This window comes from Scomber scombrus, chromosome 24 (assembly GCF_963691925.1).
Source record: "Scomber scombrus chromosome 24, fScoSco1.1, whole genome shotgun sequence".
Lineage (NCBI taxonomy): Eukaryota > Metazoa > Chordata > Actinopteri > Scombriformes > Scombridae > Scomber > Scomber scombrus.
This window is the reverse complement of record NC_084993.1, coordinates 14,844,496-14,916,584: the sequence shown is the minus strand read 5'-3', so window position 1 is coordinate 14,916,584 and position 72,089 is coordinate 14,844,496. Positions and strand designations below refer to the sequence as shown.

Here is a 72,089-nt window from a genome sequence, read left to right as displayed (position 1 = left end):
GAAGAGAATGAGGGGAGTGAGAGACAGAAAGAGAAAAGAAAGAGAAGAAGAAGGCCTTTAGATGAAAAAAGGAAGAGGAGGAAAGGAGGAGAGATGTGGAGAGAAGTGATCCAAGCAGGTGAAATGAAGGGGGAGATGAGGGGAGCTCCTGGAAGACATGGAGAGACATTTCACTTCATGTACGTATCTCTTTCTTTTCTTTTTTTGTATTTATTCTTTTTTTGGGATGTGATGGCCGCTAACATCCACCTCCTCTCTAAACTGCTGCCTCGTTCTTTCAGAGGATGTCTGGCTTCAGCGTAGCCTTTCCACATTAATTAGCTGAAGGTGATTTCGAATTCACAACTAAAGGCTAAAAGACTCCTCAGTGCCAGCCCCCCAAAAAGTTCCACTTCTATAAAAAAAAAAAATTACTCCTACAGATGCATCACAAGTTTGTTTGGCTGTGTTGAAATTGTTTTTCCCCGCATTCAACAAACACTTTGAACGCCTCACAGAAAGAATAAGTGGGTAATGTGCACAAATGAGCAGCAGTCTGTACACGCTGACAGTCCGTCAAGCTAAAAGAGGGAGGGGGAGGGGGGGGGGGGGGGGGCTCTGCATGGAAATGTGTGTACAAAACTAATCAGTGAAGCAGAAATAAGCAGGAGGCTTCAAAAGTGGAGAGGATTCTATATTCTTCTCATGGATGGGATGAGGTGCCGGTGCATTTTGCTTGAATTCATCCCATTCTAACTTGTCCTGCTCCCTAATTGAAACTCCTCTCCTTGGGTAGGCATAACATTAATTCTTCCAGACAGAGGCTCTTATCAAAATGCAGCAGGCCTACTCGGGTAAATAAAGGTCTGGCAGCGGAAAAAAAGGGGGCGGGGCTGGAGCTGAGCAGTGGACGCATATAAAAAAAAAAGATATTGGATCCATTCTAATTACGTTCCCGGTAACATGGCGGTTCGGCCTTCGCCGTGTACAGTAGAGGTCAGAGAGAAGCACAGCGGTGATTATGAAATCGATAGTTCTCCGCTGAAGGGTCAACTGATTCTAAAAGGCCAATTATCACAACAGCTGCCTCAGCGAATAAATGCTGTTTTTCTGTTGTTAAAATCTGGTTGGAAAGAAGATACACATGAGCAGTGCTGGAGATGGGGAGTCAAAGTTTGGAAAAAGACTTTACACACATAGGAGCATCCTGTTCACTGAGTACTGTACAAGTACTGTGAAGAGTTAGTGGAGAAGTGGTCGACATCTGCTGAATTATGAAGGACTTTTGGTTCAAACATAATGCAGAACTTTTGTCTCTCTACATTTTTAAAGTTGACACAGGAAGCCTCAGAATCTGCTCAGCTGTATCCGTTCATGCCCCCTTGTGTCTTTCTAAACCTCACCTGTAGTTCCGAACACATCTTCAAGGAAGAGGTTGGGGTATTAAATGGGATTAAATCTGTGTCATAATAATTAATTCTCCCAAGAATCAAGTAAAACATGAAACATTGATAGTGAATAAAAGGAAAGTGGTTCCGCAGCAAGAAAACAGTGATTAGTGACAGCAGATGCTCAACGCTGGTTCTGTTCATCTTTTCCCTGGCAACACCTGTTTCTTAGCGGGTCAGCATGAGTTCAGGGAGAAGCCGCCACTTTGGGCCCGAAAAGAATTTCCGCGGACAGCAAACAGTGAAAAGTGGCAGCAGGTGCTGAACTCTGATTCTGTGCATCTTTTCCCTGGCAAAACCTGTTTCCCTGCACGTCAGCATGAGTTCAGGGAGAAGCCGCGACTTCGGGTCCGATAAACAGTTCCCCGGCCATCAAACAGGGAAAGGTGGCAGATTTGACCAGAACACAACATAAGGGTTAAAGGGTGCTAAATAACACAAGTCACCATTTGTCTTTAGTTGAATCTAGCCCTGCAGATGGATTGGATGTAAATGTGGGTGAACCAACCCTTTAATGATATTTTGAAAGCTGCATTATTCAATTTTGGTTACAAGCTGACAGACACGCAGCCGTGACATACTGTATTAGGCATTATAGAGTGTTATGTAGTATACATAAGTCCCTACGTCCAATATTCACTCTCCTTTTAGCTCTGGTTTGGTCTCCACCAACTTCTAATAGTTTCAATGCGGGCAACACTTCCACATTACATATTATATCATATATTTGATCATTATGACATGCTTGACATTGATTAAATGGCAACATAAGAAATATCAAACACTATCCTTTTTATATATCATCAATTTCAAACCGCCGATGGAATCTGTGTCTATGTCAGATCTAAAAAGGTGGAGATAAAAAAAGTTTTCCTAATGTTGGTCATAAGTCAAAACAGGTTTTCAGATCACCCATATTTCTTTGGTAGCATTAAAACTGATTGTGTCAACTCTCTGCCTTCAGAATGTGCACTGGGGCCAACCCATTTCACTCACAGGTCAGTCATATCCATGGGCTTGAACGCCCTGGAGCCAGATTCTCTCTTCTCCAGCCAACTCCAACACCAAGAGGCTCCAGTGCAGGATCCCTTTGATGACTGCACTTTCTGTCTAATTAATGAGGGGGAAATCAGGGGATACAGGAATTTTTGTTCATCTGGTGTCTCATTAAAACCCGGACTGGAAGTGCCCTGCCCTATAGCTGCCCCTGCTTGGTCTACAGGGGGCCATATAGTGGAAGGAGAGCACTGTTCCAACCATGACAGTCGACTCCCAGCAAAAAAACCTCCAAGAATTACTATCCTATTGGGGCCTTGACGATAATTTGATCCTGTAATAATGCCACTTTGTAAGAGCACCACATACCTCCTCAGGGCACACACAGGGGATTTGTAATTGGCTGTCATTCCACTACTATCCCAACCAACTATATTTAGCCATGAAGATTCAGAATAAATCCTTCTATGATAACATAACAGGCTTAGATTGTGTTTTACACCAGCTGTGAATCAATTTAATTCAATAACTATCAAGAAGGCAATAAATAATAATGCACCTGAACATATTAATAACATGGGAGACAATAGCCAGCTGTGACTGTCATGATGAGTAATTAATGTTTCAGTTTACACTCATGATAAGCCATTAATTAAAATATATAGCTGATGAAATATCTCATCTAATTAATGTTCAGGTAAAGAGAACAAATGTGTCGTTTATTATTACAAATACAATGATGTACAAACTGTCAACTTGTTGATTTATATTACTATAAAATAAGATTATTATGTTAGTTCAAGTATGATAATTAAGTTTGAATCGTTCGCATGTGTCAATTTTATTATAATATAAAAATTCGATCATGTATTTTGAACAGTGTTTTGCATGGTGGCCTTTATTTGTGGAGAAATGTTGAAAAAGCAGAAACTGAACTCTGCATAAACCCGCGTGATGTCAGAAGACCTTCGAGCTGTTGACGGTTGAAAAGCTCCAAAAGAATGCATCGTTCAGAGTTCATGTTCAAACTACTACTGCTTTTCTTTTTTTATGCTATTTTTATCCTTTGTTGTTCTGTGGCTGTACCTTACTGCGGTTGGATGAGCACAGTTTCCGTCTTCTTTACATTTAAGATTAGGGATTTAGGTTTTAGGGGCTAAAAGACCCTTTACACTTATAACAAATAAATGAAGGTTTACATGTTATCCAAATGTGTACCTTAAAATGCTTGTTTATTGATTTAATAGCCTGTCATTCTTTAAGGGGTTCTGATACCAAACAGCATGAGAGTCATCCCTGAATTTCACCCAAACTGAAACATTATTGGCTCCTATGAGATATAAATTAAAGAACGACTGTGTTATTTAGTCCTTTTTAACCCTTATGTTTGTTTGAGTTTGGCTTTACTTGCTTATTATTTGGAGTCCTAGAGATCCTTCTGCTGTATGTTTGGGGTAAACATCGTAATTGTGAAACCAACTTTGTTAAAAAATGTGGATTTGCACCTTAAATACTGTTCATATTCTGACCCTTCACAGAATGGAGCTTAACCCTTCATACATCATCATACAGACTGTTGCTTAGTGATGTCATGATGATACAGGGGTGCATAAACCACACAACTGATCTCAGATGAGGTGTACTGTATACAAGATTATTCTGGTTGGAGTAATCTTGAGTGAATAATGACAATATTCAACAAAAACATGTCAGAAGTGTTTGTGTGTGTTTGTGTGTGTGTGTGTGTGTGTGTGTGTGTTCCTCCTTCCCTGCCCCCTGAGGCCAGATGTGTAGATTCATGACTAAAATTGCGTGTACGCACAAAGCCAAAAATAGTCATACACATTCTTTTCATCAGATTTATAAAACATTGTGTAAGCGTGGTTTTGTTTCATGAATCTCACTCATTGTGGAGCGCGGCACGTGTGCACGAGCCTCCACGACCATAATTAGCCATAAAAAAACAGCCATTTTCATATCGGTATGCTGCCTGCTACACCAGTCTGTACATCTGTCAGTGGAACAAACAGGAAAGAAGAGCAAATGATGTAATGATGTAAACCATCATCATCAGTGATCATCATTTTTACATGTCAGAAATGTCATCAATGATTACTTTGTAGCGCTTGTATCAAAATTGACTTTTTTTTGTACATGTGGGTCATTTTGTGTCCACTTATTTGATCCATTTCCACTTCATCATGTAACCTACATCTGGCTCTGGAGAAACATGTGTATGTCTGGTCTGAAATATGCATGAGGTGAACATATTCTATATAAATACAAGTTTATGTGCAGGAAATGGTGTATGCATGGTTTTTTGTGCATATGCATTGCAGCTGTGGCTCAAGAGGTAGAGCAGGTCGTCCACCAATTGGAAGATTGGCGGTTCGATTCCCGGCTCCTCCAGTCCACAAGTCGATGTGTCCTTGGGCATACTTAACCCCAAATTGCTCCTGTTGCTGTGCCAACGGTGTATGAATGTGTATGAATGGCTAGTTTTCCTCTGATGAGCAGGTTGGCCCCCTGCGTGGTAGCTGCCTGCCATCAGTGTATGATGGGGTGAATGAGTTGTAGTGTAAAGCGCTTTGAGTGGTTGAAAAGACTAGAAAGGCGCTATATAAGTACAGTCCATTTACCATTTACCATCTAGTTTCCCTTTGATGAGCAGGTTGGCACCCTGCGTGGTAGCTCCTGTCATCAGTGCATGAATGTATGTGAATGGGTGAATGAGATGTAGTGTAAAAGTGCTTTGAGTGGTCATAATGACTACAAAAACACTATACTGTATAAGTACAGTCTATTTACCATTTACCAGTGTAAAAGAGAGGTGCTATATATATACACAGTATATGGGTCAATGACAAAAAACTGCTTTAAAAGCAGCATCAGGTTTGTTCAAATGTACATTTAGTATTTTTGTTGGTTTTATGTCATTTGAAATGATATTGCACCATTTTTTGCCAAAAGTAAGACTGAATGCTCCTGAAAATGTCAAATGGTGTAACCACACAATAATGATAAATATTCAATATTTTATCCAACTACAGTGTATTTAAGTGGATTTATACACATAATTACTTAATTCGGTTCCTGATTGACATGAGTCCCCAGATTAAATGTAATATTTATAACAATTGTATTCCATTACCTTTATTTAATATAAAAAGTTATAATGTAAGATCATGCCAAACTAGTTGATATGGTGTTTTATTGAGAATTTAGTGTTTTTAAGCAAGTTGAATTATTTGGGACAAGATTTTAACCAGTCCATTTACATTTATACATATGGCCCCTGTTGTCCTTCTGCACCGACTGCACTGACAATGTGGCTCTGACTATAAGCACATCTTTTTGGCTATGATGAAATAAAAATGTTGAGTCAAGTTTCATTGAGTCTAGGACAACTGTAAACACATCTCTTGCTTCTCTGAGCTTGGATTCACTGCAGAAATATGTCCAAAGATGTCAGCACTAGATTTTGACTGCTGAAACTTTTGAAAACGTTGGAGTGGAGTTTGCATCTGAAAGGTTACTCAAGGGCTGGTAGTAGTTCATTACAAATTCTGACAATATATTAAATTCTCTTTAGAAATAAGTAACAAACTGAAGAATGCTCAATGGCTAAAAAAATACAGTATTTTCAAGTGTGGTGTTGATGGATCTGGAGGTGCGACAGATCAGAAGTAGTGATGGTTAGATCTATAAATGTGTGGTTTAATTTGGCATCTCTTGTCTCGCTTTCCTCCTCTGTTCCCCAGCCTATAATCAATGCATTAGCTCCAGAGCACCAAGAGACATGAGTAATTCATCATCTCAGTAATTCATAATTGAAGTGGCGCTGCTGCACTGATGCAAACACAGCCCTCACTACACCAACACACTGTCCTCTCTGTCCTCAGCATTCACAGAGTATGTCATGAGCTCTGTGTGCTGAGTCATGCCTCCTTTGACCAGCGGTAAACACACACTGCTCACACACACACACACACATTATAGAAATACAATACTCAGAAAACAGATTTTTACATTTTCACAGGCACAGCAGGCAGCATCTCTCGTTTGGTTTGTTTTTCCAGTGCAGTGTCCCATGACCACATTCCCATCACCTGTTTATCAAGCAGCTGCGCAAAGTGTTTACCTCTGCAAAGCACACACTGTGAAAAAAATAAGAGTTACTGTAATATACACGCTTCCCCCTTTGATTGCGATCTGCGTTTGTTGATGATGTGTTTTGCTTCCCACGCTGAAGAGGAAAAAAATCTCCCCGACAAAAAGTTGTTCTGTTGGGTGAGTGAACCACAGGAGACCAAAATAACTATAGAGCAACTTCACTCAGATCTCAGCAACAGTTAACAGTGGTAACACACCTGGCTTCACATCCCACACTTTATTTCTCGCTCTACTTGTTCATTCTTAGTGATCTCTATCTTCTCTACTCATATACACAGTCTTACAGAGTCACCTGCTGGTGAGGTCTGTAGTGTCTATGACAGTCCAAAGTCCATCTCAGTTGCATATGGGTCAGTAAACGCAATGATTTTGAAGAGAGTCATCATCACAATTAATGTTAAGGGACCCCTACAGAGTTTTCCAATAGTTTCTGTAACTGGTTGACAATCCATATTCCAAGATAGTGGAGTAGTTACAACATCTAACCTGCTATTAGAACTTGATTTTAATGTTAAATGAGGTAGAATCTGCATATTTCCAGGTCTATACTTTTTTATTCAGCCTAAGAAACAGGCCATTAAACCTCCTGTCTCTTTAAGGCCCCCCCCTCCCAAGGAGCCCATGCTGTTCTGATTGGTCAGTTTCAGGAAGCCGCACCTCTAGAGGGCTCCAAACCATCAAACAAACTATAGTAGTAGGATTTCACAACTTTTTCTCATTCTTTACTTAAATTGTCAACTTCTCAAGTGTATCTGTACATGCTTGAGTTGAAATGGTTATGGGATGGATGAGCGTATATGGGCATGCACGACAAACTGACGTCAGCTTGTCGGCAAGGTAGAAAAATTCTGTCACGCACAAAGAATTCCGAGCAGACTGAAGCCCTGACTTTTGACTTGCAGGAAGCGTTACGTTAGTTAACTTATTGGAGCTTTGACTATATTTAACATCAACATCATAGCAGGATATAAATAACAGAAAACTTCTTTAAAGTTCCTTTTCTCTTCCTTCTAAGCATGGCTTTATTGACAGAAGAAGCTTACTACTTTTTTTCCTTTCATTTGGTGTGTGTTGTGTTGTGGAGGTGAAAGTTGCGCATCACTTCACTGTTTATCATTGTTTTACTCATGATTCTGTCAAACTGCCACTTTCCACCAGAGAGCTATTGCACGAAACTTAGATAATGGATTAAGACGGGATGTATTGGTCGTCCTTGCTGAATTTAGCCGGAACTCAGTTGCATGAAAGCAGGGGCACATGAGTTACCATGGAGATTTATTCTGACCAGGCTATCAGCCATGCTTGATTAATCCTGGTGTCTTATTTGTTCAGTCAGCTGTCACTCCAATTCTAAATAAATGTGTTTTACAGTTATTTCATGGTCTATATGTATTGTGCCTCATTTTTATTAGCCTGCATTAAAATACCACACATATATTGTGATTCAGTTAAGTAGGCCAAGTGTTATTATTTTAATTGTAGCTAACCATTATAATTGTTCTATTAATTCATGTGATAGTCATTATTACTGTATGGCTTATTGGTGTATTGTCTTTATGAAGACTGTGGTTCATATTGCTGTCAGAGGTTTGATGACTATATTACTGCAGTAGTTGAGATGATTAGAAATGGCTGATGAAGGAAAGGTGGATTCAATGCATAAAGTCCTATTCACGTGTGTGTCTTTCTTCACAATGCAGTGTATTCTGTGGTGGTTCAATGCATGTCAGATTGTGTTTCAGGGTTTTTGGTTCTCTGTTCTGGGTTTTTTTTTTTACTCCTGTGTTCCTGAGCTCCTCCCAAGCCAAGCTGCTCTGTCTGCCCTTCTACACACCTTCCCTGCATGTAGCCTCGTTAGCCCTGCCCGGCTCCTTGTTCTCCCTACCTGCACCTCATCTCCTCGTTAGTTCACGTTTAGTATGTAAGTCCAGTTTTCAGTGAGTTATCCGCTCTCAGTTTCTTAGTTCCTGTTATATAGTTACTTTTGATTTTTCAATAAATAGTTCAGTTTTTCTGCTCCATTCTCCTTTTGACAGTTTTGTTCAGTTCAGTTTAAAAAATGTATGTTCACTAACTGTGCAGTTTGTCCAAATGGACTTTAACAACAGTAAGTGAATGCCTCACCATTCATACCAGTGTGCTTTGTTTAGCGCTGATTCTGAGAATGTTTAGTAGATTTAGCCTATAGAAGCATGTTTCAGAAGGTTAATAGCTTAGCAGACAATTATTTACAATAGTTTCCACATTAGAATTGTTTCTGAAGTTTGCAGTCTTGTTATCGTCTTTTTCTTTCTTACATTCATCCATATGTAGTGAACACCTGTAGTGTGTTGGAGCAGACTAACGGCGCAGTGAGAGGACAGACAGAGTGGAGCTTTCTCACAGTGAGAATATGTCTTAAAAATGTGTGAAAACTAACTTATGTACTTTTGATGGAATTATTTTGGATCTCTTGCCTCTCCTTTCAGCCATCCACCTTACTACTACAACCATGGCTCCATACAGCTGTGGTGTTTCAATGTCTTATATAATTATTGCATCTTTAACATTATTTTGATTACATGTATTTTTGACAAAGATTTGTGTTCACTGCTATGTTCATTTGTCACGGCGCCAACAGCAAACATTTTCAAATTCTATGCATAGAAAATACATCTTATTTGCATATCATGTATTTCCCCGGAGGCCATCGTAGAACTCTTTTTTTTTTTTTTTTTACTAGAGTGTTTGCTGTGTGAGAGAAAAAGAGTTTTTCATTCTCTTCATTCTTCTCTGCCAGCTGGGAGACGGCTAACTAAAAGTTTAGCCATCCAACATGAAGTCTTAAACATTGTTCAGGCTTTTATTGTAACAGAGACTCTGGAGATTTGCTTCCATTTCTGTCTTTGTTTTATTTGTCACAAAGGAAAGCAAACCTTGTATTTAAAGTGAGTGCTATTAGTGTTGAAGCTCTCTCCTCCAGGGATCCTCCACTGGTCTATAAAATGAAGTGTGTTTTAGTGTTGAGCATTGTCACTAAAATGAAAAAAGCTGGTCCACGTTACGGGTTAGTCTACCTTAAGTGAGCCTGGTCAGGTTGTCACTAAGGTTAAATTAAAGACTTTAAACTAAAGAGCTAAATAATGAATTGCTTGATCAGTCTATGACCAGTTTATAGTGTAGCATGCAAAATAACCAGCAGTAAATTTAGGGAAGGCGTAGGAAGACTTCCCCTTGCATCTTAATGGTGATGCCTAGGCCAGCGTCTTGGTGTCTGTGGCTCCCACGCAGTGACTCTGCTCTGCACCTGCTGTGATACATACAGTAAATATACACAGGTTAGTTAGCATGCAGGACTTCTCCCTGCTTTCAACATCTCTAGTGAGGCCCTACAACTACCACTACCATTACCCCACCACACCACCACCCTCACACCTCGCTCCCCTGCCCTGAAATAAGTGACTTTTTCACATGAGCCTGTTGGTGCTGTTCCAATATGAAGCTCCTTCTGGTGACCAGGGGAATCATGTACTCCTTGAAGCATGGCATAAATATTCAATGATCCATGATCCATGGTATTAATAGTGCCCCACAAATGAATGTGCCACTTCGAGGACATGGTTACTATATATGCTAATTCTGTGAGTCGAACTTCTAGATGCCTTTTGATTTAGCTTGGTAAGTAGGATGCTAAAGAACTTTTGCTGATTCAAATTGTAGCTCTTACTCGTTTTGGCTCCTTCGGCACTTGGAGGATCCATCTTCTGCCTGGTACAGAGGATGTGATGACTATCAGGTCATACACGTAGGCTCCGATTAACTTGGTCAATGGGCATTCCACTTCTGCAGCTTTTACAACCATGTTTCGAGGGTGACTGATATTGTAAACTCTAGTGATGATGCCTTTCTCCAAATGCCAATGCCAAGTTGATGTGACTCTCCATCTGAAGTTGTTATAATAATCCGAGATGAGATCCTTGATTTTAGTGGGAACATGGTGCCAGTTCAGTGCCATCTCTACCAACTTGTGAGGTATTAAGCTGTAGGCATTAGCCACTGTACAACCAGATATCTGCTCCCCTCCACACGCCCCTCTGATCTGCTGGATGACTACCTCTATGTTCAAGGTAGACCCCCATTCCTGAGTGAGTACCTTATACTCAGCCCTGGGACCGAGGACCTTAATGAGTGACTTTAGTAAGTGACTAAATAAATAAGTGACTTTTTCCACATGTGCCTGTTGGTGCTGTTGTGCTGTTCCAATATGAAGCTCCCTCTGTTGACCAGGGAAATCATGTACTCCTTGAAGCATGGCATAAATATTCAATGATCCATGATCCATGGTATTAATAGTGTCCCACAAATGAATGTGCCACTTCAGGACATGTATACTATATATGCTAATTACGTGAGTCGAAATTTTGCATGCCGGGTTAGTAACTAATAAGTGCACGCTAAAGAACTTCTGCTAATTCAAATTGTAGTTCTAACTCCTTTGGCACCACAGTGGTCAGATTAATCCCTGTGTCCTATCAGCATTTAGATTAGAGAAAATAACATGAAACTTTTCTCATCCCAAAGTAACATTTTGTGTCCAAGATAACCAGTAAAATGACTTAATATACATATGCAGTAAAAGAAAACATATGGATTAAAAAAAAGAATAAATAAAAAGAATAAAACAAGTTGTTAAAGATGTAAGGTACGAATAAAAGTTTGACATGTTGAGGAAAGTGCATCATACTGGTTAACACTCATACATTTTATATATTCCTATCCAGATTGTAATATCCAAATCAAAAGGGTTCGTACTTCGTGATGCCCTGGTATCTTACAAGTAAAGAAAAATAGTCCCCCATTATTGACTGCAAGAGTCTGAAATCTTTAGAGCTGCTAAACAGATTTTCATTGTATTTTTATACAATGACAATATAAGATATATTCTATAACACATAAACACACAGTGTCTGTGGTTTGATTCTACATTCTACACATGAGTTAGGCCACAAAGTTCCTTAACTCTAACAAAGTAAACCTGCTTATTACTGCACAGATAGATCAATGCACTCCTTTCATATTTTTTAGATTGAAAAACTTTAATAATAATAATTGGATCAAAATCAGTGCAGCAGAAACACAGATATTGTTTTTTTCATTCCACACATTTTTCCTTGTCAAAGCTTTGCGTCTAAATTACCAACAATGAACCCTCACTCAACTTATTTTGTCATTTAATATAGTTTAACAAATGGTCATACACACCCAACCATCCACCCCAACCTACAAAGCAAACAATGATTATTTTCTTTATGGGGCTCGAATGTCATAATTGAACATTCATTCTTAACCTTGGAATGGCTATCAGTATGTGTGTGCCAGAAAACAAATTCATTCAGTCCTATGTTTCTGCTCAGGTTTGAAGACTTGTCTAAAAAAGCAGTGTGATATTTCATTTGAAAACAGATTGCAAGACTCAGAGAACTGGAGTTATTTCCCAACCCATCTCTCATTCAGAGCAGCCTGACAGCAGGTCTGCCTCCCGGCACTTTACCACTTCCCTCATGTGTTGTACTAGATGTGGACAGCTGGAGGCCACTGAAAATTGAAGAGCTAACTTCAACTGGAGACACACCTCTTCAATTCTACTGATGTCATCTTTTACTCACCTCTCTCCTCCTGTCCAGCTGTCCAATGAAAGTCTATAAGAAATATGGATGAATTCAAACGGCCACTACTGCTTTAAAACCATTACAAAAGGATCTCATAGGATAAACGGCTTGAGTCATCTAATGCAGTGTTTGCTGTGGTTTGAGTGCTATTGACATCTTGGCTGGTGACGGCTTGACTGGAAACACTTCCATCGACCCCGGCTGGCCCCCAGAGTGCAGACGTGCCGCTCGCCGCCTGATCAGAGCCGAGCCGTGAGACCGACTGACTGACAGAGCTCTGAGGAACCTTTACTGGCCACTCAGCAAAGGGCTGATAGGGCCATTTAAATGGAAGGACACAAGGCATCCCTCACTGTCCATTAAGATCCCAGGGGGGTCCTGGAGTTTGGGTCATTGACGACTGCTTTACAACGAGGAGCTTGTAAACGGAGGGTCTCCTGCTGGTTAGGGAGGAGGAGAATCAATCATGTGTCAAATGATTTGGAACCAATCCTATAATAGTAATAGTAATAAATAAATAAAAGGTGTCTTTTAGTGGGATGAGGTTGTAAAATTGTTATAGTCATGTTGAGTATGATCACATCGGATGTGTAATGAAAGAAAAAGTTGCCCTGTGCTTTATTCAGCAGGAAACATTTCCTCCCTCCTCCCGCTAAATTCAGTTCTTCATCATGTTTAAATGTTTTCTTTAGTATGAAATCAGTCTGTTACCATGGAAATGTGTCAGTAAATTCCAATTAAGATTTCACTCAGGAAGGTTTTTTTTTCAAATTTTTTAATATTGAATACGTTACTGAATACATATATTACTGTTTGTTTTGTGATCAACATTTTTTATTTTCAAAAGACACACAAAACAAACAACAACAGTATGGCAGCACATTAACAATTAAAATAAGGGTAAACAAAACAGAGTAGGAGGAATTTTATAAAATGATAAAAAAATATGAATCCTGTCAGTTATAAATTAAATATTGCTGTTTTTAATGATTTTAAATCATTTTTTTTTTTTTTTTTGTAAATAAATCATGACGTGGGTTTATTTGGAGCACACATGGGCTTAAAAGGTGTCACAGTACAAATTAAGCCCATGCCAAAATCTTTTTTTTTTTTTTTTTTTTTAAATTTTGATTTCTCTTATAAATCATGTCAGTATCCATGAAAAACAGCTGAACTTAGATTTTGGTGCTTAATGGGAACACTTACCCTAACAGCTGAAAACATTGGAAAGTTGAGAACATTAGAAAAGTCATCGAAAAGTGATACAATGTAATAAGTTACATTACTTAGATGAAGACAAATAGTTACATTACTTATTACATTTTAAATAGAGTAACTAGTAATTATACCAGCCATATAACCTTCACAACCCTGGTGACTACTACTGACCAAACTACTTAGCTACTTAGCTTTTAAAAAATCTTGCGTGACATGACAGGGAACATCAAGAATGTATATACAAAATGGCCAAGACATTTTAGACCAACTTCACATTTACATTCCATGAGACAAATAAAATGGGGATCCACTCAAAAAAAAAAACTGCCTTATACTAGACATCAGAAAATCCACAGGGTACCTTTTTAAATAGCAGCAGAAAACAATTGAACAGAATATTAGTTAGTCTAGAACTATTCCCACCTACTGCTGGTGTAAATCTAAATATGTCCACAGATATGATGTGAATTTAACAGCTTTGTGTGACACCTCTATAGCAGCACAAGCAGAGAGGCGGGAACTTGGCCGAGGTACACTGAGACATTTTGTGTATTTCAGTGTGTTGTGCCACATACCTAATTCAGGATATCAAGAGCGACCAGTTCTCCCGACATGTTCACGGTGATGCCCGAGGCGGTTTTATTGAACCCAGATGACCTTCCACTACATCATTTACTCTCCTTGAAATTGCTGAATTTTCTTAACTGTATACATTTATATTTCATTTCCTATTATTGCAGCTGGAACTGTGAGGCGAGTCCTCACAGCGCTCTGCTAGCGTACAGGGATCGTGAAGTGTAACACTTGTTTGCACACATTCTATTGGCTTCAATAGAAGCTGTAAGCCACTTAGTGAACGCCTCAAAAGAGGAGAAGATTAACAACGAGAGATAAATAGAAACAGAGGGAAGGCTCAGAGAGAGTGTGAGGACCGTGGAAATGAGATGCTGAAGCTCTGTTAGCTCATTTGTCTCTGTTCTCCTTCACAGAAAAGCCTGTGTTAAAGTATTCATGGCTTCCCTTTTACTTTACATTTTTCCCTCTGCATTAGATCACTATTGACTCTTGTCGGGCCCTCCACAGCAAAGAATTTGTGAGAGAGCAGCGATGATGTGCCAAAGTGTGATATCGCAGCTGAGGCAGAACGTCTGCTGAGGCATACCGAAATGACTATTCCCCTGCCAGTTTCACACTGGCTGTGTCATACAAGTGGGAAAGCAAGGTGGAATAGATATAGATGTGATTAAAAATTAAGTCAGGAATCAATCCCTACCATAAATAATTCAGCAGACCTGCGCAGGCTCAAATTAAAAGCATACAATATTATTAATGTTTGATGGGGTAATTTTAGTTAAAGAAAGATATAAAATTGAGCATCTTGCTGGCACAGGGGGGAAAAACACATCTGCAGTCAACCTCTGGCAGCAGTCCTTGTGACTTGGCCAGAGGTTCTATCAAATATAACTGCGAGGCTGGGATATTATGCCAAATTAGGTGGGTGCCTAAAATACAGCTATAAGTTGGCCAAGGGTGTCAGAATGCATAATGAGCCCTGGCCAATCATAGCATGTTGTTTTTCTCTCAAAGGTCAGTGCTGATTGGGTAGGAGGGGCCTGAGAAAACTGTCCAAGACAAGCTGCAGCTACTATATCTTGAGGCTGAAGCCAGTGCACAAGTACCTTAAAGTGATTCACAGAGCTGCCAAGTTTGGACTTCAGTTTGGTGTGAGAGACTTAAGTAGTTCTTATTTTTGTGGTCAATGTACCCACTTGACCTCTCCGGCTTTATAAACCTTTTTCTGATTCTGATTTTTGATATACACTCCAGATATTACACTTTGACTTTAGGAAAAGTCATCAAATTTCAAGCTTATAGAACAACATTTGGGTGTTTTTACAACTGTCAAATGTCAAAATGGGTCAATTTGACCTGAACAGTATGTAAAATAAAGTTATTTAAAACAAATTTCCTCTTGGATTAAGTCAACAAACAGTCAACTGCACTAGTCTAGATGAGTTAGAATAAGGATGCTGTGAAAACCAAGAATGCATCAAGAGCAGTTAATAATTGGGGTCGATTAAGACAAGAAATGATTATTACATGCTATTTCATATTTGTAATAATATTTATAAAAACATTGGAACATTCAAACATCTGAAATGGTAGTAGGTTGTAGTCTACTAGGCCATTTCGAGATCAAACAAAGACAAACAAATGAAATGAAATAGCCTGAGAACACTAAAGCAAGTTAAACAATGTTAAACCTGAAGGCTGTTATTTTCCACGCTCACAAGGCCATCTTCAAAGTCTAAATATATATGGAAATATATTACGATAGAACAGATGTGTCTATATTTCTAGCTCCACTGTCAGCGTCCTCTTTTTGTGTCTTGATGTTATCAGTTATGAATTTGTTTTTTCGCAGCCTGAGGAAATGGATGTGTGGTGTGAGAACATTTGAATTTGAGTTAATTGCCTGCGTCTCATGATCAGCGCGTGACAGTTAGCGGCCCTGTCCAATCAAAAAGCATCACCGTGGTGAGCCTCTCTGTGTTCCGCTTAACATACACCACCACTCTATTTTCAACAGAAGCCATGTCAGAGTTGGGTCAAGCTGCACAGAGCAGATAGAGCTGGGCAGGAAGTCAGACACAGGAACGGTACCTTATCATCTGGTCCATTTTCAAAATAAAAAAGCAGTTAGTTGCGCCACTTCTGCGCTAATTACAGTAGTAAGCACTGGCCGGCTTTAACAAGGCTGCTGTAATTACCTTAATAACTGTGCAACTTAATTTAAAAGGTGGATAGCTTGCCTGCAGTCAAACAATCAATGAATCAATCTTTATTTATATAGCGTTTAATCACAACAAACGTCATTTCAAGGCACTTTAATTATTGTGTTTAAATTAGTGCAAGGAATTGTTACTATTTAATGCCATCTCTCCCCTTTTTCCATCAGTAGATCAAGAGCAGTTATTATAGCATACTGTATGTGTCATAAGGGCATGCAGTCTCTCAGGTCAGCTCTGATGTAATAGTCACCAGGGTTGTGAAGGTTATTTTGGAAATGTAATTGGTTACAGATTAGTAGTTGTGTAGAAGTAATGTAACTATTTCAATGACTTCATCAAAGCAATGTAACTTATTACATTTGATGACTTTTTGATGACTTTTCTAATGTTCTAACCAATGTTTTCAGCTGTTAGGGTAAATGTTCCCATTAAGCACCAAAATCTAAGTTCAGCTGTTTTTCATGGATACTGACATGATTTATAAGAGAGATCATTTCTTATAAAGAAGATTTATCTCTCATTTGTAAATGTATTCATTAGTTCATGTAGATTTTGGAATATAAAATAAAGATTTTGGCATGAGCTTAATTGGTACTGTGACACCATTTAAGCTAATATGTGCTTCAAATAAGCCCACATCATGATTTATTTACTAAATATAAAATAAAAAAATAAAACATGATTTGAGTTTCCTTGTCTGTCTTGTCCCCTCTCCTTTGTGTTTTGTCTCTGTGTGTGTGTGTGTGGCCTCCTGGTTCCTCCCCTGCCTGTTCTTCTCCACACCTGGCCTCAATCTCGTCATCATCGATCTCCACACCTGGCCTCAATCACCTCAACAAGCTGCTGCAGTATTTAGGACCGGTTCTTCTTCCCATTCATCGCCAGATAGTTCCGCTAAGCATGTGGTAACGCTGGGCCGTACTTCTTGTGGTTTTTGCTTAGTGAAGAGTATTATTGTTTACCCCTCTCTCCTGTCCCCTCCACAGTTTTCGCCTTCCCCACCTGCTGGTACCCTGCCTCTGTCCCCTGGATCCCTCTCCTCATGCACTGCCTTCCTCTCCTGGACATTCCCTCTACAACCTTCCCTGGAACCCAACCTCAGACCCAGCCACTGCTCCCTCACTACCCCCACTCTGCCTGTTATTAAAACCCTTTTTTTGTGTTACCTACAGTTCGTTGTTCTTGTCTCAGGTCTGCTCTGGGGTCCTGTTGTTTCTGGACGTGACAAACAGATTACATTTATACATTTATTTTTTTTAATTAAATCACGTTATGCTGTAACATGGAAGTAAAAAAAAAAAATAGTACAAACAGATGTTTTTGAGATGAGGTTATATATATTTTATGAAACTCTTGAACTGTGTCGCCCAAATCTACAAAATAAAAGAAGGACGGGATCTCTTGTGAGGTGTTAAAACCTTCCAGCAGTGAGTTACAGAGCAGAACAATATCCATGTTTCTACACATTTATTTCATTCTAACATTTATAATTACAATTTATATGTTTTGGAATAATTTTGATCTCAGATTTATAGTTAAATAGTCTATAAATAAAAACGATGTTCCTGCATCATCGGCACCACCGCATCCATGGATACACCCTCCCAGTGAAACTGCACCCTGATAGGTGAAAAGAACTGTCTGTCCACTTCATGCATTTCACAGGAGACGCATCATTTTCTTCACCACCCTCATGCAAACAAACTGAGCTGTTGTAGTAAAAGAAAATACCTCAGTGACACATAGTTGAGTGCAGATTCGACAATGCCCCTTCACATTCTGTTTACTTGTTGCTTCCTTTTCCCGCCTATATATATATTCGACTAACATCTAAACATAAAACAAGCAAATTGAATCTTTCCATGATATCAAACAGCCAAAATACCAAAAGACAACAAGTAGGTTACTGTTTAATATCATGAAGATTTTTTGCAAAGGCTGTTAATCTGATATTGTGCAGCTTTAATTGTGTATTAAACTCCTCTTTGCAAGGCTTCTTATCCTCCTCCTCAGTATCACCTGTTTCTATAATCAAATACACTCTCATCACTGGAAGCTGAATAAAACATGAGGTGTATTTACATCACTGAGGAAGCAGAAAGCAAGTGTAGAAAAGCACAGTGTCTGCATCCTGTCTCATAACAGTCGTAGTGCTGCTCGCGGTCAGAAGCCTTCGATATCTTCATCTCCATAAAATCCCTTTTGGTTCATGTAGAGGTTGCACACTTGGCAGTAGAATACAAAACGGCATCCAGCAGAACTACTTCCATCAGATCTTGGCATTCTTCGGTGCTTTACGCTTCTTGGCAATTCAGCCGTGGCCTGCGCTTCGGAGATATGCAGACTCCAGATATTCTTTCGCTTAGTGTCAAGAATAGAGAAATCTATCTTTAAGTTCTGCCACCTTGCATTTAGTAGAGTCATTTGTTTTGCCCGAGCCTTTAAAAGAAAAAGAGGATTTTCCGAAGAATGTTGGCAAACACAGAACTATTGTATACTGAGTATTTAGATGCAAACTTTTGGATTTTGATCATTTCTCTCAGACAAATCAATTAAATGAGTCAAATCAGCGTTGCTTCACTGGATTTCCTGACCATAATAGAGAAGCTGCTGTATATTTAATCCTTCATTTCTTTCCATAAGGTGATGACTTTTTCTCTCTGCTTCTTAATCCCCCCGAAGAAAAATACAAAAAGTGCTTCCCTGCCTCCTTGAAGATATGACATTCAGTCAGTATCTTTTGATACTGCGCGTCTGAGACAAGATTGAAGGAAATGTAGAGAAAGAGGCCTGCCTGCATTATCTGATGAGCTTCCCCATCCTGCTTTTTCAGAGGGACTGTTTGGCAGCCCCTTAAGACGAAAGAAAAAGAAAAAAAAAAGCTTTAATGTTTAAAATTAGGTCATCCATACAATGTCTCTCCCTGGCGTCCAGTGTTTTTTCGACTTTGCCTGTAGAGGAGCTGCTTGTCTGAGCGCTGATAAAATCCGGATATAAAACCTGACGTTGAAGATGAATGTGTCTCACAGCTACTCTTGCCTATCAGTCCCGAGCACAGACGAGGACAGAGGCCTGGGAAACATGTCAGCCAGCTATCTCCGTCTCTCTCCTGCCCTCTCCTCTTACAGGCAGAATTAAAGTTGAAAAGGTTTGCTGCGAGGATAAAAGTGAGGGTGATTGGCACAGAATGCTAACCTATGTTGGATAAAAGGATACGTTTTTAAGGTGTAGCCTACAGTGCTACTGTGTAATCTGTGTAACAGGTATGTTCAGAGACACACTGTGATGTGGATGGCTGAACTGCTGTATGCTCCACCAGCCAAAACTCTTAAAATAACCCAGCTGTTTTAACCCTTAAACAGACAGGAGTGCAAGTAAAGTGCAACATTTCCACAAATATTTTTTAAAATATTTTGTATATTTTGGATTTTATCCCTTTAATATTCTGTGCAACTGTTTGGTAGAGCACATCCTGAGTCACTATATCTCATTGGAAAATGTATTGAACTTAACTCAACCTGATTGAGCCATCTCTACCACTCAGTTTAGTTGTGTAATGCAAAAAAAATCCACTAGGTGTCACTTTGTCGTTCAGTAGCCTTTCCAGTTTGCCTCTAAGCAGGAACAGAAAAAGAGAAAACTGACTGCAGACATATATACGCGCTTTGGTGGAATTTTCAAAGATAAGGACATTTTTTGACATATTATAGTGTCAGAGGTCTCACTCAACAGAATTATGTAACCTGATGAAACAAAAAGAAATCTAATAATTGTCAAATAATTTTTTTTAAACGTGCTCTACCAAACCGATGAATCGTCGTTGTATGGTAGCTAGCTAATATAATTAAAATAGACTATTACAATAAAATAAAAAAAACTTCTGATCATTCATTGTTGTTAAAATTATACATTTAATGATATTCCATTCCATTAAGTACATTAACCGTTATTAATATCAGAGATGAGCAAGATGAGCAAGTTTAATTCATTTCTTTTATTTGACTGTTTCTACATGTTTTTGGTATTTGTAAATGTATTTAATATGTTTACCATGACGGGACTTCTCAACCATTTGATAGAGGTCTATATCTTAATAACTATGGGGTCTGTTAAAACAAAAAAAAAGTTGTTATTATTGACCCAAGTAAATAAAAAATGCAAAGAACACATTTTTCCATAGCTTTTTTTGTTGGTGAAAACATCAAAAGGTTATGAGTTGTATCTCCATCAGGATACATTGCCCCTATTAAGGTATAAAAAATGGTCATAATGGTAAACATCTAACACAACACACATGCGATGAAACAACCACCTTAACTAATCATGCTGCTGACACAGTGTTAAGAAGTCTGTATCTCCTGGTGCACGTTGCCTGTTTAAGGGTTAAGAATGACAGAAACCAAGGCTGAAAAAAAAAATAAATCAGCCTTCAGCTGGAAAGCTTTATCTTTGAAATGGGTCAGAGCGTGCACAAATGAGAGGAAACACGCGAAGCTCCACAACACTCCTCACAAGCTGGATTTCAATTTCAAAGACATGTAACAAGACAGCAGTGACAGTGTGCTAGCCTGCACGCACTTTCAAATGCTCTCAATCAGTGGAATCACACACACACAAAGCCTGCTAATCATGTTGCAAGGCAGCACTGCTGAGGCTACACCGCTAAGTAAGAACATTTCAAGTCTTTTACACAGAGTGAGAACTTCACCTTGAATTATTAACACATAGCAACACAAGATTGAAGATGCATTCCTCTGCCTATGATAACACAATGTGTTGTGCTTTAGAGGTTTTCATCAAGCTTCACTGACTCATCTCCAGTTAAATAAGAGCAGTAAAGCTCATAGAAAAACATCTACAATTCACTTCACATTCAGTTTGATCACTTAATATTAGTAGTATGACTAAAAGGTCTAACACAGGTAATATAGTGGCTGTTTTACCATCTTTTATGTTCCTAGACCTTTTCAAGCTTCTTGTGTTTCTTCTTCCCGATGTTGCTGTCACTCAGGTTTGCTACGTCTATCACCGCTGCCTTTTTCTGTTGTTTGTCCATCAACACAATGTCTGGTTGGTTAGCCATCGCCCGTTTGTCAGTCTGGATTTGGAAGTCCCACAGGATAGCTCGGTCATTCTTAAACCACCTCAGGAGATGTTTTCCATTCTGACTTTGGGACTTCCAGCCCATACTCAAAGGAATAAAAAGCCAGACTGGAGATTGCCAAAACTTTCGTGACAAAGCCAAAATTGTTCTGGGAGACAGATGAGACCAAAATCGAGCTTTTTGGTAAAGTACATCATGGTACTGTAACAGAAAATGAAATGAGGCCTTCACAGAAAAAAACAAGGTCCCTTCAGTCAAACATGGTTTGTGTTTTGGAGTTACTTTGCCGCTTCTGGCACCGGATGTCTTGACTGTGTGAATGGCATCATGGAATCTGATGACTACTAAAGAATTTTGGGGCGCAGTGTAGTGCCCAGTGTCAGAAAGCAGCTTCTCTTCCAGAGGTCAGAGGTCATGGGTTTTTTCCAGGAGTACAATGACCCAAAACAAACGTCAAAAAGTACTCAGACATGGTTAAAGACAAAGTGATGGAGAGTTCCGAAATGTCCAACGATGAGTCCAGATGAGAACAGCTGTGCAGAGATCTCAAAACAGCAGCTGGGAGAAGGCATCCTTCAAATCTGAAAGACGTGGAGCGGTTTGCAAAAGAAGAGTGGTTCAAAACTCCAGTAGAGAGGTGTAAGACACTCATTCATGGTTACAAGAAGCGATTGATTTCAGTTATTGTTTCCACAGGGTTTGCTACCAAATATTAAGCTGAGGGTGCCAATCATTTTGTCCAGTCCATTTTTTGAGTTCTGTGTTGAATTTTATCAGGTTTTTATCTCCTGTTTTTTTGTGGTGTTTAAAGAGTACGGTCTAGACCTGCTCTATGTGTAAAGTGCCTTGAGATGACTTTTGTTCTGATTTGGAACTGTAAAAAAATATTGATTGATTGATTGTGTTGTTCCAATGCAAACAAAAGAAATACACATTGGAATACCAAAGCATTTGTAATTGCAGTTATTTTCTGGGAGACATGGTGCATTATCTGACAGCAGTGCAGGAGTGCCAATATTTTTTTGGCCATGACTGTATATGTATGATATTATTCCTCATCCACCTATACAGTCAGCAAACTGTATGTGACAAGATTAATGAAGCTGTACATTCATTTAAGTGCTTAAATATATTAAAAACCCATGCATGAGTTACATCTAAAGGTTCTGAAAAAAAAAAAAGAAACGGTCTGAAAATAACCCAGAAATTGATTAAATCTGAAATCAAAGTCAAGAGGAAAATGAATTTAAAAAAGCAATAAAAAAAAGAATTAAAAAAAAAAAAGAAAGGAAATTGCATAATTACCACGCTCTGGGTTTCTGTTACGGATTTCTTTATTTGATAATGAACAGTTAACACATTTGAACAGCAGAGAAAATGTTGTTACACAGAGTGGATGAAGTCATTTCGGTGGTCTGATCCAGAGTTATTTTCAAGGAGCCTTCATTTGAATCTAAATCAAAATACGGGGATCCCTTTTAACACTGCAATCACTGTGTAGACACGCTGTAAGGGAATCTCACACACACACAGGAGAGGGGGAAATGACATGTAAAACTACAGAGTGATGATTGTGTGAGCAGGAAAAGGAAGAGAAAAAAAAAAGCAGCTGAGGAGAGATTACCCCCTCCTTGAGGATGAAAGGCCAGGAACGCATGGAGGGGGGGAAAGTGGATGGGAGTGCAGCGAAATCCTATTTCAGCAGCCTGAGGGAGCCGTGGCACCGGGCTCCTGCAGCCGGGGGCCCCCTCCATCTTTAAAGCCTGCTCGGCGAGAGGACATGTGAACTGTAGTAAGTGCAGAGGCAAGACATGAGAAGAGATGAAAGGGTGAGGACGACTGGCAGCCTCTCTCCTGGATTATACCGAGGAGGGAAGTAGTGTCTTTGGCATTTCAATAAGAAGCGCTTTAAACACAATGTAGAACAAGGACAGTGCTGCATAGGCAAATATGTGACTGAGCTCAAGAGCCAGTAAATGTATGACATAATGCAACAGTTTGAAGACTGCAGTAGAACAAGAAAGAAAGAGAGCTCATTATTACAAAAGCTAACATTAGAGGAGCTGAGTTATCCAGTAAACACAGATTAGGTGAGTTGCAGGTCAAAAGCAAAGTGGACTAAAACTGGGCTCAATGTGGTCAATAAGTGGAGGTCATTTTTTGACAATTTAGATTAAAGCATATTGACATTAATGTGGAAAAAAACAGCTTTGGCGCACATCTCTTCTATTACTGTGTGTGTGTGTTTGTTATGATGGCCCTGTGAAGTAGTAGGGGTGTAGTGAAAGTTCAAATTTAGTGAACTTTAACTGAGCTGTGCCATTTGAAGTGGAAAATGAATGAAATAAAAGGACTTTCCAGAACTGTACAATAACAAATGAACCTCCAGACCAGACATGAATATTCTGCTTTGGCAAAATATCCTTATGCAGATATAGTTACCAGGTTTGTTACAAAAACAGCTAGATAACAATGAGACATGTAATATGATTGGTGCATCAGGTAAAGAACATGGCCGGATCTACCACACAGGAAGTCTTGGCAAGTGACCAGGGGCCCCTTGAACCAAAAGGGGCCCCTGGACTTGTTCTTGGTCAGGCTGCACAGACATACGACACAAGGCTTGACCCTTTCTTCTGATGTCAGAAACCTAGTACGACCAAAACTAAATACGGAGTCACAAGGTTTCCACCCGTCAGCAGCGATATACAATCAGAATGAAATAAAAGTTGTTACCAGGAAAACAAGTCTCATGATTGGATGCTTTTATTTAGCTGATAGCTTGGCGAGTGATGATTGGTTAGCAAACCGCAATGCAACAAACAAACTTGATGCGGACCATTACCATTAGACCATTAGACCATTACAGACCAGGTCAGAAAGCAAAACCCTATCCTAATTTTTATATATATATATATATATTAGGGCTGGGCGATATATTGATATTATATCGATATCGTCTTAGATTTTGGATGTCGTAATATCGCGATGTGTCACCAGAGTTGTGTTTTCCTGTTTTTAAAGCTGCATTACAGTAAAATATATGATTTTCGGAACATACCAGACTGTTCAAGCTTTTCTGTTTTGTACCTTTTACCCATTTTGTCATTGTATCCACATTACTGATGATTATTTATTAAAAATGTCATAGTGTAAATGTTTTGTGAAAGCATCAAGAATCATCTCTACAATATTGTTGCAATATCGATATCGAGGTATTTGGTCTAAAATATCGTGATATTTGATTTTGTCCATATCCCCCAGCCCTAATATATACTGTATGCATTGTTTTAATACATAAATACACAAAACCTTAATTTTTCAAAATCTAGTCTGGCTCATTTTTAACTGGTATGACTGACCCTGAGGCTTCCTGAGGCATGGAGCAGATACAGTACATAACTATGGTTATGTGTCACACTCCAAGTCTGACATTGTGGCACCTTGTAAAGAAATACAGTAAAGTGAATAAACTACATTAAAGGGTAATTTCACACAAATCAAAAACAGACATATTTCTCCACTTCCTCTAATGGTATGTACTCCTGCAGATAGTTTAGGTTTTATGTGTCACATGAGGTGTCGGCCTCCACCCCGACACAATGGAGATAACTGCTCAGTTTGTCTTTGTTTGTGTTGCTCACAGCATCAACTGTACCTTATCTGTCCAGAAACAGTGTCCCCATTACTGCAGATAATCCTCAGACCTCACTGTCGACAGTTTTCAGTGGAACTACTTTCTGCTGAAAAATGAACTGTCCAAAGTGAGGTACAGAGTTCATTTAATGCTTTAGTTTTTTAATCCAGAATGAAAAAATATCTTAAGTCAAGGTCCATGATACAAACCTTAACACTGATCCTGACATCCAGTTCTGAGGTTTGATGTTCTAAGAGACAAATCTTTATTCCTTTTACCTTCATTGTACTGAGGTGGAGGAATATCTAGAGATAAAATCAGTGTGACACATGGACGAAGCTTTCAAACAGGAGTGAGGATATAAAGTGCTGATAAACCAGCCTGAGATGCAACAGCTTTGAGGGTTCGACTAATGATGTGATGTCTCATCCAACACAAAACAAAAGCAGAAAAAAATCAAATGTCATTAACTGACAGCAACAAAAAAAAACATCAATATGCCCCGCAACATGATGAGCCATGCAGGAAAACAATCAGCTGGGGTTCCCAGTCCAGCGTACTTGTTTCCCCCTAGAGGCTAATTAGCGTAGCTGCGGTTCCAGGTTGGGTTCCTGGGCTTTAGTCGTACGCCGGCAGTCCGAAAAGCTGCGGCTCAAACTCCTCCATGCTCCTCAGCCGCAGCGTGGCCTCCTGGGTAAGGGCCGGGTCTAGGTTGTCATCAGGAATCATCACCACCTGCATCCCGGCAGCCAGCCCCGCCCTCACACCGTTGGGAGCATCTTCAAACACCAGGCACTGAGCAAGGACAGGAGAGAGGAAAAAACAAAGTGATATTATCCTATAAGCCTATTAGGTCTACAGGATTTCAAACCCCCCCTCCCCCCCCTTCCTCCTGACGCCACAGAGCTCAGAAGAAAAACAAACAGGGGAAAATGGGAAACACAAGCACCATTTTCATTTTCAATGTGATGCACTTGACATTCCCCAGAGGAGAGCTGTTTACCTCTGACAGCTGGACTATCCATTCAATCTGCAATTTGAAAAGTGGTGCCCCCTGTAGCCCTGCTTCAGTAGCTTTGTTTACATTTTCATTGACCGCATTCAAGATATTTTTTCAATCTCAAAATGAACGGAGACCTTGTTGAGATATCAAGAGGCCGGACACTAGAAAAGTCATGCCTGCATGTTGGAGTGCCTTTAGTGTTTGAAGGCATTGTATCATGAGAGAAGATGATTTAAATTAAAGGTAGTGGATATGGGAAGTGGAGGTAGTGTGTAGTACACATAGTATATGGTTTTTCTATTGGTTTTATCTATTTATTATGTTTTTTTTATCACCTGCACATCATTTCAAAGGAATTTTAAGTGTGTTGGAATTAAAATAACCAAACAGGAAACATATTATTTTGCTCTCTTTATGTTCTATCCGGATGCTGCTTCAAAAAATTGGAAATATCAGTCTGAGTTAGTCATATCAAGTGATATCTGAAACATTTACAGTCTTTTTTTAGCACCAAATTTATTTGACTCATTTGGACGACTGAAGCTTCATATTAGCTTCAGATCAACTTTTAAATCCATTTTTACAGAGAAGGAGGACTGTGAATTTTGTCCTCCATCACTTCCATTATAATTACTTTATCAAGGGCTGTATTGATATGAACAGGAGGAATGATTACAGCAAGAAAAAAATATTTCAGAGTTCATCTAGGCTCCTGACTGTTGTTTTAAGACACATTTCAATAATTGTGAACCCATCCTTTAATGACCAAATTTGAGGGCCCTTATGAATTTATTATTATTATTTTTTTAATAATAACAAATAATTACCAGAATACAGAGTTAGTTAGAGTTAGAGTTCAATCCAACAATAGAATTAGTGAGCGCTTCATTAAGAACACCTGCGCTTTGCCCCGAAATTCTACATTTACAACGTTTTTGCATTACATTGAAAGTGTTCCTATTATTTTGTCCACCCTATTAACATACAAAAGGGTGGCAAAATCAAGTAGGGTATCTTCATCCTCCATCTTCCTCTATTTAGTTTGATTACATTTTCATTCAGTTCCTGAAACAAGCAACATGTGGAATCATGTGACCACAGAACACAATTTGTTTCTTGATATGATTCTCAAAAGCCGAACGGGAGATTAAAAGATTGAATGTGTGACTTAAGGATGCAAAACAATTTGTGGTGATTATGTCATAAACAAATATAGAGCGTTTGTGTTTCCTGTTTCCACCCAGAGGCAACGACATTTGAGGTAAAATGTCAATTAGGTACATTTTCATTAGCAATGTTGATCCAGGAAAAATTGCAGTATGCAGAGTGTGTGTTCCTGCACATTTTAATCAAAAAAACAAACACAAATTAATTTTCAGCCACAAAAACTAATATCCAGACCATCATCACATAAAGTTGCACAAGTGGACTCTGACAGACAGTCCATCTCTGCACAGCTGTGCCTACAAATACAATACTACAGCTGTCTGTCAGAATGTCAAATCCACTTCTCAGCTGAGCCTTCACACAAGCTCACATCACAATGTATTTGAGTGTGAGTGAAAATGTATTTCCACAATGGAATAAACATAATATTGCATCATTTTTGACATTTAGTTATGCAGGATTTCATATATTATTGACATAATGTCACATTTAACAGCAGACAGTATCCTCCACCATTTAAAGACTACTGATGCTGAACACTTACAGATGGTCAGAGGACTTTTTTTTTATCCCAACTGTCAATCTGTGTTATCCCTTTCTAAGAAAAAAATATTTAAGTTTTTTAGTTTTAAAACCAGATTTTTGAGTTAAAGTAAAAGTTAAAGGTAGGCCTGTCACAATAATAATCGACTTATCGTACAATAACATAATTATCAGCATCATCATGTCTATATATGGACTCATCATATGATACATGGACATGATCTTGACCTCAGTATTGCCACACTTCACATTAGCAGCTAAGAGGCTATTCATGTCACATTGGCTAAGAAAGTAGTGTCCTCCATTCCTCACTGTGTACGTCCTGAGTGGAGACTGTAGAAGAATTAAAGGTAAATAACTCTGTCCCCAACCATAATGACAGCCTGTGTTTTTACAGTGTAGTGCCCACTCTCTAAACCCACCCCCAACACTTTATTATGCTATTATATTATCATTATATCAGTGATATAAAATGATCTTCAAATGACAATAATATTGTGTATCGCGATTATTTCTGAGACAATATATCGTCCAACTAAAGTAGTTATTATGACAGACCTAGTTAAAGATAAGTTCAGTCATTTTGGAGAAAGATTGTTGATATTTGAACTAAACCTCAAATTCATGGGCCTGCTTTGCCATGGCAACGACCAAAGAGGAAATACAGTGATATTTAGAGCGATCCGTCAGCTTTAGTCACTTCTGTACCTCTAACACATTATCACGAACGGGGGAAAAAAATTATCTCATGAACACAACAGTCCATCCATACTCTTCCCCCTGTCATGACTTCCTCTATGTTCAAGCATGACCCCCCCCCCCCCCTCGCCAGCTGGATGGAGTAGTGTTGTGTGGCTTGCTCCGAGCCACACAACCAACAGATGGAGTTCTGTGAGGAGACATTTGCTGAGTTTGTTGGAAAGTGGATTGGATTACAATATCTGACTCTACCTTTAAGGCAAGAACATTTCACTTTCCTGAGTAGAAACGCATTTTTCACAAAAACTTGACAATATAATACAGATTGTCTAGCGTTTACATACATTTTGAATTAAATACAAGCAATATCTGATTACAGATAAGCGGAAAACAGTAGAAATACCTAGTGTAAGGCAATTTCAAATGTTTATTTCTTCACATTTTCAAGAGTGTTAAGAAGAGAAAATATGTGCCCTAAATCTACTCAGACAGACACTTTACAACATGCTTTTATCCACTATTAAGAACATTTATCAAACTACAATATACTGCTGACAGAGAGGAAGAAGAAGGTGCAGAGGGGAGATTATTCCACACTCTGGTCGGGTAAAATAGACACTTGAGGGATCATCAAATCTGATGCATTTCTAGGTCGGTTGCATTTTACTGCTTGCAGCATGTACAGTGTGAGTTTACAAGTCTAGCAATAACATGACTTTTTCAACCAATGAGGATTAGTGCCTGGAATATGAAATATATAAAATACATCTTTCTGTGTGAAGTTTCTTTTTTTAAACAAGATGCCGCTGTGAATCCTCTCTGTTGCCATTTTTGGAATTTGTGAAGCGAAGCTCTCACTGCAGCATACCCACGAGCCGAGCCAAAATATGAAAAACACAGAGGCTAATTGGCATTTGAAATCCTGATCTGTGCACAACGTTCGACAAGTACATTCCAACAGCTGCGCTAAATTAATACGACTGAACCTTCACCAGGAGGTTAATCATTTTTCAGTATCCAATAATCACATTCAGGAGTGTGCAGACAAGGAGAGGGAAGGAGTGGAGAAACAGTTCCTAACTATTCTACAAACTGCATATTTTCATATTTACCCATGCAGCTATATGGCAAACTGCAGGTGTAAAAAAATATATCTCAGATAACCTGAATCTACATATGCAGATTTGCTGCAGTAACATCACTGAGCTCCATATTGTATGGCTACTTATAAAGTTGAAAGTGCAAAATCAATATAAAACATAGAAACATCCACTCCAGAGTGTAACATATTTAAAACATGGACATAGTAGGAGGTAGAGGTCAAAGGTCGACAGTATAGCTCACCAAGCTGCTGTATATGTACATTATGTGTGGGACATGTACAAACACACACACACACACACACGCACTCACACACACAAGTTTTATATATATATATATAGAGAGAGAAAGAACGAGATATTTCATTTAGGCTTCTTCTGTTTGCTGAACTTTGAATAAAGAGGTAGAAAAAACTATTACTTTTCAAAGCATCCCCACTTTACTTTAAGTGCCTAAAACATTTGCACAGTACTATATTTCATGAAGACAGACATGAAAAAAGTAAGCAGTATTAAAAGAAAAAGAAAAAAAAAAGGCACAGGCAGTCTATTTCACTTACTTCATCATTTCAGGCTTTGTATAAAATTCCTAATATATCCTATAGGGACTTACAGTAGTGCAGCTGTAGCTACTGAATGGAAGTTGATGAGATCAGCTGAGTCGTTTTACACATTTGGCACACTCTAAATTTCACTCGCGCAGTAGAAAGGTCTTTAATGAAGGAGAGCAGCAGCTGTAATAGTATAAGAGGCTGAGCTGGACTTTCTCTGTCATCAGTCTTGTAGTTATAACTGGTGACTCCACCTTTATACACCTGACCTTTATCCCCACCTGTGTTTGCCCATATGGGCTTCAAGTGGGTTGTGACTGGCTTTCAGGTGGGGCCCAACTGGGTGAGACCCATGTAGGCCACATATGTTTGCACGTATGGGGTCTAAGTGGGATCAGAATGGACCTTAAATGGGGCCACATGGGCTTCACATGTGGGGCCCATGTTTCTGAAACAATATGGGGCCCATATAATTTGTCCTGTTTATGCCCATGCCTGCTTAGCCCACTTACATCCCTTATGGGATTCATACAGTCAGCCCACGTGGGCTTCACATGTGGGGCCCATTTTACTGCAACAATGTGGGAGCCACAAAAATTGCCCAGTTGAAGCCCATGCCCACTCAGTACCCACATAGCCCACATTTAACCCATGTGGGGCCCACATGGACATGCTGGCTAGGATCTTATTTTAGTGCTAAATACACATTGTTCCTGATTTAGGACCCCATACCTTTTGACCAATCATGTGCTTTGCTCCAGGATAAGTTACACTAGCACAACTTTAATACACAAGTCTTAGAAATGTGGATTTAAGAACCCTGTATTCTGATACAAAGCTAAATATATTACTACCCACTCAACAAGGATGGACATAAACACTGTTGATAGGTAACTGAAGTGTCCTTGGCTCTGAGTCATACTGAGATGGATTGAGTTCAGTTTTATCACCAAGTCCTTTCTGGCCAAATAAAGGTGAACTGTGTCATCCATTTTTTCATATTTGATTAAAGCATGTTCAATAAGAGAGTCCACTGTGAGTGCACAGTGTGAGAGGACTTTACCAACAGACAGAGCAGTGGATGTGATGAAGGTGTAAAGTGGCAGTAAATCATTGACAGTTACACACACTAATGTGTCCCTGAAGAGCTGTGGTTTGAGAGGACTCACATTTAGGAATAGACTGAGTTTTCCTGTGAGCAGGTTTATTTGGTTAGTTTGACAACACTGGCTGCTGTTATACTTGAAGAATAGGTTCAAAATAAGATGGATAAAATGCACTTTAGGGCTGCAATTATTGTCTTTATTGACTAACCCTTTGGTCTATAAATGTATCACTGTTTCCCAAAGCCCAAGGTGATATCATCAAATGTCTAGCTCTGTCCTGACCAACAGTCCACGACCCAAAGGTATTCTGTTAATTAGAAAATATTCACATTTGAAAAGTTGGAAGCAGAGAATTTTGTAATTTTTCATAAAAATAAAAAAAAGACTCAAAGGATGAATTTAATAGTTGGACACTTATTGATTATTCAACTAATCATTACAGTTCCAATATGTTTACAATGTAAGTGATGGGGAACTGTTTAAATGTTCATGTGTGATGCTGAATATTGTTTTAGGGCAGAATTGAAAAAAAACTGTGAACCTGTCCTTTAATGATAAATAATTCTGTTGATGTGGTGATGGAATCAGTGCTGTGGAAAACATACATTATCCTAAATGTACCATGTGAGCTGTTGTAGTATGCTGCAGGTAATTCCACCCTGCTCTTTTTTTCTTTTTGTTTTTGTCATTTGAATACTTGTTTTATGAGACTTAAAAGATATTACACATATGTGATCAATGTTGGCCGATAAGGTCTGACTCATAGTCTACAGTACCTCCAAATCTGTTCAGACCTCCACACACTGTGCAGTAACAGTGATCTTACAGGTTCATGTCATGTCTCACTGTGTGAGATGGGTCTAACAGAATCTTGGAGCAGACTGTATGATGTCAGTTTTGAGGAATGTCAGACTGTCTGATGAACGTCTGGAATCATAGTGTGGTGATGCAAATTGGAAAAAGAAAGGAAGATACAAGCAGAGACATGTCATCAACTCACAGTATCCATCTTCACCATGCATGTGTTGAAAATGTAGCAAGAAACAAACAATATACTTGTACAATGACTATGAACTATTCTATTGAATCTGGCCCTATATTTCTGATGTACAGTGTGCTGTTTTTGGTCTCCAACAGTTAATGGACGTGTCTCAATAAATCAAGGATCACATTTTTGAATTACAATAATTATTTTCTGAAATCAGGGTGGAAATGTTTGTAATTTTCTGAGGTGGACGATCCCACAATCATGCCCACTTTGGGCAGTGATTGGTCGGTAGGTATGAAGGTGCAAAAGTAGACTAGATTGGAACTTTTCTCTCAAGCTCCTCTTCACACAACTACTTCTGTCTTTTATTTGTACAACTGAGTGCAACACCATGAATGCCTTCAAGGAAAGACTATCTTAAAGTGTATACAGTCCTTCCAGAAGAGTTTTTTTGTGAATGTTGCGTGCGAAAAAATCCTTGATTGTGCGGCACGTTTTCTTAAAAAATGCAATGGAATATGCGGGATATTTATGCTATTTTATGCGATGAAATTGCGGGAAATTTCAAAAACTGCGGTTTGATGAAAAAAGAGAAATTCCCTGTTCTCACTAGGTTACTACCTTAATGTAAAGGGTCATTTTATAATTACTTCCTATGATAAGCAAGCATACTACATCACAGAAAGTGCTGGGAATATTTACGTTCTCATCTTGTTTTATTTCTTCCAATTCACAAAGTGCAATCTCTTACTGTAACGTAAATGTACATTCTACTAATATACTTACAACTGGAAGGTTTTTGAAACTAGCATGATTTAACCCACTGGTATCAAAAAAGTGCAATCTTACAACTGTAAAGTTGCATCAACTTTGCAGCTTTTCGATGACGATCACGTCGTGTAATTACGTCACTTCATAACGTTCCCATGGCAACAGGGGGAAATGGCTGCTCTTGTGTGAAGTACGCAACATTTTTCAACTTTCTGCTAAGATATATGTGACGTTTTTGCAACGAAAATGCGGGGATTATGAAATCATGCAAGCCCCCGCAATATTTCGCTCCATTTTGCGCGGAAATCTGCTATTTATGCGGCGAAAGTGCCGGACTTTGGCTGATCATGCGTTGAATTGTGCGATCGCATAATTGCGTTTTTCTGCAGGGACTGTGTATAGTGTTATCCACATTACAACATCATACAAAAGACACAGTTCATGGAGAAAGAGAAGGAAAAGGCAGAGTGATGCAGCCATGAAAAGGATATGAAGGACAGTACTTTCATGTACAAACACAGTTGCCTTCAGAAGTGCTTGAACACCACATAATGGCAAAAGGTACAAGTAGAAGTACTTTTTATTCATCTTGATATGCCAGTATTAAATCTATTTAATGAAATATTCTGGTTTTAATTGTCATTGCATTGATACAGTATATGCCACAAATTGCCCTTTCACCTAACTTTGAAATGCCTCCTTCCTTCCTTTTCTTATTAAACGCGGTGAATGGTGAATTAATTATTGGGTTAAAACACAGCTTTAAGTCTGCTTTGGAAACAGCACTTCAGAGTGAATAAAGGAAACAGCCCGACAATGATTTTAAAGCTCTACACAAGCCACCAAAAGCTAAGTCTCAGAGAAAGCCTTACGTACCTTTGTTCATCTCAACTCTAATACTCAGGTAGAACAAAGAGGTCTCTATGAGTCTCTTTAAAGCTTAATTGACTTCTGTGATGTCACTATGCCTGGAACTGGAGGAAGTGGAACAATGGTGGAGGAAACACTGAGAGCTCACAACGGAGGGCTGCGCATTAATTCCCTTGATTGGGAGCAATTAAAACTGGTAATTACCCAATAAGCTTGCAAAATGACCCTTTAATCTGCTTCCAATACACTATAATGAAACGGATGAAAATAGACAAAGATGCATTGCATTTCACAGTGGACTGATAGCCTGGGTGGATTACAGATAGAAGTTACAGCAATGAGAAATAAAACATCTTTGTGGCTGAATGGACATGTATGAGCTTGTATACGTATGTGAGGTAAGTCATAGACATGACGTATATAAACTATACAACAACAGGCACACTTGAGCGGCTCTTTAAAGCAATGTATAAATGAAATTAAGACACATTCATGAATCATTGTAATCCAATCATCGAAACACATTCTAGGCAGATGTTGAATATGTGTAATTTGCATTAGTTCTACAAGGACCTCATAACTGTTGCCCTGCAGCATATGAATATAGATGATGTGTCGTCATCTCCTAGATTGGTTCATATACCATCTGCAAACATGGAGGGGGTGATTTATGACCCATACTGCAGCAAGCCACAGGGGGCAATTGAGATATGTTGGCTTCACTTTTGAGAAGCTGTCATGACGTCTATATTTATGTATAGTCAATGCACTGGAGCTTCCTACAACCTCAACATCTTGAATCTTGAGAGGCTTTGGTACAGTGTTCTTGTTTCAGATACCCTATATTTCTCTAAAAAGGCTTCAGCGGGGTCGACCTCGGTTTTTACGTGCTGTATGGTTGGTGAACACTTAAGAACAAGAGAATAGAGAATCCAGGGCATTGCATGGGTTGGCACACATTGTTTTGTAGTCCAAAAGAACATCCAACATCACAAAATGCCATTAAGCAATAACAGTTGTACTTTGTTAAATAACTGCCTATCACACTTCCCACACAGTATGAAAACTAGATAAATAGCCCATTGCACTGCAACCTCAAACTGTTTCAATTACATATTCACCCTAAATAGACTTCGGAGAATCTCATGCCAGATGCACATGCATGAGTTTTAAACCCTGCTCAAATACAGCCTGGTTAATAATAGCAATGGATGGTCTGTTCATGCAGTCCAGATATGCAAAACAAGGTAGACCAATTAGAGTGACTGCTACAAGAAGGAAATCAAAGCTGGTGATAAACACAGTCGGTCAGGAACTGGCACCAAGAAGAAGTGCAAGCTGGTCCCCTTTCTGAAACGTCCTCAACCCTACCTACCATCAACAAGCAGGAATATGCCTCAAAGCACTGTCCCTGCAGAAGCCAATGAGTCTGAGACGTTTGTTGTCCTGGACCTGGTCCCTGTAGAAGACCCGAAAATGGATAAAGACCAGGAACTGCGGACATTCTCTCCATCTCCTCCTCCTACCCACTAGTTGACCACAACAGTCAAACAAGGCCAAAAAAGAAGAAAAACCGTGTGCCAGACAAGCTCCTGGGAATACTGTATGAGGAAAATGACGAGGATGAACTTTGGTGTCTCAACCTGGCTCCTAAACTCAAACATCTGTCTGGCGAACAGAATAACCTTTTTTCAGATTTATGTAGCTCCATTACTTCATGAGATCCATTTTTCAGAATTTCATGCAGTTCTTATTTGGCAGAAGTTATTGCTGTTTTCTGGTTCCAGGTCGTATGCCATTTGTGACGAGGAATATTTTTATGTTCTTACTTGTGTGCGTATGTGAGTGAGGGGGTAGATCATCTCTCACGCCACCCACATGAGTTATTGTTACCAAAGCAAGCAGTGCTCCCAATAGAGGCCTTTCACAAAATGATTGTATGGCTGCCTGCAACTGTTGGTAACCACCCTCAAAAGAAAATGCCTACTTTCTGTGCAGTGGTAGAGTAGGTAAATCACTAGAAATGCATATTACTGTTCCACCGTGACTTGTTTCATCATTGTGGACAAGGCATCTACTGCGTAAAGCATTTTTGCCAGTTGTTCCGTGTAATGCACTTTTTTATATATATTGGACATTAGTCACAGTCATTTCTTAAGACTGCGAGCTGTATTCAAAAATGCTGCATTTTATAGCTCCATGTATTACGACAATAATTAACACTAAATAATCGTATCAATATATGTTGTTCCTTTCTTTGTAAAGAATACAACATCGCCATAGTAACATACTGTTTTGTCGTCATGCCATTCTGTTGGACCGTTTGTTTACCATGCCATCCAGAAAGTCTTCCGTCTACAATCTGTCTGAATACATGTGAATGAATGTGAGACATGACAAGTGTAAATTATTATAAACATGTACAGAACAAACTGGGCCATTTGTTAGACAGTCACAGTGAACTATAATATGTACACACTTCTAAATTGAATGGCGACAGTAGGAAACTACAACGGTATCAGTGGCTGAGTACTGCTGACTGTAGCCCAAAAAGCATTTCCCAGCTGAAGCATTCACACAAAGAGGAGGTGTTCTGCTTGTTAAACACAGCCACAGAGCAACAAAGCCTCATAAAAATGTAACAAGATAAATCCACTGAAATTCACTTCACCCCAACATTTAGTGGGAGAAAATAGTATAACCACCTTTTCAAACCAACATAAATCCTCCGACGCTCGAGTCAGAGCAGTACAGTAAATGATGGTGGAGAGAAAAAGAGGGAAAAAAAATCAGTGTTTTATTGACTGAAGGTTAAACATTAGCAGTGCTGAAGGCGTTTTTAATGTTTATTTCACACTTATATTGCCCACTATTGGCTTTTCTCCCACTAACGCTGCACATTTCTTGCCTCTTTCTTGAAAACGATACACAATAATACTCACAAGGAAACATTTCCAAGAACAACTACATTTGGACAAAACAGGGCACTTGAAGGTGTAAACTGGGACGCTATTATGGGTATTATTGATATTTTATGAAGGGAAACAATTAGAAATACATATATTCATGGATAAATAGTCTGCAGATTAATGGATACTGACACAAACTGCCCAACCGAGTTAGAAAACGAGTTGAAGAGCCATTTAAACGAAACCCAAACTTAATCTAATGTTGATCCAGTAAATAAATGTGACAACCATTTTTACACAAGGTTAGGGGTTTCACCACCAAGAAACCTAAACAAATCTTCTATCTATACTGTTTTATATTGAAATGGTATGCCTTCACTTTCATTTGTTTATCTTTAAATGTGCATATACTGTATTTCAAATTCTGAAACAAAATTCAACAGGAAACTATGAAGCTTTATATTAAGCCTAGGTACATTTTTAACGGTCTTTTCTCTTTATTTGATAAAGAAATCTGCCGAGACAGGAAACATGGGTAGAGGAAGGGGTATAGTATAAAACAGAGGTCCAGGTTTAGTAACAAACAGCTGACATTGTGGTCATGTGGTCCATGTCTTGAAACCAGAAGAACAAAAAAAAAAAAAAAGACCAAACACTTTTAAGATCAGACTACACATCTAAATAAATCAGTAAGTGTGTCCTCAGGCTTTGCACAATGAATAAATACAACAACAAAAAGCAACTCTGTTCTCAAGCTCAAGTTCAGGTACATCTGTATCGCCGAACTGCCAAGTGACGTTCTCGTATCCATTGAAATAAAGTGTCCTGATGTAATGCCAGAATATGCAGCTTTGTGCTCCATCAACAATCTCACCACCATCACCAAAACCATGTGTCATCAAAGATACAGTTACTGACAAATGCACAATATGGGAGAGATCTAGTCCTCTTCAATGCAAAACTATGGTAAATGGTAATTGGTATGTATATAGTCTTTATGACCATTCAAAGTGCTTTTTACACTACAAGTCACATTCACACCAATACATTCCCAGTTGGCACAACCATTGGGAGCAATTTGGGGTTCAGTATCTCGCCCAAGGACACATCGACATGTAGACCGGAGGAGCAGGGAATCAAACCACCGATCTTCCAATTAATGGGCGACCCGCTCTACCTCCTGAGACAGCGCAGAGAAAGAACAACAAATATCCATGGGAAAAATTCAAGCACCATAGAAATGAAGAGCTAATCCAAAGACAAGGAAGGCAATTTAAAAGAACTGACTATGGACTCATTGACCAGTTTAATTCAATTTTATTTATATAGTGCCAAACCACAACAAAAGTTATCTTAAGGCACTTTTTGGATTGAGCAGGTCTAGGGCGTACTCTTTAAAAATGTAAAGAGACTCAACATTCCCCCATTAGCAGCACTTGGTGACAGAACCAATACTTAAAGGATTTGATTTGATCGATGGAAGTAATTTGTCTTTCTATGTAGATTAAAAAACAACTGATTTCTACATGGTATATGACAGGGAGTGTTAAAACCAATAAATATCAAATATAACATTCTCCTTTAAGAATACATTTTTTTCCTCACAGGAAAGCAAATAACACGAGACTGCAGAAGGAAATACCACTTTTTGCATATACTACTACATTGCTGTGACTGATGGAATAAACAGCCTACATCAAGTTGTTTTAGGCTCATTCACTGGTGTAACTGTGAACGAAGTTTCAGACTTTCTTCTCAGAGGTTCCGACCGGTCTTCTGAATTTACTCCCTTCTGGTCGCCCTCTTCAAAAGGTGCCATGGAAGATTTACAACCTGTGTTCGAGCCTGCACCCAAACACATGCAAGATTCATCAGAGCCGGCTCAATCTGGATTCACTGTGTACCCGAATCAGCGCTGCTGAATGAGACAAGACAAAGGGGAGGTGGGGTGAAGCCAGTGTTGAAAACGGTGTGTCTACTGTGTGCACGGATACTCACATGCACCTTTGCTATTGTCTCAAACATAATTGGCCCACTGACACATACACACACACACACACAGTCAAAGCCTTTAGAGGAGTGTGTTGTGGCGAGATGACAGGAGCCGATGCCTGTGTGCTGTGATTTGGAGGGGATCCAGGCCTTGTTTGGCTGCAGACAGCACTGCTGGCTGTGGACAGCGGTTCAATACTGACGCCTCTACAATGAGCAGCTGCCCATGAGAGGAACCTGACTGAGCGATGTTCTGCTACATTTCAGCTGGGTCACAATCAGAAAGATCATCTCTTTAGAAAAAAAAAAAGAGCAGACATGAGGTTTTGAACGGAGGGGTCACATAGTGCTGTGATATGTTCATTTACTCCACAGCTGTTTTTATGTATAGAGATGGGTCAACTGTCACTTCTCAATCTCATCTACATGAAACAGGAAGGTCAGGATCTTGGCTAGCAGCTGGTGAGCCAACCACTAACTCTCCAGCTGGCCTGACTAGAAGCTGCCGTAGCTTCTCTCCTTTTTTTTTCTCTCTACTGTTCTGTGGGAGTTCTTATCGAATTAAGTGTGAGAAAGCTTGGGCGGTTACCGCACGCTACTTAGTGCTATAGAGAGTCTATCTCAGGCCAGGGATGTTTGGCCTGAGATAGGCCCCCCACCCCCACCCCCAGACTTCACTGGCCCCTTTACCTTACTCTAGAATCACTGTATCCCTTCAAATGCCCCTATACTGTTACATTTACAGCTGTGAAAGTAATGCCAAGGCTTTGGGTCCATCATGTAGGCCGCCATTGATCAGCCCCTAATGGTTTGAGCCATACGCATTTTTATGCTCCTCAAAACCGATATTTTAATGTATGTATTTAATGTGTGAATGATTTACAGCCAGTAAAGTTTGTGTTTACAGTGAGCGGAGCAGTTTCCAGGGTTTCATGCTTTCTTCCACATTTCAGCTCACAGATTGGTCCATAATGAAAACTGCGTAGAACACAAAGGTCTCCAATAGAATACAATGGCTTTTGCTGTGTGTGAATGCCAGATAATGAGTAATGGATGGCAACTCCTGTTTAACTCATTAAATCACTGGCACAGCGGGGGGCCCCCCTACTTCATTGGCCCCTTTACCTTAGTGTAGAATCACTGTATAACTTCAAATGCCCCTATATTGCAACATTTACAGTAAAAAGACACAACGGGTTCATTTAATTTGTATTCATGTCAACAGCACAGGGGAACAAAACAACTGTGAGTGTGATGCCAAAGCTTTGGGTCCATCCTGTAGATCCTGTGGGTCGCCATTTATCAGCCCCTAATTGCTTGAGCCATTTGCATATTTCTGCTCCACAAAAATGATATTTTTATGCAGTGTGTGGATGTTTTACAGGCGGTAAAGTTTCTGTGTTCTGTGTTCATGCTTTCTTCCACATTTCAGCTCACAGACTGGTCCATAATGAAAACCGCATAGAGCACAAAAGCCTCAAATAGAATGTCTTTAGCAGAGCTGCACACAGAGAGCTCCCACAATCACAAGCCACAGAAGGTTATAGTCAGCTATTAATGTAAACCAGACAGGTCTGAGACATGTTAGATTAATGTCTGAATGTTACATAATTGTTGTTCAGGTGTCACTGAATGTATCTGAGATGTTACAGAAACATCAGTAGTGATTTGCAGTGCTTCAGATTCTTTCCTTTGACTTTATTCAGTAGCTGAAAGCTGAAATGATGAGTGTCTTTACATTTACTCATGTGGCACGGCGGCAGTAACTTCATTAACGCTGCATCGGTCAGGATCTGACAGTAATTAATGTTGTGTGTTCTGCTTTGTTTGTTATTTGAAGCGCCGGGTCATGTTTGAATACAAATGAAATGAGATCTCTCATCAGATCTATCTTTAATCATACGAGGGGTGAAATATAGTTTGTTATTTAATTAGTTTCACTTTTATTTATTTTTGTTTATGTCAATGATGATGTCGATCTTTGTTATATTTATTTATACTGATAATTATAAAAAAAAATCATATTAAATGTAAAACCTATACACATAAACATTCTATAGTGTGTACAGTAACCACAGGGATGTATTGTCTGGAAATGAATGTGTATGAATAAGAATGACACTTGCAGTGAATGTGACATGAAAAGAATGGAGCTCTTTAAGAAGCTATCCACACGTGGTTGGGATTATTTTTTCTCTGAAAGTCAATTTAAAAGTTCCATATATTTGGCTCCCGGCTTCAAATGTGTTAACTAGTTGGACTGGGATTCAGTTTAAGAGGTGGAGGACTGTTTGATGCAGCTGCCATAGTTCATCTTCATCTATATACACAGTGAGCCCAGCAACCCATATTTGATCCCAGCTCATTACTAGTGAGTGTATGTTCAATGGAAGTATTGTAATATTAATAGTTCTGTAATATTGGTTATCTGATGTTTTTATCAGATAAAAATCAGGATGAATCTATGAAGTTAAGGATGGTCATGTGATGTGAGATGAGGACTGTGGATGGGCTGAATACAGCTCCACCATCCTGATCCAAATCTTTTATAACATGGACTGGTTGTGTGAGAACCACTGTGTGACCAGGGTTAGGGTTCAATAGCATTGTATCAAATCACTGGTGTAATTAATACTTCATTATAAATATATGAACCTTAAATTCTTAATGTTCTGTAATGTAGTGAACACAGGTCACATCAGAAATTAATAGATGGTTCTAATACAGAAAAACATACACAGTATTTTATATATTGTATCATTAATGTGATCAATGATTCATGGAATTGCTCAAAGATCCATCAACATGTATTAAGGACTTAAAAATAAAAAAAAATGAGAAAAAATACTTAGCACACACACACAGACACACACAAAAAGTATAATTACCAAGCTAAATCCTTAAAATCACATCTACATGACCATTATTAAACATTCCACGATCTAAATATATTTAATGTCAGAAGTTTAACTGCTTGACACGAGTTCATTCTCTGTGTTTGTTCACTGGAAGCTTCAAGTTTCTACATCACACTTGTGTCAGTTGAATATTGGACCGTGATTGGCTGCAAACTAGTGATGATGTCACAAATTCTCTCCCTAAAATGTTTAATAAACACAGAGAAACTTTCAAGAATCTACTTATAATGAATACTTTTTAAAAAATAAAAACATATTTTAATATAATGAAACGTCTGTATTTTAGTACACGATAAATGTAGAGTAGTTTAATCTATAATAACGTATTACAAGCCTGCTTTTGTTCCCTACCGAGCTATAAAAAGAACATATAAGACAACAGTGGCAATAAAGTGTGGTTGTTATTACAGCTGAGATGCATGGTTGATTCATGCTATGATACTTTAACAAGCTGGCGTGCCCATGTATGTGTCAAAACACATATATGAACCCTCTACAGTAATATATGGAGTAAGGAGAATAGTGTGTGTGTGTGTTACGTGTGGGTTTGTGTCCCTGTGAGCATCGGTGTGTGAGTAAGCGACAGTGACAGATTGCCCACCGCATCTTCTAAATGATCCTGGAGCCCAGGGGCGGCCGGAGCGAGGGGATGTGTAACATTTCATCATCTCTGTTGTAGAGAGCAGAAATAAAGCCAGTGTTGATGATGGACAGAGCCTTACAATGGAGGACGAGAACAGGAAGTGTATATGTGTATGTGTGTGTGTGTTAGCGACATATCATGAGGGTTAAACAAATGGTTCAAGGTTGAGTACACGAGGCTGAGCTGTGATGACTGGCTGGATAAACACAGAGGACGATATGAACGTCTTTTGTGGAACGAACTAATGACTAGATTCAGAAATCAAACAGCCACTGACCTTTATAGGGAGTAAACACTGTTGTAAAGTAACTAAGTACATTTACTCAAGTACCGCATGTGATGCTGCTTTCTACATCTCAGAGGGAAATATTGTACTTTCTACTCCACTACATTTATTTGACGTCTTACAAAAAGCAGCAATTACATATCAGGTGTCAAATGAAGTAATTTTTCTATTTGGAACCACTAGAACAGACATGTCCAAACTATTCCATAAAGAGCCATGTGCCTGCAGGTTTTTGTTCCAACCAATCAGCTGTCTGCAGACTGAGATCAGTTGATTAAATGAGTGAAGCCTGGTGTGCTCCTGATTGGTTGGGATGAAAACCTGCAGCCATATGAACCTTTATGGAATAGTTTGGACATCCCTGCACTAGGGAGACATTTTCATATTAATGATGGATTTCCTTGTGATTTAAACAGGTTTCCTTCTGTCTGGATTTAGCTGGTTGGACAGTTTAGAGAGATTTTGGTGACAAAAAATCAACCCGAAACTGTAAAGATGAGAGTTCATCCTGAGTTTATCCACTCAGTTGCTAATTAAAGATTATTCACTCTATGAGCTTGGAATTGGAGGACACCTGTTTGCTGTAAAAAAGGCATTTTGGTTAATAAGGTTACTTTATGAGCCTAATCAAAGTTTCAAAGGTTTCATTCCAGAGCATCTAAGTGTGGGAAAGGGAACAAAATTAGATATCAAAAACAAATATCAAATATAAAGATAAACACCGTCTCCTCTCGGCGGCTAAATTGTTAATGTTTAAAAGTTCAGATGACGTGTATCTCACCGCAACACTTACTCACATTTAATAAAAGAAGGACGCCGCTCCGCTCTGTGCCGCCACATCAGAAGTATTCAATGATTAATGAGGTTACTGCTGGCGTGTTGCATGTGTAAATAGCACTCCTCTCTTAATTTAGAGACACGTATGGATCCTGCTGCCGTGCGATCACCACATCTGCTGTATTTAATGAAGTCAAAAGAAAGGAGTCTCATCGATTATTAACTTACGTGACGGTGGGGGTTGGACGCGATGCATCTAAAGTCCAGTTTGATGAAATATATGACGAGTGCAGGGATTAAATGAAGGATGTGAAATGTCAGATCAAGTTTGATAACATCGGAACGCTTCATTGGATGATGTGGCTCAGTATTAATCGAGGATGACTATATGTTTTAAGAAAAGATGGTTTCATATTAAACATCCTCGGCCACATATTCTTTGAAATCTACAATTAAATGAGCAACTTCACATTTTACAATCACAGGCTATAAAACACCTTTTTCTTAACAGAGATAATGGAGTTTGGATTCAGCAGTAATTTGAAATGGAATGAAGCCCACTGAAAGTCAAGAAGAAATAATTAAAAAGGAATAATTAAAACTTAACCTGAGGTATTGTCGAGCTGTCAAGGACATTGTTGTGTTTTTTGTGTTGAAGGAATGTTAAAGATATAATTAAAAAAAAAAATCAAAATACTTCCAGGCAAGTCCTCTAGTCAGCCAATCGCATAGTTGCACATTCTGGATATCAAATTCAGGTGCACAGTAGGTGGAGGGGAATAACAAAGCCTGCAGATGCTGCATTTCTACAACTTAATCAATAAGAATGTACAATTTTTATGCAAATTCTTTCCAATAAATAGATGATTCATAGTGGTAGTAGTCAGTAGCAGATGCAGAGGGGTGTGACGTCAGTAGAATCAAATACTGACCTTCAGTGGTGCATGGATAGAATAGAATAGAACATTATTGTCCACCATGGTAGAACATTGTCTTTGGCTCTCCAATAACACACATACAATACACAGAAATTACATAAGAACCATAGAATCCATAAATCTTCATTCTTAAAATATATGAAAGTATTAATAATACATCCAAGAAGAAGCTAAGAACGCTAACAAAGCCTTCAGCACTTTAAAACAGTTTACTTCAGATACTGAATCATTGTGGAATAGATTATGTGATCATACTGCATCAATATATTTAAACCCCAGACTCAATAATTAGAATTTATGGTCATGACGTTAACGTATCACACTGTTGAGTTGAGAAGTGTGTTGAGAACTTTTAAATGGATCATTAAAAGAAAAGTCCAGCCTCTAGTTGATGCTCACAGCGTCTTGTAACACCATGGGAGGGTTCATATTGGAATGAATGGAAGGTTGGAGCAGTTGCTCTGATAATGATGCACATTGGACTTAGTTGAAAGCCTGGTGAGTCCAATACAGATGCTAAAGGGTGCCTTGTGTGTCCGTATCAGAAGCCGGGGGGGCAGGACAAAGCTTTTTGGTAGTTGATCCACTGGGAATGACAACGGGTTGGGAATTCATTAACTTAACTTAAGCATCGGGCTCCAAAGTTCAAAAATACCTCTAAAGCTCCTTAATGAACACATGCTGTATCTTGTTTGTTTCAGAGGACATTGTGTGCTGGAACAAAATCTTGACAAATAGTATCCGTCCAATCAGCACTTCAGTCCTTGACTACGGTAAAGATCAGCGCAGCATTTGATGGGTGAACACAGGTTTGTGTATAGCTGTCTGTGTAGACAGAATTATCTCAAGGGACTCCAGGGAGTCACTGGACTCACGAGTCGTTCGCCCAGAAATAGTTCCAGTGAGAGATTATTGATTTTCTCATCTAACTCTCTGAAAGAAAGCCAATAAACAGATTTCACAAAATGTTTAACTCTCCCTTTTTTTTTCTTAAGAGTATTCCTTCTATACTGCACTAAATGACCTTATAACTGCCTTTCTCAAAAAGCAGATGTTAAATTGTCTTATTGGTCATTCATACACATATACATTTCCAGAACTTTTAACCAATTTTCATGACTGGACATTCTGTAAATGTGAATGAAAAGAACCACAATTATTCCAACATTTATATTCAGCACGGCTAAGCAATAATGTTTTATTTTTAATGCTATTACCTTTCAGTGGAAATGTATTGTCAGTCCAAATTGATTATTCATAGCTAAATAAAACTGCCTTGAAAATCAATTTGATTATTTTAACCACATTTTACATTAGCTTTGTCATGGTATCTTAAAAATACTCTCATTAATATCGTGACATTGATCTCAATTATATTAGCCAGTCATTGTACAGTACATAAATCTCCAATGACAAGCTCTGTTACAGTAGAATCTTTGATGTTGGATATCTATGTTAAACATGGTCAGACATAACCAAATTCCAAATCTTGAGGTTAACCTATGTAGCTCCCTGCAAGTCAAAATTCAGGGCGTTAACCTGCACTGAACGTTTCATTTGCAACAGTTTTTTCTACTTTGCTGACGAGCTGACGTCACTTCGTCAAGCATGATCATTAACAGCCGTCCGTTCTGTACTCTTGGTTGCTAAGGTTGTTGCTAGGGCTGGGTATCGTTTAAACAATTACGATACCAGTACCAATCCAAGTACCCTTAAAGTGATACTGATACCAACTGAGTACTTCATTAGATACCCATTACACATGTAGGTCTCTGTCTTTTATCCGGTGTAACAGGCGTGTAGTGTAGACACACTTTAGAGTGTTTAGGTGGCATCTTGGCTGCTGAACTGATAAGCGCGCTAACTCAAATTCACCACGATTTCACCACCACAGACAGGTTGTTGGTGTTGTGGCAGTGGACCAATCACATGTCACATTAAATCAAAGAACACTTGAGTTGATTGGCTGTAAGCAAGTTCATACAAATAGTCATAGTTGTTGATAAGGTTTTTCCATGTTTTGTTCATATTGTCCACTCTCATATTTCAGATTCAAGTAAAGAACTACAAGAAGTAGCAAAATCCTGCTGCTATAGTTTGTTTCATGGTTTGTTCATGTTGCTTCCCGAGCTGGCAAGTGGACACAGCAGGAGGGGGGGGGGGGCTGTTTCAGACAGAGGCTGAACTGAGGGGTCAATAATAGCTAAAACAATCGTTTTCTGAACTGTAAATCATGCAGAGATATTCCAGTAAAGATCACAATTTTTAAAACATGGATCTGAACATGTGAGAAATATGTCCTCTTTAAATAAATAAAATGTGCCCGCTTGAGCACAGATTACTTGAAGTTACTTGCTTTTGATATATTTGAAGCATTTTCATACTAATTTCCATGAAAGCATACTCCTCTGTGCTTTCACATTGTGTAAGACAGCAGTATTATGGTCTTATTGTATCTAATGTGAGTGAAAACACATTCTAGATGAATGGATTCAGGTCATATATTAGTGCAGGATTATGGAAATGATCATTATTATTATAATGTATGACTTTGCTCTAATAAAAATGAATTATGTGGAGTTAAATATGTATGTAGTTTGGAGTAGACTTGCATGACTTTGAGTTTAAAGGATTTTTGTGTGAAACTGATGTGAAAGAAACACAGGCTGACATGTTTACTGCATGACATTCACAACAGAGGCAGCCATTACTGAGCACATTTTCATTAGGAGATAACTTACCGCTGTGCTCAGTGTTAAGAGATTGCGACTCACTCGTAGAAAAAGCTCGTGGACAGCCCAGGGAGTTCATCAAAAAAAAAAAATCACCATTGAGTCAAAATGAGTGTCTGCAAATCTTCTAGCCACCCTGCCTCCTTTTGCTTTTGCTTGTGATCTGAGGAGGAGCCTGCAGCAGGCTTAACCCACACATTTGAAGTGTGCGGTGATAAAGTATCCAGCTAGGAAAATACAAACAGGGAGGGGAAGGATGGAGCAGTGTATCGGGATGCGAGTTGAGCAAGTCATACGCAACGCTAGATAAGAGGAATGCGGGAGTGTTGCAGAGTGTGGGTTAAGTGGTTTTAAATCAACTCAGCCATCACTGCACTCTAAACCATTCACCCACCCATAATATTTTGTCAGAGTTTATTCCAAAAGCTTACCATCTTGAATATTTTAGAGTAGAAAAAAAAAAAACCCCACTAAGTGAACCTCTGAGCCTGAGCACCGTGTGGAAACTCTCCAGACTGTTTTTGAGCATTCTATCGAAACCTTTCAAAACATCTTCACAGCTTTTTTATCACAGCAGATGCATCGGCCGTATCGCTGACCCTCACCGTGTGGCACAATCAAGCATTGAACTGGAAAAAAAGTGATAATGAATGAAGTCCACACATCTGCAGCATGGAAATACTGAGTACTTTCCCCCCCCCCCCCCCCCCCCCCCCCCCCCCCCCCCCCATTTCAAATCAGAATGCTGATTCTTTATTACGTGAATCCTTGTAAACCCCTTGATGGTGTCTGAGGGATGAAAGCTAATAAAAGTATGGAGGTGGGGCAGGTTCTAAACCATAGTTGCCATGTTGTTGCAGCATCATTATCTGCACATCCAAAGCTCCTTCGGCCAAAAGGGAATTCACCGACTCTATCCAGTCTATGTGAAGACCTTCTCTTACCCTCTCTCATTTCCCCCTCGTTTGAAGGAGTGCTATTATAATAGCATGTTAAATTCATCACATTATAGTCAAATATGTGCAATAGTTACATGTCTTTGTTAGCCTTTACTGGTGCCTCTTTGAGGTTCACCGATTGTGGTTTAGAATCTATGGTGTCATAATAAAGTGAGACAAATGTGGCTCTATTTGAACAGATCTGCACTCACACAGTTGTTAATGAATTGGCTTGTTTTGTATCTGTGATCAATGGGAAACCTCACATACACATGGTGCTTCAACAGTCTTTTAGATAAGTCAAATGAATCTTCCAAAGTTGCAGATTTTTAAATGAATGTTCCTCTTTCTATTACTATGTCTCTGCTGCAGCTCAGCATGTAAAGCACTGATGGAAACACAGGCATATTATAATATGAAGAATGACTTCTGATAAACTTTGTATGGCCCTGGTATAAAGGTTAGGGATTAAACCAAGTTGGTTTCTACAGCAGTGTACTGCAATCAATTGAAAAAAGAAAAAAAAAAGCTATGTTTTTCCGAATAAACGAGATCATTTTTCCTGTTTTCCTAAATAATTTTTGCTGTTTTCCGAATTGACAAGATAATTTTCCTGTTTTTCTGACAAATTGTTCCTGATACGTCAAAATCCTACGAGAAGCTCCCACCCGCAAGTAACGTTAACCTGCCATTAACCATGCCATATCTGTCCAACTGATCCTGGACAAACATCCCAACATCCAGCAGATCTGAATGGGCTTTCCATCCCAATAACAATAGCATCTATATGACTTAAAGACAAGAGTATCTCCCAGTGTCTCAAACCCAAAACAAAGTACAAGTTGATTAAACTAAACAAGTGGGCCATATTTGCTTCCATTGAATTGTGTTCTCATCAATACTCATCCATAAGTTCCTGATAAAATGAGATGATAATGATTCAGTAAGTCAATAAACAGAAAGTGATTTAATTTAATAACGAAAGACAAACGGTTAACTGCGAGATTAAGATCATTTAGGCATAAATAACATAGGACTGAAATGGTTGAATAAGTACTTCAAATAAACAGTTCTGTATTATTATAATATTGGAGGTGAACAGTGGAGGTAAAACTGAGCTATCTTGTTTAATTGGTTACTACAGGTATCAGTCAGCGCCATCTGTGGTAACTGGTTGCAGATAAGGAAGGGGATAGTAGAGAGTTAGAAAATAAAACAGGAGAAACACAAGTTAAGAAAGAGAGCAATGTGGATTGAAAGAGGCAGCAGGGTCTATAGACTGGTGAGTGTCTGAGTAAACAGAAGAAAACTGTAGCTGTAGACAATAATGCACATTTCGTACCTAAGCACAGCTGATTTGTTATAAGCCAAAGTAAGTGAGTTGTTACATTGGAGGACACCACTGCTGACTAGAGAGGACTTTGTGCTTTCTGATGAGGATTTCACCTCTGCTGACATCTGTTTTCATCTATTGGACCACTCACTGTTTCTCCAGGACTGACTCTCAACTGTGAGTTGGACTTTCTTTGTGTTTTGTCTGTTCGAGAATATGGATTATTTTGGCAATGGACAGGCCTGCGACTATTTGTTCAGGTCGTTACCTGCTTTGCTAATTTCAATAAAAGTGATTTCATTAAATATTTTTTCAAAATATACTATGTGTTATTTTATAAGACAACAATAATTGTCTCGGGTCAGTTATTCAAAATACAGCATAGTCAATGTGAATGGACCTACAGCTAAGTCTAACATTTTCTTTGTTTGTATGAGTAATGTAATGTACTATACAATACGATACAATACAATATGATACTTTAATATACGATACGATGCTATACTATACACTACGATACGATACAATACAATACAATATGATACTATAATATACGATAGGATACGATACGATGCGATACGATACGATACGATACGATACGATACAATACAATATGATACTATAATATACGATACGATACTATGCTATACTATACGATACGATAAGATACGATACGATATGATACAATACTATACGATACTACACTGTACTATACTTTACTATATGATACAATACTATACTATATGATACGATACTATACGAAACTATACAATACTATACTATACTATACTATATGATACGATACGATAAGATAAGATACGATAAGATACTATACAATAAGATACTATACTATACGATAATATAATACAATAGAACATAATTGGATATTGTCCTCAATCTCTTGAATTGGAAGAATGTTAAGAAAATAATTTCTAATGGTCAGTATGAAAATGATATCTTATTACAGAAATGCACAAGAGTATTGTTTTAATTTAAAACTAAATAAAAATGTTTTAAAGCATTTGATACCACAGATCATGTGAAATGACTCTCTTATCTACAGGTATATGGCAAAGATGAATACTACAATGATAAAGTAATGGTTTATATTTGTAAAATAACCCTACAGATATTGGATTATTGAGGGGAACACTGACACGGAGCACATAACTCCAGATTTGACATGACTTGTTAACAGAAGATATGTGATTTTTTCTATTTCACAGATAATTAAAACAAATATGGATAATAAAAATGAAATAGTTCAACTTTGGATGTGTTTTGGTGTAAATGAAAAATCTTTTGTGTAAATTATATTTTTTGGTATTATGGAATTTAAAAAAAAAATTAATAATGAAGACATAATATTTAAAGGGAAATTAATTTTGGGGGTGTGATAATGGGCCTTTAGCTCTTTTGGGAACCTTGCAAAGCATATATAAAGACAAAGTCCAAAATATAACAATCCTTAACAAAGCAAGTTACGTGATGGATTATAGGGCACTTTTTACCATATTTTTCTTTCTGCTTGGAGGTGCGGAACAATACATATTCACTGCATTGTATATATTATTACAGGCTATTATTTATTACGAGAAGGCTTTCAGAATATTTTTCTTACTTTCTTACTTTTCCCTACTCATTTTCAATCATGAAATGTGTCTTTTTTTTTTTTTTTTACAGCTTGCATCATCTATTTTGTGAGTCATTTTTTTGTTGGAAGTGTACACTGAGGGGATTGAAAAAATAATGATAATTATAATAATTGTCTGTAGGAAGCAATGAATTAAAATAAGATATCAGTGGTAGCTTCACTGAGAAACACAGCTTCCATTACGACAGTTAATTATATTATCTGAGTATTATCTGTATTACCTATCACTAGGTGACAGGTAAGACGGCTATTGAACACTTGGGATCACTTCAAAATTATATTTGACACACAGTACATGTTGCCTTGATTTTAGTCATCACAGCTCATCATTAAATGTCTACATCATGCCTTAAGTGCTAAAAAGTGAAGAGGAGATCAAAATTAGTCAAATCAGGCGACCTAAACTGGAAAAAGAGAAGAGAAGGTGTGTGCAGGGTAAACCCCAAGACCTTCAGTAAAGCTGAAAAGAATCCCTGATTATATGCTTGATGTTTCCCAGAGAAAACCCTCTGATACTGCAAACATAATGAGGAATAAACAGAAGAAGATCTGGGTAGATCAAATGAGCTGTGAACAAAGAACAAAGAAGCCCATCAAGTCAAGACAAGGGAGAACTGAGCTCAGTGGTTTTACATAATAAGTCTTGCTGTAGCATTCTGTATCACATGCAGTCTCTCTATTGGTGGTTTAGTTATGTACAGTAGACAAGCGATATTAGTCCGGCTGGAATGTGACAAAAGAACCAATGATTCTAAATCAAAGTGAGTGAGAGTGAAGAATGAAGTGTAATTTCTAAGATGGAAAAAAAAAGCCACTAAGACATGTTGTTGATGATTCGGTACATGAATGTGAAGCTCTGTGTGAAAAACCACAGCGCTCTCATTCATTTAAATGGGAGCAGTGAGTTGAAACAGTGGGAGTGCCAACGCAGAGAGATCCAGCAAAGCAATGCAGGGTTGTCCAGTAAAAAAAGTTGAATCAGTCATAACTTGTGCTGTTCTGCCTTCTGAAAAGAGGTTTCAGACAATGATAGATCTGATGTGTCCTTCATTCGAAGGATACCGAGGTCTTCAGAAGTGCTGATTTAATGCTTTGCTTCTGATGAAAGCCAGACTTATCAAACATGATGGAGTCTCAAACGATAGAGCTGCAACTAAGAGCTATTTTGATCAAACTAGTCATTGATTATCGAAATCATTAATCGACTAATCAGATAATTCATTACTACAGCACCAGAGTGCACCACATATCAGGGTTTTTTAAGACAAAGGTGGCAAAGGCTGGAGAACTTGCGGTGTGTGGCGTACAGTTTGTGTGCAAAGTCTTCTGTGGAGGCATTTTTTGCGAAGCATTTGAGTCCAAGACAAATTTCCCCACAGGGACAATAAAGTATATCGTATTGTATCATATTGTATCACATAGTCTTGTCTCCAGCAGTGGACAGAAGACTCTCTGCTGAACTGTTAAGTCCGGGAAAGACATCACTGTCCAACACATTGAGTGAGCACAGGCTTGTTGAGGTTAGACAGACTGAACACGGAGTTATTTACCTAGAGTTCACAATACAGGTTACATTTGTCCCGCAAAAGATAATTATTTAGTAATTAAATCAAAAATTGCTTGTACCCCCTGCTGTTCTTAAACACAAACTACAAAATAACTCTAGCCCGTGCGCGCTGCAGACTGTCTGAGTGCTGCATTGCGTTTTTCATTCTGTCAACGTCACCTGCCCGAAATTTTCAACAAAGGCAGTCCGCCCCTGGGGTTCCTCCAATGGCGCACAGAGCCTTACTGCTTCAAAATTGCCACATCAGATAGGTTACATCGAAACGTCTGAAGTCCAGAATCTCGAAACTTTCCAGGAGGAGTTATTAGTTGGCATTCAAGGCAGACTTGAGAGTGTTGAGGTATTCTTCAGATACCGATTTCCTTGTAAACTAAAGGGGATCATGACAAAGAGGTGGGTAAGAGCACTGCCAAGGATCCAGAGGCACTTGAATCTAAACCAGTGGCATCAAGAGCCACCACTATAGAGTAGAGAATATAGAGAAAACTTTGGTGGATCTGTTGTCTCATATACTGATACTCCTGCAGGGTTCATGGCAGGGATGCTCTGTCATGATGTGTTTTCTGGGCAGGATCACAGATGCTGAGAGGCGGGTAGGAGAACCCCTAAGGCTCAAGTGCAACCAGTAAGGACTAGAGATGCAGAGAGGCATCTGGCATCCATGGAGGGGTAAAGTTTGGAGGACACTTTGCCAGTTCTTTTGCCTTGTTTTCTAATCCTGCTCTGAGGATCATAGCAGATAAGAGCTGCCAAGGCCTCAGTTAGTCAAGCGAGGGCAACTGGAGCTGAAATCCACGACGATCCAGACCAGGACTTTATCAAAAAACCACAGACTTCGTTGATCGTCATTGTTGAGTAGACTAAACAACCGAATGAATACACACAGAAATGTAGGGGACACACGGGTCTCTGCTAAGTACAATGTAGCAACGATCAATGAGGACTTACCATATAAAAAGTGACCTTAACCACTTACTTCAGTACATCTTACATTTTCACATAAAAACCTTAATTTGCTGATTTGCATTTGAAACCTATGGGCTTGTGAGTATTTAACGAAGGTTAGGGATGAATATAGTGAGCTTTTGTCAGAGCAATAACGGGCCAATTTAATGTTGAGATAGAAAAATTCATGTCTTAATTGTACCTGATTTGAATATCTGGATTATGAAGCCTTCCCCAGGTGTAAAGCCTTGTATGATTAATGACAGTGGAAGAACTAGTTCTCTGTGCCTCTCTCCCCTCCATATCAGTGTGAGCATGAACTAGCTCACTTTCATGTTTCATTAATCTTATTCAGGCTGCCGAGCACACCTTTTGGTAAAAATCTCCTGTCTCATCAACAGTGTTACTTTGGAGATGTGAAAAATGTCTATGCTCTCCATGGAAAAGAGAGCAGTGCTTTTTCTTTCGCTTTTGGTCAGCTCAGACGGGGGGTGGGGGGGTGGGGGGGTGGGGGCACATTACTCATCTGTGAGGCCACTGAACTGCAGTGTTCACAGTGAGGGACATGGGACTTTCCTCAGCTCTGCCCCTGGCATTCTGCAAATCACATTAAATCACATCTTGTAATATATTTGCTTTGCTGATGGGGACATTTTCTTAAAATCATTCGGAAGAGGACACGCTACAATTTTCTGGCTTTTTATGAAGTATCACGTCAACAGTCATGTACACATATTTTTGCGCCTCGCCTAAATTTGTTTGATTTAACATGATAACTCTTGATATGTGTTTATCATAAATGATTAAGGAATATGCTGTGCAGTGTTAGCATACAAAATGAAATATTAAACTTTTTTTAGAGAAGATAAGTTATCGGATAAGTTGTTGTAGGACACCTTTGCAGCCTCTTCTTTAATATCATGGATAGAACAATCTTTCTTTCATTTCATAACTTTGATAGTGATAGTGATCATCTGTTTGGGAAATATTGAGTTCCAGATTGTATTACAACGTCTACTTAATTTGACACTGCTGCCCTTTATTGAATAGTTAAACTCTCTTATGTTAAGAGTTAATGGGTGTAACTATGAAATTGTCATTTAAAATTCATTATGTGTTTTACTTATCATCTATTGACCTCATAGACAATCATATTTTAATATTAATTACATAAGAAGTTGTATTGAAGAATGAATTTTCTATAAATATATAGTGTTTGAAGAATTAAGCATTTGGAATATTTTTATGGGAGTTAGAGTTATGATGAATTTATATTTAAGAATGTTGAACCTAGCCACATAGTCGTTACTTTATCTTTGTTTCATTTCAGTTTAGTATTAAACTTTTGTTTCAGTGTAGATGATTTGATTTCATCATATTGTTATATTTATTGATAAGGTTAGAAATCTAGGTTTTAATAATCTCATTGGAATGTATATATTATGACATAAGAATGTATTTACCTAGTCTTAAGTGATAACTTTTATCATATATTGGATAGGAAGTCACTTTGAATTGTAACAGAAGTAATGAAACAACTGATGAATGTATCTTTATTTCTGAATGTTGTGTTTAAACTCACATAATTGCTGCTTTGACTTTTATTCACTATATCACAGCAGGACTATTATTAATCAGAAAATATCATGAAATACTTGGATGTTATGAAAGGAATGTTTTTACAACTTTAATGTGCCAAAGTGATTTAAAGTGGCGTTTTTGTGTGTAAAATCTCCGAAATTCATTTATTTCAGAAGCTGCAGACACCGACCACAGTCAGAGTCTCCTGAGAATAAAACATTCAAACAAACCCAAAACTCCACTTATCTTGTTAAAATGATTTAGAAAAAACAACTTCATAGAATTTTTTCTCTGAGCTGGCCCCCAGACACCTCATGAGTAAGAAACCGCCCCTTTAAGAAATCTCTCTTTTTTTTTTTGTTCTAAGTAAGAATTGAAAACGTTTGAAACCAGTTCGGTTTATTGTCATTTTATTTTGTAACATTAAGTTGCAAATTTCCATGAACATTATTTTTTGAAAATTTGAGTGAAGTCAGATTATTTGTGAATTTGTGTCGTTTACGTTCCCCGTTGCAATACTTAAGCCTCGAGTTGCACACTTCAAGTCACTACTGAACAATTCTTTTCATGATTTACCATTCTTTTCTTTTATTTTCATTTATAGGCTTTATGATTCCTTTGCATGTTATTCTACCATGTACTCTTCAGGCATTTAGCTATATAATAAAAGTATGTCTTAATCAAGACGTTGTCATTTGCATTTTCTAAATGAGTAGTTGACAAGTCACTGACTGGAGTAAGAGCTTAGGGTTATAAGACTGATTCATTGATTAAAATGTACAAAGGTTAGTGCTTCCTCCTGGCTCTAACAAATCCTGACTAAAACGGAAGTGTTGCCCACAATAATGAGGTAATTACATAATAAAGTATGAGTACTCCAGCAATATTTATTCAGATTTCAGTAAAACTTTGCATTGAAAAATGTGCAAATAACATACATAAAAGGCTCATTAGTTCCAGCACTGGTACTGAACACTGGTGATGGACAAAAATCATGCAGAGCAGAATCATCCAATATGGACATAATTCCTCAGGAAACTGGTCTGACTCTCTGGCGCCAATGCACATCCAATCTCCAATATCAATTTATATATACATAAACACAAGATATGTAATGGAAGCATGATATTTTACAGTTTAAGAATAAGCTTAATTTTTATACAATGACATCAGTGCACTGAAGCACTTTCAAGAAATATCGACACATGTCGGACAACAACACAGATACCGATATATCTGCGATAGGCCAATATCAGTTGACTGATATATCGGTCGGGTTCTAGTGTTATGGGCATCAACTGATACACATCAAAAGACCGACCCTGTTAAAGCTGATGATTTCATATATTTCACTCATCATCATCACCATCAACAAAGCTCAAGTGCAGAGCCAAACCAACAATGAACTGATCCTACTTACAAGTATATACCGCATTCATCTGTGCTGTAGACAATAACTAGTAAAAACATCTGAAGCAGTGAGAAAGCTGCTCCTGACAACATGATATAACTTTGCCATGAAGAGTTTAGGCATGGTTTTATGTTTCGAAACACTAATAACTGATCATGATTAGAGTCTCCTGAGAGTAGTTCTATGTAAAACAGACACCACTGTGCACACATGGGAATGCAGTTCCCTTTACAGAGCTTGACTTTGTAATAAATTGTACATTGTGAACTCAGGGCACTTATTCCCCTCATTGACCTCAACTGACCTTGGCTAATTGTCTAAAATATACCTCTGAAGACTGAAAAATCAACAAAGTCAGTGAATTGTACAGCAAAATTATAGCACCTGAAAAATCCTTTTGTTACTAAGTCTAGTTCTGTGTTTGTGAAATGAAATGTGTGACATGCATCTGCCTTTCTGCCTGTTTCTTGTGTCTCTAAGTAACTAAAAGCAAGCCAGTTTTTTTTGTATCCCCTTAGAGTTAAGATTAGGGCGAGAAGAGCTGACAATTGGATGTGCGTTATTACCATGGGCCTGCTCCTTCTGTTTACCTCCTCCTCTCCTCCCTCCTCCCTCTAGCTCTGCCTCTTCTTTTTTCTCTCCCTCTGTCTCACGTCTCTGCAGCTCCCCCCCCCTCCCCTCCCGCTCCTCTCCTCTGTCACGGAGCGGGAGCCGGGGAGTGACGCATCATCATTCGTTATTCCACTGAACACTCTGTCGATTCCCCCCTCTGAGCTGCAGTTTCATATCTCATCAAGAAAAATGCCAGCCGTAACCGCGGCTGGCTCCAGATTAAAAAATCAGGTGCGCTGTGCTACAGGCAGACCTATTTGCAGCAAAAAGCCTTTACAGTGAGAGGAGAGGAGAGGAGAGGAGTTAGCAAGAATATATCTATTGGAGGCCTCACATTTCCCTGTTAAATTAGGCCATGAATGTCCAAATGCAGTATGAGGGAAATATCATCATTGCTCACTTTTTGAATGATTCCTTTTCACTGCACCTTGTTTTTTTTTTGTTTTTTTTACATTATCTATATACACTTTTTTCGCTCGCTTTTTTAAGGTTAGGGTTTATAACATCAATGATAGCAAACCTGTTTGAATGATGAACATTTGATGTTACTGTATAGATGTTCGGGAAAACTGTTTGCAGCTACCTTTCCACCTTAAAACTGCTATTAAACTGAGCTCTTGAGTCCTGATTGAACCCTGTCTACAGCACTGAGTGTTGAGATCTATCAAACAGTAAGGGTTGGCTCCAAATGCTTGATCAGATCTTTACTCAAGCTTTGATCACATATTGCATGATAGAAGCATTAATCTTATTAATTTAACTATTTATTTCCGACAGCTCTCTGCGGTAATAAAACATTATACACTGATGCATTTGAGAATTGTGGCTCACTTCATTCAAATAAAAAAGGGTTTTGGGGGAAATGTCATGCATTCAAAACACTAGAGCCAACGCAAAAGACTCAATCACCTGTGTGTGAAGTAGTTTATTTTTTTAAAAGCTTATTCTCATTGGCTTTTTACTCTCCAAGCTTTTATTGCATGTACAGTAAGTGTCTCTCCTGTGCTGCGCTGCTACGGAGCAGAGGAGAGGAAGCAAAGTAGCACAGCCGTAAACAACAGCAAAACATAGTACACTCTCAAAGTGAGCTGAAATGAAATGAGTGCCCATAAATGAGGTAAAAAACATAGATAAACTGCCTCTGCTGCGTTTTGCTGTCATTTGAGGTTGCACTTTATCCACTCCTCTCCACTCTTCCTCCTCCGCTGTGTGCAGCACACGCACAAAGTGGAGCAGAGAACAGTAAAGTACTCGAGTTGACCATAACTAAACTGGTTACGTTATTGTAACAAAAAAGCTTTGCAAGTATAAACCCAAAGAGACTCATTTATCAGTGCTAGCAATGCAAAAGAATAAAACTACTGCTTATCGCCACACTGTGTCGCCAAAGAGAACAAAACAGATCTTGGAGATCGCTACTTTAAACTACCTTAAACATGCAACCTTCGTGTGAATAACTAACTGATGAAACCCTCAGTTTGTAATTAGCATGCACTTCTTTTGTTCACCAATATGACCAGTGTTTCCCATTAATTGTTTCCCGCCATAATCGTATTTGAGCCGCCTTAGTGGCCGAACATTTCTATACACTCTCATAAACGTTACGTTGTTTTACGGCTGGTCGGTATATCCAGTTTTTAAGATATATCAATACATTTTCGAACGAGCTATAGCTTATTTTGCGTTAAAATAACTATCCGTTTTTTGTCATTTGAAGAGTATCTAGTCAAGTGGTCAAAGCGGTTACGTTCAACAGCACAAATAAACTGCCCCACACACAAAAATGAACAAACGTCAGCGTTAACATTTTCTTTCCCGTGCAAGTCGGGTAACGTGTGGCTTGTTTGTTAGGCAATGTAGAATAGTATAGTTTGTTTGATTGCTTGCTTTATTTGTGTGTAAATGCTGACATGTCCTATCAGGTCAAAGTGCCTCTGTTTATGGACCATATAGTGCTTATTGCAATTCGGATTTTATTGTACATAAATTGTAATTCTTATGTCCATTTTATTATTTTTTTTACTTATTTCCATCTGTGCAATAAATCAACTCTGATCCTGATTCTGGAAGTCTTATTCATGATAAGCAAAGACACAATGCAAACTTGAAACAATGTAGGTATTTGTATTTATGTCAAATTGTAACAGTATTTTATATGTTCCTAAGTAATGAACTAAGTCACTTTTTCTTTCTTTGTTTCAAAGCTGAAATATGGGCAAAAGTCTTCTTTGTTTGGATCATTTATGAACTGGTAAAATGTCTTTCTCATGCTTTGTGGATGTGACCTTTTTGCTGTGTCATCACCATTCATACCTATACAGCCAGTAGTTAAATAACTAAAGTACAAAATGATTTAGAGCACAACATTTTTTTTCTAGATATAACCTCTTAATGTTGCTGTCAGAGTGCTCCAGAATGATGCATTTGACTTCAAAATGTAGACCAGGGTGATGATTTCAATCTTTTAAAAAAAGAGCACCAGATAGTGTGCTCCAACCACCAGGATATCACATTACTCAGCCTCTCAGATAGAGGTGATACCAGGGTGCTGGAAAGGAGGCTCAAATTCAGGAGGAGCAATGCATATTCCATCTTGGTCGCACAACAGTGAACCACCTCCTTAATTTGCATTGGGCAGAGGGGGGGGGGGTAAGCTAAAGAATCAGATCAACAAGCAGATTGGTGCTGCATCAGCAAGAATGTATGCAATGTACTAGTCTGTTGTGGTTCAGAGGGATCTGAACCTGAAGGCAGGTACATCACACTGGCAAGACCAAGAACCAACAGAAACAATCCAATATCTAATCTTGTATAGGATCATCATGGAAGAAGGAGTTGAAGGAAATGGTTAAGAAGAAGGACATATAAGCTATCTTGTAAAGCCTGCTGCTACATGGGTCCAGTTTTTGTCAATGCTGGACACTGTGGATACTAGACTCATTCATTCTCAACTAAATTTGCTCACCTGGCACATCCAGTAAAAGGTTTTTCTCTCTCACTAGCTTGCTTCTTCATTGTGCAAACCACTATCAGTTTCTCTGCCTGAACCTGTCTACTCATTGGGCACATGCAGTTCTCTTAGCTGCCAACATACTGCATCATGGTCATCATTTGTTCCTTCAGTTGTACATGTGAACATCATCATTTCAAGTGCTTATGAATACATTCATAGAAATAGGCAGATAAGAAAAGAGTGTCTAGCGAACATGAAGTTGTTAAAGAGTAAGGCAAGTGCTAAATGTTAATAAGAAACATGTTTTCAAGATTCATGTTTCAAGGCCACATTGCCAATTCAATCTTAATGCACAGCTGTCCTGAACAATAGTAAATGTTAATGTGCTAGAAGGCAATGCTTTAGAAAAGGGCATGAAAAGTCTGGTCTGGTCACGGTCTGATTCTACACTGAACTACATTTGAATAAAAACCTCTTCATTGGAAAAAAAAAAAGATGTGTTTTAGTGGCTGTATGGAAATGATTGGGGGGCGGGGGGAAGTGTCAGAATCAGGTCTGAGCAGGAGAGGGTCTTTTCATTTTTCTGTTTTATTTCAACATTCTTTTGCAATTGCTCCAAAAACTACTACTTGGATTTAAACTGACAACATATTGGCAATCTACATGGTTACTTTTTAGGGGTGTGACGAGATCTCGTACCACGAGATCTCGCGAGACTCGACGATATTTTTCGCAACGATATTTTTCGTCAAAGTGAATTTTGTCTCGCGAAGCTATAATTAAGGGGCGCACAAAAAAAAAGAAAAAAAAAGAAAAAGATGATTGGTTTTCTATCGCTCATTCGCACGTCATGTCTTCTTTTTATAATGTCACGTGTGGATCATTAACCTTGTTTCAGCTTCTACTTGTTGAGAAGATCTCAGTCAATAGTAGGAGATGAGGAGAGGAGCAGTAGGTTGACCTCAGGTCTCTACACTGAGAGACTGAGGTAGGAGGAGCAGGGAATCTAGCGCAGCTATGGAAGCCTAATGATGTAAAAAGTAAAATGAGTCACACTACCAAATTATAACACAATTTATATCAGCATTCACACACATTTTATACGGGAAAAGCATTTTCAAGTACATTTTTGTGTTGGTACAATTAGCTTTATAAGTGTGATATTTTTGACTAGAGCTGCAACATGTAGTCAACTAATTACCAAACATTGAATTAAACGCCGTCTACCATTTGTTTTTATGAAAAAAAGTCCAAATTCTCTAGTTCCAGCTTCTGAAAATAGGAATATTTTGTTTTATTTAGTCCTAACATAAATATCTATGGGTTGTGGATTGTTGCCTGGGACACAAAAAAGACTTTTGAGGATGAGCTCAGGGGAACAGTGATCAATATTTCACAAACGTCTAACCCTCCTCCACACCTGAATAGTTTTCATACACTCCCTTACATACTTAATGTAAAATATATACATATAACCATGTTAGGGGTCAGCCCACCCAATTACAATACCTTCCCTGTGGTATATATCAAGGCATATACTGTTTTGATTGTATTTGTCCAGGTTTTGAGATGTCTCACTACATTTCTGACCCCTTCTATCTCAATACACGGTGTACAGAATTTAGTTTATAGTTCCAGCATTGTTAAGAGTCACTTTTGATTGTAACCATGCACTCACATAAAAAGAAAAAGTGTGTATTGCTCCTGATTTGTGGTTCTCAGGCAACACTCCCACCCAACCAGGGTCTAGATATACACATGTGATTGCTGGGGAAGAAACATTACCTCTGCCAGCTACAGCTTACTGCTTTAAAAAAAAAATATCTCCCCAAAACCTCCGTGACTAAGCTACAGGTGCCAATGTGAATCACATGCAGTATATTCCTAAAAACTCTCCAGAATTGTACATGGATAAAAAATTAAATGAAATTGTATTAACAAAAACAAGCATGTCATTACATTATATATTCAATTAAGAAGTAATGCACCAAGGAATGATCAACAGCAGATTTGTTCAAATTAGCATAATGCTATCATTTATTTCATGTGGTCTTTATTGTGTGTTTTTGTGGAAGTAGGTCAGGCCTCATACTGTTATTTGGTTCTTTTAGTGAGATATTTGGCAGCTATTTTAGACTGACTCAACACTGCGCAAGGCTTCCAGAGTGCCTGAAAATATATCTTAAACAGCCCATGAGCCCTGAAAGCTCACCACTTTTGATTAAAGTGCCACAGTAGAAGTGTGTGTCTGTCAGTGCACAGAGTGGCTGACATCAGCCTCAGCCTGCATTACTGCAAATGGAACACATTAGCTGCAAATAAAAAGCCATTGGCTGACATACAGGCAGCTAAATACATACTGCTGACTTGTAATGCTATGTCTCTGCCTTAAAGAAACCTTCACCGAGCTTTCAAACGTTTGGGTACTGTAGGTACTCCATCAGCCAAACAGGTTGGTAGAGAGTACAGTAATGAGTGTATGAGGCCGGAGGAGAATCGGGGAGCGCCAGACAGACAGAGAGAGGAGGAGCGTCAAAAGTTAGTCAGTGAGTAATAATGAGAACGCTGCTGTATGTGAGCTATAATTAAGCAGGGGTGAGATAACTGACAGTCGGCTCATCTGAGATCTTCCAATCTTGTTTGTTTCAGTGCGTTAAGCAGACTGAGGCTGGTTTCAAAAAAAGATATATTTGGAAATCAGAAATAATGAAATAAAAAGCAAGTATATAACACTTATTAATAAAGACATACATTTAAGATCAAGAGGAAAATATGTTGATGATTATCAGAAACTAATATATGTCAATGTGTCATCAGGATATTGTTTTAAAAACCATTTCAAATATTTGAATGGCAGCACTTTATCACACCTGTTGTCCTCCTGGTTCTGGTTTGACTGTTCATAAAGCATAAAGTAAAAATGATCACAGAATTCAATGACAGTGGTGATGACTGTACTTGCTTTTACTTTCAGATTCAAATTTGACCCAAGGACAACAGGAGGGTTAAATCAACACTTGTCCATTGTGAGTGGATAAGCATTATAGCTAGTGTTTACTACAGGTCTAGTGGTGCTGACTGCAACTCTTTAAAAAGGTTTGAACAGCTTCCTGTGTGCACTCCACTGTCGAAACATTCCCTCTTTATAAATATAGAATGTTTCCCAACAGCACACAATGAGGTACAAAAATCTCCATTACTTTACATTACAGCCTACAGCACGAAAAAAGAAATATTTAGAGCTTTTATAAATTAAATGTAAGACTTTTAATACCTTCTAAGCCCTATACATGAGGGAACTGAATTGAGTGCTTCTTAAGACTTTTCCACACCTGCAGATACTCTGATTTAAATATCAGTACACTTCAAAGAACACTGAGGAAGTGGATTGACCTGACCTTAAAATGTCTTACATCAGTGGTCAGTGGTACTTACAGTCTCTGGGGAGGCTGGAGGCTTGAATCTGCTGGCACAGACCAGGAAGGAGTCAGGTTGGGGTTTGCTGTTCTTCACGTCAGGATCGTCTCCCAGGACGATGTGGTCGAACCCAGAGAAGAAGGCTTCGTGTTGGCTCGTCTTCATATCGAAGGTGACGCCTGCCGAGCTGGTCGCCACCGCTGTGGGGATGCTGTGTTTCTGCAGGTGGTTTATCAGCTTCTCCACACCTTTAGTGCATGTTAAACAACGAGATCTGACATTAGAAAAACATATCAGTTTGTCACTTTACAAAGGTAATCATTCAATGAGAAAGCCCTGTTGATATGGAGCTCCTTCCCAGCTTGTGAATATGTTTTTATTTGTATTTTTTATTTTATTTTGATACCTCAGCAGAATTGTGGGAGGATTTTAATCTACAGCTTCAAGTATAACAGTCCATAAAACCTGTAATAAAACCCCCTCAAGGAGGACAGTCCTTTAACTTTAATGTTAGGTGATGAACATGGACACCGAAACCATCTGCAGGTCCTCAGCAAAGTGCTGGCAGTGCTGTTCCATGCTGCCACTTTACCAAAGATTTTTACTGCATGTAGATACAATGGTTCCACCCTGCCATATTTCTGCATGAAATATGTCACAGCGGGCAATTAAAGCTGAATTAAAGCTGTTCTATTCCAGGTTCTGTAAATGCAGCCAAAAACAGCAACCTTGCAAAACCACTACAAGATTCCTATCCCATGTGTTCTGAGATATGAACGCTACACATCCACTAAATGCTTTCAAACCCATGAATAGTGGAGGCAGCAAAGAATGTGAAGTAAGGTGAAAAACAAAGCACAGTTGAAAGTTTTCCACTATCTGATGTGAAGATATTACACATGCCGTTAAGATTAAGTATCTTGAAATGTCTCGATTAGGGCTGCAACTAAAGATTATTTCGGTATCGACTAATCTCTTGATTCTTTTCTTGATTCATCGATTAGTGGATTAGGCCTACGGTTGGGCAATTAATCAAAAGATAATCGAAACCGACATTTAGAAACTCTAATCGACTTAATCTTGCTCATGTCAATTCATTGTGGTGTTAACTGTTGCCATGACAGTAACGGTTGCATATCTTTAATGAATTTGAAAACTTGTCTCCAGTGATCATTGAAACCCAAACCATGATCTTTACATAGCTCTAATCAAGTAAACTAGACATTAACCACAGCGTCACACCATAAAACATCATTATTTTCACTCCCTAAAGATCCTCATGTGCGAAAATAATCGAAAAATTTTCGACCTCCATATTGCCAGAATTCACAATAGCAGCTAGGAGGCTATTCATGTCACATAAGTAGTGTCCTCCATTCCTCACTGTGTATGTCCTGAGTGGAGACTGCAGGACAATTAAAGGTTAATAACTCCCTTCCATTATTATGCTGTTATATTATCATGATATCGGTGGTATAAAATGATCTTCAAATGACAATAATATCGTTTATCGTGATTATTTCTTAGACGGCTGTGTCTCAGGAGGTAGAGCGGTCGTCCACCAAGTGGAAAATTTGCAGTTTTGATTTCTCCAGTCCACATGTCGATGTGTCCTTGGGCAAGATACTTAACCTCAAATTGCTCCTGTTGCTGTGCCAACGGTGTATGAGCGAGTGTGAATGGTTAGTTTCCTCCTGATGAGCAGGTTGACACCCTGTGTGGTAGCTCCTGTCATCAGTGTATGAATGTGTGTGAATGAGTGAATGAGACATGTAGTGTAAAAGCACTTTGAGTGGTCATAACGACTAAAAAAAGCGCTATAGAAGTACATTCTATTTACAATATATCGTCCAACAAAAGTAGTTATCATGACGATGACGATGTCTAATGTGGATCACTGTTTCCAAAAGAACAACGTCACATCCTCAAATGTCTTGTTTTGTCCACAAACCAAATACATTCAGTTTACTGTCATAAAGGCCTAAAGAAACCAGAAAATATTCACATTTCAGAAGCTGGAATCAGATCATTTTTTGGCAACTAATTTTATGTCAATCAAGTCATTGATTGATCGACTAATCATTGCAGCTATAATCTGGATAGTTAATCACAGATTAACTGTTGGCCATCATGGGAAATGAACCAGCTCTAATGCTCCACTGGTATTTAACAGCCTGAGTCAAAGACCACCTCTGCAACATCATAAAAAAATCATTACACCTTCATGAAATTGTCCTTCAATTATTTATTATCCTTCAGAGGAAAAAAAGAGCAGATGCAATATTTCACACAGGAAATGAATGAGTATTGTTTCAGCCATCATCAATTACCTAAATAGAATAATCATCAATGAACTATGCCAGCATTCAGGTGACTTGATACCTGCAATAAGCAGTTTCCTGCTACAAAGTAATACACCATAAATGTTGAGTCTGGTTAAACTTGTTTTTCTCTCAATGACATGTTGATGTTCATACATAGTTGAGGTCAATCCTAACGCAGTCTGAGAGTAAAATGAACAGTAGCTAATAATTGTACCCAAATTCCACAGGTGGCTGAAGAGCTTTCATGATTAATTTAATTGAATTAGTTAATTTTATTATTGGAAAAAATGCAAACTTTCCCAATGGTTAGACCTGTCATGATAGCTACTTTAGTTGGACGATATATTGTCTGAGAAATAATCGCGATAAACGATATTATTGTCATTTGAAGATCATTTTATATCACTGATATAATGATAATATAATAGCATAATAAAGTGTGGGGGCTGGGATTGGAGAGTAGGTGCTACACTTATGTATAAACACAGACTGTCATTATGGTTGGGGACAGAGTAATTTACCTTTAATTCTTCTGCAGTCTCCACTCAGGACGTACACAGTGAGGAATGGAGGACACTACTTATGTGACATGAATAGCCTCTTAGCTGCTAATGTGAAGTGTGGCAATCCTGAGGTCAAAAAAATGATCACGGCCATTTCCATGCATCATATGATAAGTCCATGTATAGACACGATGATGTTGATAATTAGGTTATTGTACAATAAGTCGATAACGTCATTACTGTGATAGGTCTACCAATGGTTTCCTGTGATGTCTTTGACTTTGTCCTATAATGTTGTGCCATGAAAGATCCAAACAGCCTAAATACCCACATTCATGTTTTACTATTTGCCTGATTAATGTGCACTGCTGGTGAACTACAGCACACAATAACAGAACGACTGCTTCAATGCACTTTTGTGAAGGAGCCGATTAAATAATGAACATCAACCTAATGGCTCTGCTAAGCCAACCCTGACAATCAAGGTTTTCTTGTCTTTGTTCAGACGCTCTCCATTATAATTCAATGATGTTATGACATTGGTAGATCAAATCTGGGCATTAATATATGATGCACCTGCTGAATCACCATACTTACACAACACTAATGGACACATTTATAAGATGTGCTTTCTTTTCTGATGCCAAAGAAAAGACTCATATATGATGACATGCTTTATCATGTACATACATCTGACACTTTAGTTGTCAACATCTATTTGTCACAACGGAGACACGTGTATTGGTCATTATTGTGGACCTATTACAGTATAATCTCCTCATTAATCAAAAAATAATTGTTGCAGCTATTAGAACAAAGTGTTGCAGATGGCGTGCACAAATGTCCTAACAGTGCACACACAAAAATGGCAGAAGCAGCAGACTCCTACACTTAGAATAAAGAGGACAGCAGCCCACGCAGGCGCTACGGATGGACCAATCACAGCTGACAATAAACCAGTTGAATTTGACTGTCTGGACTGTTTTGTGTTAGCCTTTAAATATGGCACTGATAAAAGATGGTAAATGAGGCGTACCTGGCATGAGTTGAGCAGAGGGAAATATCCTTTCTTGTATTTGTCTGCTTTCAGCGAGGAGTTCCTCTGCTGTCATGGGAAGCTCCAGAGTGTCCCGGATAATTTGGGAAGCAGCCAAAGCATTTTTACCCATCACTGTTGACTTCACCTCCCATGTGTACTGTTTTCCAAACCTGTCACATATTTCCTGGAAGGACACAGTGTACAGCCGCTCTGTGTCTGAAAATGAGGAAATACAGAAAGAAATGAATAGCTGTAAATAATAATAAATCATTTATGATTAGACATCAATGGAACCTCTTGTACACTGCCACCAAGTCATTATAGCCTGTTAATGAACAGAGGAGACTCAAACAGATGGCAGTAGCACTATACTGATTAGAACTAGTGTTTCATTCAACATGATTCTTTAACTATACTAACACCTCAACTAAAATGACGTTTGGATATTAAACAATACAGGTTTAAACTTTCATTGAGTCATATTCTGTCCTGTCACTTGCTCTTGTTTAACAAGGGTGCTACCAAGCCAAACCCCATTACAGAAATAGGTCATTTTTAGAGGATGGGTTTAGCGGTAGAAACATAAACCGTAAAACCGACTTAATAAACTTTTAAAATGGTCAGTGGAAACATATCGGCAAATCGGCATGTATATATAATCAATAAGGAATTTTAAATTGAGTTAAAAAGTAACTTTTAGAAGTGGGTCACCGTCGCAACCAGTCTCCACATTAAACATTAGCAGTCACTTCAGCTCAACGTCAATCAAGGTAAGCAATATTTAGGTTTTTATAATGTGTGTTGCACATACTGGTTAATCAGATATACGCCGATTCTATCAGTAGATTATAATGTTTAATACTTTGTACTAAATCATGTTCAAAATGTTAAGTTGTTTCATTCATATGCAAAGAAAGTAAAAATTTGTATTTTTTTCTATGGAGTTTGGCATGCAACCATTCACCGTGAATGAGTTTCTCCGTTGACTTAGCTTTAGCGTTGGTGCACATTTATATAAAAAATACTACAACGTATAAAACACAAAGTGTTAAAGACCTAATAATAATCCATCCATGTCGAAAATGACATGGCTCACAGGTTTGTAGGAGCTGCTTGACACAGGCATGTTTGACTCAGTTTAGTTCCGCGTTGAATAAATCGGAAGAGGGGAATATAAAAACTAACACAGATATACACCCTGGCATGAAGCTATAGCTCTTATTATGTGACAGTGTTCACACTAAATATGGTACACACGCTTTACAAATCCGGTTCGATAAAATTGACAGTGAATTCAATATTTTTGCCTGAAACGAAGCTTCAGTTTGTTCAGGGATACTTTATAATCGTCCTGGAAGCAATGGCTGCTGGGAAATGAAGTCATTTGACATTTGTAGTCTAAAACAAGGGAGTAAAGTTGAATAGTACATGCTTAATGCAAAACACAAAAACAATTTAATAATAATAATAATAAAAACAATAATAACAATAATAATAATAATAAAAAAGTTTTGAGTTTTATGTAAATGCCAACACTAGCAGTTGAGAGTTTGATAGGCAGCAAGGCATATGATGTCAAACTGTGTGTGTGTGTGTGTGTGTGTGTGTGTGTGTGTGTGTGTGTGTGTGTGTGTGTGTGTGTGTGTGTGTGTGTGTGTGCGTGCGTGCGTGCGTGCGTGCGTGCGTGCGTGCGTGCGTGCGTGCGTGCGTGTGCGTGCGTGCGTGCGTGATGTCAAAATGAAAGCAGTCAAGACACAGATATCCTGACTGTTACTCTCTTTTTAAGTCAAGCTCCGAAACCCCTGACATCTTTTAACACACCACCTGTGTGTTAAACAGCATTTCTGTTATAAATGTGTGTTCCACAAGTGATCTAATTCTGATGAAATCACTATGACATTATCAAGGTTACAAAAACAAAACTCATCCTGAGCTAAATATTTATTTTCACAGTCTTGGCAAAACTAACCATGACCAAGTAAAGAAATGTTTATGCATAAAATCAGTGGAGGGCCCATTTAAGTCTATATCCACAACTTCTGAATGTCATCACACATTTAACGTCAAAGATGTTAAGAGAACACAATGAAGATGCTGCTTGACAACACTTTTAGATAAAAAAATGTTTTTTTATTAAGTAAACATATCTCAAATCTCTATTGTCCAGAGTGTGTCATAGAGATGGGTTGCTGCAAATTACTGAACAAGAGGCTTTTCACTGGATTGTTTCCAGCACTGCCACATTTTTCTGAATAATTGGAAGCTCCATGTTAACAAAGTTTGTCTTGTTAGTGTGAAAGAGATGTCAGGGGGATGAGAGAACCTTGTAACCTGGATGATCTAATGAGTCTATGGATTTTACGTCTAATTGGGGGACGGTGAGAATGAAATGGAGGCTTTGAATCCTGCCGGGTGTGCTGGTGCCAAATTGCGCAGTTTAGGGAATTGCTATTCGACTCATTGTCTTGACTGAAAGCTTAGAAGCAGGAATAAGAACCATGTGTCTTTCTTGAGGAATATTTTCCTGATGAAACATTTGTATTTTTTATGTTTCATGTAAATATAACATCTCTGACAAGGCGCAGTCGTGAGACGATGAAATCGAGTGTTTTTATTTTGCTCCTGCAGGATCTCGAGCGCAGAGCAGGAAGCCTGATGATGCTTCCAATCCCACAAATCAACGCAACGGCAAAAAGATGACAGTGTGGAAGACGTAGCAGGAGATTGCTATGAAGTTAGCCCGGGGCGACATTTTGCTGTCTGACTGAAACAGTGTGTCTGTATATAAATAGTGGAGTGGTGAAATCATACACAGAAACACAGTTAGTTAGTTTTCACATCTCCCTCTGGAGTGGGACTGCTGCACACACAAATACAATTAAGCTGGAGCTGGTATATTCAATTCTAATTATTAGTCTGAGATACATATATAAACATGATTTGACTTTATTATTACAATTCACATATCAACAGTGTGTAGGGTCAGCAGTGTATAACCTTTTAATCCTTAGTTATCTCCGTTAAAGATCCCCTCCACACATGTTTTAAGATGTATATAGAATACTCTACACTGAATATAATATAATGTGTTGATATGGATAACTTATTTACGTTTCCTCCCTTATTAGAATTATCAGAATCCAGGGGCGGATCTAGGAGTTGACTAGATCCAGGGCTAAGGCCAGACCACCTAAAGTCAGGGCCATTTTGGATGGTTCACATGCACATATGCACATAATTTAATTTGACTGTATTATATGATTACTGCAAACATTTTTAGTAGTAGTAGTAATTTATTTTGGTGCTTATTAACAATATTTCCAAAAATATTGCACATAGAAAAAGATAAATAACAATAAGGCATTAAATCAAAAGGAAAACAAAAAAAATATGACTATATATACTTTTTTTTTTTTAAATTACATTTCACTCTGTAACTTTGCCTCAACTGAAATAACTTAAGAAGTTTCACTCTTAATCACAATAGTTATAAATTCACTCAGATTCAAACATTTGGGGTGCAGCCTCAGAAGCCACTGCATAGCTCCGCCCCTGACAGAATCTACCAATATGCAAATATATTTTATTTTAGAAGTTTAATAAAGACGTCTCTCCGTAAAGTTCATTCTCAGTGTTTGTGCACTGGTGGTTTCCATATCCAATTGTGCAAATTGAATATCCGACCATGATTGGCTTCCAAACTAGTTGTGATGTCACAAATAATGCTTGTAGGCCCGCCCCTTGGAACTTGTTTTTTTAATGAGCTGAGAGAAACGTTGAAATTTTACCTGGCGCCACAGTTTGTTAATTGAATCAATATTTTAATTTAGGATTTAGACCGTTTAAGGATTTGCAACTAATAAATACAAAACGTATACGATGGATGCCTTTAAAACTAGATTTTGTTTTGTTTTTAATATATGGCTTCAAGCTTAGATAATAAACATTATGTGTTATGTTGGTTACTGTGCTTGAGTATTGCACATTCCTAAACAAAATGTCTATCAAATTAGCACAATCCCACTGACACTCATTAAGCCTGGCGCTTTCAGGCCCCCTCAGGGCAGTTGCCCGTTGTGCCTGGTTGGTGATCTGTGTCTTCATTGTAGCAATTTGATGCACAAATGCCTCAAAATCCAGTAGCTGAGGTTGACCTTAGTATGCAGCGTATGCAGAGTGGAGGAAGTCAAAGCTCAGATTTCTGGACTAAATTAATGAGCGAATTATGACCAATTGACATGACAGTGAATATGTGTATTCTTTGTATTATTTGACATTATTCTGCATATTATCAGACATTCTAAAACAGCGGCACAGTGTCATTGTTTTGTGTGGGGGAGTTTACAGCTCACTCAGTGAATTGAAATGCCATGTGCTTCATCAGAGCTGCTTTAACTTCTCTCTCTAGCTCTCTCTTTTTTTTCATTCTTGACACATCTATTTCTGTCACTTTGCATGTTAACAACTAAGTGCAACTCTGTCTTTCAGGGGAAACTGTCTGAAAATATATTTAAATGAACTTCTCTGTGACGTCTTTTCACTCTAAAATGACTGCTGGGGACTAGAAACACTTTTTTTTCAGACAGCACATCTAACAGTCTAGTAGAAACCAGGTTAGTTGGGTAATCGGGGAATGAGTTTACATGCACTTTAGTCAGTAACTAGAGTCTTCCTCTACCTTGGTTGGAATTATTTGAAATACCAGTATGTGTACTATTCTCCTCTTTCTGTGTTTTCCCTGCATGACATGAGTTTACCAGAGAAAGCCGACTGTAACCTGATTACTGAAGTGCAAAAACACAAGAGCAAGAATGCAGAATGTTT

The 72,089-nt window shown here is 38.5% G+C and overlaps 1 protein-coding gene across 1 annotated transcript; it reads right to left on the bottom strand.

The window, feature by feature from the left end:
* Positions 1-24,108: 24,108 nt before the first annotated feature.
* On the bottom strand, positions 24,109-68,396 carry pudp (pseudouridine 5'-phosphatase). Its single transcript, XM_062414439.1, has 4 exons — positions 68,322-68,396; positions 67,263-67,481; positions 63,418-63,647; positions 24,109-25,790 (listed from the first exon to the last, which is right to left on the bottom strand). The coding sequence occupies exons 1-4, from the start codon at positions 68,389-68,391 to the stop codon at positions 25,614-25,616; spliced, it is 696 nt and encodes a 231-aa protein (XP_062270423.1). The 5' UTR covers positions 68,392-68,396; the 3' UTR covers positions 24,109-25,613.
* Positions 68,397-72,089: the final 3,693 nt, after the last annotated feature.

Coding starts and splice junctions, on each gene's coding strand:
- pudp (XM_062414439.1), bottom strand. CDS start 68,391: ATGCCTGTGTCAAGCAGCTCCTACAAACCTGTGAGCCATGTCATTTTC. Junction 63,648..67,262: donor CTCTGCTCAACTCATGCCAG/GTACGCCTCATT, acceptor CATGCACTAAAG/GTGTGGAGAAGCTGATAAAC. Junction 25,791..63,417: donor CTCCAGCCTCCCCAGAGACT/GTAAGTACCACT, acceptor GTCCTTGCTCAG/TGCCTGGTGTTTGAAGATGC.